Source organism: Andrographis paniculata, unplaced genomic scaffold (assembly GCF_009805555.1).
Source record: "Andrographis paniculata isolate CXL003 unplaced genomic scaffold, ASM980555v1 Contig62END, whole genome shotgun sequence".
Lineage (NCBI taxonomy): Eukaryota > Viridiplantae > Streptophyta > Magnoliopsida > Lamiales > Acanthaceae > Andrographis > Andrographis paniculata.
This window is the reverse complement of record NW_026137598.1, coordinates 1,717,564-1,789,652: the sequence shown is the minus strand read 5'-3', so window position 1 is coordinate 1,789,652 and position 72,089 is coordinate 1,717,564. Positions and strand designations below refer to the sequence as shown.

General features: G+C 36.2%; 2 protein-coding genes across 2 annotated transcripts; both read left to right on the top strand.

Annotated features, from left to right (window-relative positions):
• Window positions 1–18,265: 18,265 nt before the first annotated feature.
• LOC127260546 (NDR1/HIN1-like protein 1) lies at window positions 18,266–19,283 on the top strand. The gene has a single exon (XM_051288306.1). The coding sequence runs from the start codon at window positions 18,350–18,352 to the stop codon at window positions 19,055–19,057; it is 708 nt and encodes a 235-aa protein (XP_051144263.1). The 5' UTR covers window positions 18,266–18,349; the 3' UTR covers window positions 19,058–19,283.
• Window positions 19,284–51,502: 32,219 nt separating this feature from the next.
• On the top strand, window positions 51,503–52,885 carry LOC127260398 (probable bifunctional TENA-E protein). The gene is made up of 3 exons (XM_051288127.1): window positions 51,503–51,783; window positions 52,116–52,333; window positions 52,417–52,885. Exons 1-3 carry the CDS (start codon window positions 51,526–51,528, stop codon window positions 52,733–52,735), a joined length of 795 nt encoding a protein of 264 aa, XP_051144084.1. The 5' UTR covers window positions 51,503–51,525; the 3' UTR covers window positions 52,736–52,885.
• Window positions 52,886–72,089: the final 19,204 nt, after the last annotated feature.

The following is a 72,089-nucleotide window of genomic DNA, read 5'->3' as shown; positions in this document are numbered from 1 at the left end:
TATGGCATAATGTATTTATCTATGCAGCTTGGCATGATCCAGAATTGGTTTCTTGAGAATATTAATGATTTTTCCCTGCAGAAAATGCCTAACTGTCCAACCTGCAGAGGAACAACTATTCCACTACTAGCCAGCACAGATAATTCCGCTTAGCTGCACTGATGCCCTCCAGCCGTCTGGGCAAGCAAGGAAAATCTGGGCCCCTACAAGTAAAAGCAAGCGAAGCGAACACCCTGAGAGTTATGGCCAGCAATTGCTTCAACGGAATAACCGCCATCAACTGCCTAACTGCTCAGCGGTTGGAATCACTTCTTAACTGCTCGCAACTGCTACTTCAATTAACTATAAATAGGGCCAAATGTCTATTTGTTAACATACTTCGAAAGAAGTATACAAGCACACTTTTGCGTAAATTAATAGCTGTCTTCCTGCCTTCCGAGAGCTCCAACCCTGTAAGGGAGTTCTCAGCAGGAATGGCCAGGGGAGTTGAGATTTTTCTCCTCCCTTGGCCGTTACTTTACTGCTTCCTTAGTCCTAGTTTACCACTTTGATTTACAGTTTTCGTAGCCATAAAAGTTTATTGTTTTGATAGTGAGTAATGAAATATCACTTGTTCTTCATCATCACTTCTTTCTTATTCTCATATTTATATAAATTTGAGTTGTAAAGAACTCCAAATCATTGAGAAAGAACACAGAAAAATTGATTATCCAAGCCTTGTTTTGCGTCACAAACAAATCGAGAGTAGTTCAATGTAGTTAAGTATGCGGGAGCCTTGTCGACCTGCTTAATTGCTAATCTGAATTCGATTTTCATTAAAAAGAGGTAACAGAAGGGTAAAGCCATTAATGAGACAGAAATTGAGATAATTAATGGGGCATAGACGGTGGTCTATTGGGTCACAGAAAATCCTAGTGAGAGTAGGGTTTCTTTCTTATAATATTCTAATTCTCAGCGTCATTGAAGTCTTGTTGTAACTAAAAGATGCACTTATTCTACCTTCTCATTGATTAAAAAATGACATTTTCTTGGTTTTTCAATTTGCCACGTAGGTATTTCTAGACAAGGGAAGATATGAAATCTTCTTTCCATACAAAATTCTTCAACCCAGACCCTATAGTCTTGTTGATTGATTTACTCAAGGCTAAGCAGATGCCTGATGAAAATTATATTTGATTTATTGAATGAATCTGACAGTTGAAAAGTTGATGCCCGACAATAATTGAGGAGAGTGAATTGACCAATTTAATGGTAAAAAACATGCATGCTCAATTTCAAGATCAATTAACCGCGTATGACATAAGTAATCTGAAATAGTTAGCCTTAGAATCTATTAGATTGTAAACTCTGTTTAGAGAAAATGACCATCATGTATGTCCTGGTGTAATAACAACATGGTCCACTAACTAGACACACAATATTTTTTAAATTTAAAACATTCCTTTGATCCCAAATGGATTTAGGGATCATGGAGTACCGTTGCCTTAAACTTCTGGGAATGTGAAAAGACTTTTTTCAGCTCTAATTTTCTTGAAAGTCAACATTTAGAGGTTTGTATATAATAAGGAAATATTAGAGTGATAAAATGAGCGCTATTGCAAAATATGGTGATCTCGGCAGAAAAATATTGATTAAATGAAATTATTGTTGTAGTTGCCAAAATTCCTATCGAAATATGTTTATACTTTTTTATACTGGTGAGTTTTTAGGTCGAACTAACTGATATTTAAATCTTAAAATAATAATTAGAAAAATACTTACAAGTGAGTCTGAGCGAGTCGAAAAAGTAGTAAGGGTTGACTGACAATGAAAAACAATTAACATTATTCTAAGTAAAGTAGTTAGATGTAGTGAAGTAGAGCGAGTGCGTATGAGGGAAGTAGAGTGAAGGCTTTCTTGAAAATGAGTGAAATGAGAACGGTGGTGAGCAGAGCGATAGTGGTAGTTAGTGAAGCGATTTATATGTATAATTTAAGTGAAAGTGAGTGGTGGCTGAGAGTGAACGTGAACTGAGAGCGATAATATATTTGATGGTAGGATGAAATGAGGTGTTTATATCTGAGATAAGTTGGGATCCTAAATGAGCGGAATGATAATGGTGAACTAATAGAATATATATATATATAAGCGAAAACAAATAAAAGTAAAATATGTTATCATACTTGTTCATTTAAATTAGATTTTTTACTCGACTGGTACTTAACCTTAGGGAAGTTACAACGAGACTTCGGATTCACAAGTAAGAACATTATTTATATGAGAATTTATTGTCACTAGATATTTCACGTTGAAGCTCCGGTGAACCTTTGTTCGCTTCGTCGTGGAATGAGGAACTAAGGCACAAATTAGCATAATAATAATATATTTCATATGTTATTTTAATTGTTTGGTCAATTTTTTCTAATTATTGCAAGTTTTAGCTTGTTTTTAAGTGATTTCTTCTGAAATCATATGTTAGCAAACCTAGGTTGTGTTAGAATGGCAGTCATACATCCAATTCGGGAATCAGTTAAAGAGGTTGTAAGGAAGGATTTCAAGGATATCGATTAGAAATTTGAGAAGATGGTGCAAAGAATATTTTATACACACATGAGGAAGCAAATGTTTATGAAGTCAGAGGGAGGGTTGATTGAACCACTACTTTCGAAGAGCTATTACATCAGAAGAAAGTTTTTTTTTTTTTTTGGCTGGCTCAGAAAACCAAGCTGCCTACGAACCGAAAGTGGGATCAAGTCATACGTAGTTCTCAAGTCTTTTACAAATGAGGACTAGAAAGAACTTGATGGAAGCCAAAATGATCTGAGTCCTAATTAAAATACTTGAAAAACTAGCCTATACCAAAATCACCATAAACAAAAAACTAAAGAGACCTACAACATCCACTCAAAGCAGACCCTGCAGCACTCTCGATAAATCGGACGACTACAACATGCGCGATGCACCCAAGGAACGCACACGAGTGCAAGGAAGTCCACCACACGATTACTATTTTGGTAAATATGAGAGATCCTCCACTCCGCATTCCAAAGCAGAAGTCAAAGACGAAGTACCAAATGCTAGAGACTAGTTGGCTGACAAAGATGAGGTGAGAAACGCAATGCTGGTTGTAGAGTCCGACTCGACCCACAATGGGAACTAGCCACGTGCCACTGCCAGCTCGACGCCTGTGACAATCACCTGATGCTCAGCAAAAGTATTGGTAGAGAACTTCATGAAGACCTAGAATGTTGCCATTGTTGCCCTTTGGTGATCATGTATGATGCCATTAGCTCCAGCAGGACCACAGTTCCTCTTTGAGACTCCATTTATATTTAATTTGAACCATTAAGGACTCAGAGCCTCCCAACGAACAAGTATAGACGGACATCGATGAGCGAGGGGATACTCGAAACCAAGTCTGGATGCCATATGGGTATCCTCATACCAATGTTTTTGGTTGAGCATGTTAGCACAATGAAGTACCTTCAGGTGATGGAAATGAATACAAGAAATAACTCTACTAGGAGAGAAGCCCACGCCTCGATGCTTTGCGTCATTTCATTCGGTCCATAAGAACTTGAGGATCAGCAAAGGGATGTAGATGTGGACACTCCCAGCATGGGACATCGAAAGCCGCAAATAGGAAACCAGCAACTGAGTTTGTGTAGCGGGGGAAGCCAAGGTGAATAGCTGCAAAAAATGCCATGATACCTGCTGAGCCGCCGGTGAAAACTTGAGTGTCTTCTCATCTCAGCAACACTGACACTGTGACGCAGCATTGATGCTGAAGTGACTCAGGAGAGAGTCCACCAGGATCCTGTGGCAAAATAAATGCCACCGAAACATAATAGGGGTCATGAGATGGGACCACAGTGCAATAGAAATCCAACTCACATGCCACTAGTACAAATGAGTTCCCAAGCAGCCGTAGTACAAATGAGGAGCACCGAGTCACTCGATCCAAAGTAGTATTATCAGAGGGGACCATAGCCACCCTAAACACTAGTGCCCCTGAAAGGAGTGTGGAGACGTGGTATACCCCACCTATCATCACCGTAAATATCGTGCGTAAGAAGATGGGCCCAGTGAATTGAGATAGAGGTCAAGAGGGTCTGTTCTCCACACCAAGTATCATACTAGAACAAGCAAACAGCCCGAGCCAAGAGTCTAGTAAATCTACACCTATGCCACCACATGGACCAAGCAAGTCGCTTCCAAGTAAGGTTGTCATGGACCTTACAGGAGGCTAAGTTCTTAAATGTAGCACCAAAGTATTCATGTTTCATCATATGTGCCCAAAGAGAAAAGCCCTCAAGCAGAAGCCACCAAATATTGTATGAGAAATCATCCACCATGTCCTGGAGCTTCCGAATGCCAAGGCCACCCTTCTCATCAGGCGTTGCTATGGAATCTCAAAATATCTAATAAAGGCAGCGGAAGAAGTTGTAAAACCCCCTAAAAAACCGAGCGAATAAATTCTCTACCATATGCAGGATAAGGGCAGGCGGCCACAAGATCCAAATCAAATAAAGAGGGAGCGAGAATATTACTATCATCTGTAATCATCTCCCGTGTGATAGCACTGACATGTCCCAACTCTATAAATATTTTCGAAGCTTTCCAATGAGCCCCTCAAATAAGATATTTTGTTGATTACCAACAAAAAGAGAAGCACCCAATTATGTTAATGAGAGAGCGGAAACCCATAAACCAATTACCTTTTGAAGACGCGCCTATGTGTCGTAGGAACACCGCCACACGAAGATAAGTCAACATTTCTGTTTGTTAACCATCTAACCAATCGCTCATGCATAATTCTCTAAGAAATCTATGAGAAGGCCAATTTTGTCCACATGTGCACTAGCAAAGATAATCATATCATCCGCATAGACCAAATATGAAAGGTGAAATTGGCCTCGACACCGAAAATAGAGCTCGGGATGGGACCAAAAGAGCTGCTCCAAATGGACTTAAAGAAGCCCCAAGGTCACCATTGATCAACAAGGAGTACCAGACATTATCTAAATGAATGTATATGAATATATGCTTGCAGACGGACTTATCATTCGACAATCAAATGTCAACTTGCTTATTTTCAATTGCAGAGACATTAACGCACGTGGATTAATGCATGTTTCCATGACAGATATACACACATGATGGCAAATTTTCACATATATCCAATTGAATTTTAATTAATTAATTTTTATTAAACAATTAGTTCATCTAACCAAAATATTCAAAATTGGCACCAACGTCTAGACAAATCGATTGATCTGAAAAATAAATTTGTTCTATAATGCATAAATTGAATCGGACAAATTAAACATCAATTAATCTATTAAAATATTTCAATAATTCAACACAAAAATCAATTGTTAGAACTTATCAGGAACTAAATCTTAAATCTATGATCTTTCGTTGAAATAATTGAGATAAGAAAATGAAATAACTAAATAACATGATTCCATTAGCGTAGTAGGATTTAGATCTACGAATTGATTGAGGATATTGTGCTCTTCAAGTCTGTGATATAACCCCTGTTGAGAATTATTGTAATATTGTCGCGTCACAATCCTAAATTATACATTTTTATTAACTAGATTCCTAAGTGTTGTAATATTGTCGCATCACAATCCTAAATTATACATTTTTATTAAGTGGCCTGTTACTCTATTAATCATTTTCCGGGTTTCTGCACATAGGTGATATGCATTTATTATTAAGTAGTCCCTCCCTTTGTCGTCCAAGTAAATATATATATATATATATTTTATTTCAGTATCCAAGTCAAACATATTCATTTTTTTTTATTTCCGTATCCAAGTCAAATGTATTTGCTTTTTTTAGTAAACTACATTCTAATTAAATACCAAAATACCCATTGTTTTATTCTCTTAATCCCACTAATGCTAAACGTAAAATAGACTTTACACTACATATTTATAAAATATTAATATATTTAAATTTGCGTGCAAAAGTTAAATTAGTACATTTAACTCGGATAGAAGAAGTATATCTAGGCTAAAAAAATGTTAAATCACATTTCAGGCAAACATAATTTGACATATAGTCAAAATAGTTTATATTTAATATATAGTTGAACTTTAATCTAATAATCAAGTGATTGCGTTCAGAGTGTAAATGTGCAAATGATGATAAATATAATCCTAAAGCATTTTTTTAGGTTACATATTGGTCCGAGCCCAAATTACAATTAGTTAGGACAAGCTCAGATTAGTAAAGTGCCAAGACCATCAAGTGTACTATTTTCACATAGTTTTTCAAGATAATTGAATTTTTTTTCTCTCAAAATATCATACTCCCTTCGTCCCATATAATATGTCCACTTTTTTTATTTTGATTCATCCCACCTAATTTGTCATTTCTTTTATTGGATAATTATATACTTTAATAATATTTTAAAAATTCATAATTTATAATTTTTTTAATTAAACTATTTAGCCACTCTAATCTTAATCTATAATTATTTTTATTATATCATAATTATTTTTACTAATAAATTTCCTAATTACTTATTAATTAATAATATCTAAAACTCCCCATGCCCCAGCTAAAGTGGAAAAATTAACTGGGTTGAGGGAATATTTTTTAAGGTAAAATCGAATAAAATCCACCAATGGTTTCACAAAATTGCGTCAAATCTTTCATACTTTCAAAATTATGTCAGACCCTCTCATGATTTCATAAGCGCTACGTCTAAGCCCTCGGCCATTCTTATTAAACGGTGTTTGACCTGCACATGTTCAAACTATGAAAGAGTTTCATAATCTTACTTTTTAAACCCTTTAAGTTACAAATATGCTCATTATTGTTAGATTTAACTTCAAAGAACAATAGATATACTCATAAATAGTTATTTTTATCTAAATTTTAAGAATTTTTTTACTACTCTGTAAGGCTAAATATAAGATGAACAAATATATTTTTACTTTTAGAGGTTTAGAAATGAAAAATCTAAAATCCATTTGCAGCTTGGGCGCATTGTGGTCAAGCACCGTTAAATACATTTAAGCTCAATAAAATATAATAGATCACGTTCAGACAGGTTAATTTAACTGACCGTCCAAATAGTTTGAATTTAGCATACAATTAGATTTTTAATTCAACAATCTCCAACTTTGATAAATGTATAATGTATAACCTTATAAACTCATGAAAATTTTACTTTCAAATCCTTTAAGATATTTTTCCAATGAAGAGTGTTCCAAAAAGTCTGAACCAACTAAGAAGATCACCTGCGATAGGCAAGATAGCCGAGGAATAATAAAGAAAGACACATGTCAATTGTTAGAATAATAAAACTAAGGGAATGAACACCAGTGCATGGACTAGTGATAAGCTAGACAGTTATGGCGAGATGTAGCAATCCAATGTTAGAACTTATTAGGAATTAAACCCTAAGCCCAAGATTTATCGAGTTGAAATAATTGTGTTGAGTACAAAAAATAATAATAATAAATAATGGCAGTAGGATTCTGGATGAGTCTGAATATAAGCCAAACGGCCCAGAAGTCGGGCAAAAGAAAGTCGGACAAGGAAAGATGACGGCCGATACGAAGGTCGGGCAAGATGAGGTCGGTCAGGATTAAAAGTCGGGCGAAGAAAGATGAGATGGCAGACGCGGAGGTCGGTCAGGACGAAGAAAGGAAAAGCAATACGTACTCAGGTCGGTGAGATAAGGTCGGGCTCTGAGGTCGAACATGATAAGGTCGGGCACAGAGGTCGGACATGATAAGGTCGGGCACAGAGATCAGACATGATAAGGTCGGGCATAGAGATCAGACAAGATAAGGTCGGGCACGGAAGTCGGACCTGATAAGGTCGGGCACGGAAGTCGGACCTGATAAGGTCTGCACTGAGGTCGGACGTGATCAGGTCGGGCTCGAAGGTCGGACAAGATAAGATCAGACACAGAGGTCAATTGAAAGAGGAAGTCGGGCGAAGAAGGACGGCTGATACTGAGGTCGGTCAAAAAAGAAAGTCGGGCGAAAAAGGACGGAAGATACGGAGGTCGGTTGAAAGAGAAAGTCGGGCGAAGAAGGACGGCTGATACGGAGGTCGGTCGAAAAAAGGTCTGTTAATTGGTCGCCTACTTAAGTAAACAGTAGTTCAGTCGCTTGGTTGGGGCAACCATTGAAGCGTCTGGATGATTCATTGTTCAGCCGATTGGAGAAATCAGATGGTGGTCGCTTGATGGGGCGGCCGATGAGTCGTTTGGTCTAGCGACCAGTCTAAGAAGCCAGAGGTTATTGTTGGGCAGTCGAGTAGTCGGTCGGGACCAGCCGCCCATTTAAGGCAGTGAGGTTTTCAGAAGCGGTCAGCCGAGACATTTGAGTGTTGTAACTGGCGCGAACGGTTGGTGAGTCGGTTAACACACGTGTCAACAGATGAAGACCTGGTAGGCAGTTGACAGCGGTTGCTGTAACCGACCAGATGGCGGTTCAAACCGTTTCTTTAAGGGGTTATTTAAGGATTCGGGTTTGTTCTGACAAATCATCTTCAATCGACATCAAATTTAAGAGAATAGCTTTTGGGGATCACCACTTTATTTTCCAGTCTGTAGTTTTATTTTCCTATTTTATTTATGTATCCTACAGTGTTTTAGAGATTCCTAATATGAGGCACTAATTATATCAAATTCGAAGATAATTTCCTATTTTCGGATTTTACTTTTTATTGTTGAAAAATTGCGTCAACAAATTGAAATAAAAAAATAAAGCAAATAAATCTAACTTGATTCCATTAGCGTAGTAGAATTCGTATCTACAAATAAATTCAGGGTATTGTGTTCTTCAAGCGTATGATGCAACCCCTATTGAGAAAACCCCAAGTTCCTTTGTGTTATTCTTTTCCATGATGAGATATGGAATAGTAATGTTGTCGCGTCTAAACTTGAGATCACAACCCTAATATATTATAACTTATTATTATCTGGCCTCATTACCCAATTAATAATATATCGAGTTTCTGCATATATGAAGTTCACACTAATTAAATATATTTAAGCCAAATAAAATTTAATATATCATATTTCAGGCAGACTTAATTTGACTCATAGTCCAAATAATTTACATTTAACCTACCATTGGATTTTAATCTAGCAATCTTCTACTGGGCTAAACGTATATTTTATAATATTATTTTTCACTAAAATTTTGCTATAAGATCCTTTAATATATGTTTACAATATTATTTGCCAATCACATTAATGTCGGATCAAAGTAGTCATTACCGCATTTATCGCAATTAGACCTATCAATGGTCACAACATTCCTACAACTTAAGATTCGATCAAGTGTAGTTGCACAATATTGATTTTATGTAATGTGATTTTAGCATGCCTATTTCTATCTATCCACCTTAACGTTAATTCAGAATAACTTGATACTGAATATTGAAAGCTAAACACTGCATATTGAACATTAAATACTGAACAATATAGTGTAAACTAAATTAACTCAATAATACTTGAATATTATTAATCAACTCCCACTAAACTAAAATAATAATATATAGTTCCACTCTTATATGAGCAACATACTTATTATAGATCTTAGGTGGCAACTCTTTAGTAATTAAGTGGATTCGAAATAATGGAAATTGTATGAATATGTTCAATAGCTAATTCATTATATGAAGTCACATAATTAAGCAGATAACAATTCTTATTATAAAATAAGGTACTAGTTCCAATTGATTTTGAGTTTTGGAATAGACTAAAATTTTATTTCTGAATGAACAATAATAATTGAATTTGTCCAAAATAGAAATTAAAACAACAACTAGTACTTAATAATAATTTAAAATTGTCAATGTAATAAATAATAATTTAAAATATTGAATGACTTTAAGTTTAACTTTCTTGTTATCATTCACATAGACGTTTCTTTCATCATCAATTGATTTTGGCAATAGAGATAATCTTGTATAAATACATTCATATGAGTTGTTGCACCAAAATCCACCCTTAGGTGTGTTTATAACCTGAAATTAAATTAATTTCATAACAAACTGAAATGAGTTTTAATGGAAGTGTACTAATTTTATTATTTTCACTTTCATAAAACTTTTTTCTCAATATATTCAAGAAATTCTTTTGACATTCAAATTTTCTGACATAGTGCCCTAAATGTTTCTGAATGACATATCTCATTATTGTGACCATACAATTTGACGTCTCCCACCTTTTGAAATTCCTCTTTTCATGCGAGAAATACGTATTAGCAGTAGTTTGGACAATCTTCCCGTATACCTTTGTCATTATACCCTATGATAATAGAACTCTTAAGAAAGTACTAATTTCCACCTTATATTGTAAAGTATTTTTAAATTTTGATAAAGAACTCATTGGTAACAGTGATATCATCAAACATCGTACCCCAAAATATTTTTGGAATGTTGTTCTTAATAATGATCATCAGACTTAGGCAATTAGAACTATCACACTTCTCAAACAACTGATTTTCATCACTATTGTTTTCTTCCATAAGAGGGATAGGTTATTTATTCTTAATACCAACTCAATATCAATACAATCCAAATGAATGGATATTGATTTTTTTCAGTGCTTGAAATTATCCCTAGATAGTGTTGATATTGGATAAATATACATATAAATACTCACGAAATATGATGAAACTCAAGAATAAATGTGATTTCATCTCAATACACTAAATGCAACAATAATAATAAATCTTTAACATAATAACATTAATTCCTAGCGGTCATTTGTTGAAATAATCATATATAGATAATAAGTGTTGTCATATAATATATCACTCTTTGGACTGATTAATTATTCACATAAGTAAAAGTCATATAATCATCCAATAATATTATGATAAATGTATATTTTATTTTGTCAATTATCAATTGCTTTTGAGCCGAACAATAATCACATGAATTAAACAAGACATATAAAACACTTACGTTATCAAGTAAAAATCTCATAAAAGAGAAGTTACTTGGAAAATTCAAATATTTGGTTTTCACCGTCAAATGCAATAAGCATTATTAATGAATTTTTAATTTTCTTAAACCAAATTAAAATTAAAATCGCGTTCAATGCATACGTGTATGATTCTGTAAAAATAAAAAATGCTTATAAGCAACTGAATGCACCATATGTGCATATAAAAATAACCTAGAAATTTTATTACAAGTTATCGAGCAACATGTACAATGGTCTTTGGACAAAATACTGACTCGCCAATGATAAATTTATTTTGACAATTAGATGTTAATAATAATGCAGTATGTCAAACAATATTTTTATTTTTGGATAAATCTATTATTCACACAAAAATAATTAAATTATCATAACTATATTCAATGTCACTAAACATGCATATGACCTACACAACTGTACATGTTGCCTTTCCTTTTGGTCAATCAATAATTATATAATTTACACAATAGAGGTTGTTTTGGCAACATATATACTATATTTCAAATAATTTATAAAATATATTATATTAATGTTGCTAATTAAAACTATCATTAATATATATGTACTCAATGCAAATAAGAACTATAATAGCATAAAATAATTTTCGAACTCATTAAAATAATTATGTAGTCGAAGAAAGTCATAGATGCAGCAGAATTACAGCTAGAGATAAAAGTATGCCATCCAAAAATATTATAATTTTGACACGATTACAATTATAGTTAAATTTAAGCAAACGCATGTTGTCGAAAAAATATTTTGATTTATAATTTTAATAGAATAATCATACAAATCGTATCGAATATTAAATTTTTCACAAAATCAACAATAAAACTAAATAAATAAATATGGCTTGATTCCATGCAAACTGTCACAACATATCATGTCAACCCATCGTATTAAAAAAAAGGAGATAAAAAAGGATTTATATATTAAAACAAATATCTCTCAGTCAAATGTCAAACCATCATTATTTTATTTTTTTTATTCTTTTAATTTCAATAATATCAATAATAAAATAGATTTTACATCACCTTATTACACTACATATTTATAAAATACTAATATACGTAAATCTACAAGAAAAGTCAAATAAGTACATTAGACTTGAACGGATGAAATATATTTAAGATCACCAAAATTTAATAGGTCACATTTAAGACAAATTTAATTTGCATATAATCATAATAATTTATATTTAACCTGAATTTTTAATCCAACATTCAATTATTGAACTTATAAGTAAATGTGTTAGTAACAGGATGAGTACAAAGGCGAGGTGATGAGGAAGATGGTAAAAATGATGATCATGATGTGTGATTGTTTGAAGGATTTTGGTGGATTTTCACTATTCATCCAATTTTTTTCCCCCAAAAACATCAAATCAAATACCTATTTTTCATTTTTTATATTATACTAAAAATCAATTTTACATTCAAAACATCACATCAAACCCTATTTATATCACATCATACAACTATTCAAATTCAAAATTTTTACTATTCAAATCCCAACTCAAAATCCAAACCTCCAAACAAACACACCCTATATTGGGCCGAACCCAAATTACAATTACTTAGGGCAAATTCAAATTAGTAAAGCGCAACTCAAATTTAACAAGTAACTCACATTTAACGGCCGGTCAAATGTACTATTTTCATAGAATTTTTTTTAAAATAATTGAATTTTTTTTTTCAAAATATCGTATTATTTATTTATAATATATTTATTACAAAAATAAGAGCAAATATTTATTTCTTGTAGGTCAAACAAGTATTGCATTGTATTAATAAAAAATAAATAATAAACATCTTTTATAATATAAATACTGAGTGAATTAGATAATGAATTCAATATTATAATTTGATCCAGATAATTAATTAATTAGATTATTTATTTAATTAAAATCATTTGATTTAAATTAAGAGTGTAGATTAATTTCAACTTATGCTGATTACATATCAGCCCTTGATCTGAAGGCATATAAAAATTCAAAAAAGTGATGAATTTTTCTACTAAAATAGAATATAAAAATATATATATTTTTGTCAAATAAAAAAAATAAGTATAAATTTGAATGACCGAAATAATACTATATATTTCAATAACATTTTTTTTTTTCTTAATAAGAGTTTCTGGTAAGGATGAAAACTCAAAGCTCGACCAAATTATTTGGGGTCAAAGTCTATTATTCAGATGTAGGATAATATATAGGTCAGATATTGTATACTTTAATAAGGTTTGGGACGAGTCTAGGTCTTAGGGTATATCCAGACCCAAATCGACCCTGACCCAAGTCGGATCCAAAAAATATATTAATAGTAAACCAATGATATTTAAAAAATAAAATTATTTTTTTAATAATATAATTATATTAAAACTACAATTAATTAGTTAATTAATTTACTAAGATTTTATTATAATATATTTTAAATAAAATACATAAATTTTGATATATGTCGGGTGTGATCTGTGATTAGGTGTAATTTTGAATTACAATTTTAAGAAGTACAAAAGTATTTTAGGTTTGTGAGGTCTATCGAATCTTATCGGATATAAGCAGGTCTAGGTATAATCAAGTTTGATTTGGGTTTTAGGTAAGATAATGTCTATTCAGGTTGAATCCCAGGTCAAACGTGTTTTTTTACGCGAGCTTGTGTCTATAAATTAAAAAATAATATTTTGTATTATTTTTTTTATTTTGTTAGAAAAAAGTTAATATATTTTTTATATATTATGTAAATGTGTCTATATTATAGGTGTATTTGTTTTGTGAAATAGTTTGAAAAGATATTTTATATATGAATTATAGAAAATTATATAATAATATAAAAACAATCATTGTGTATGGTATATTAAGTTTTTAGAAAAAATGTGTTCTTTTTTTTTTGGAAAAAAAAAATACAACCTGTATTTTTTATTAATAAATTTATTAAAAAATTATGTCAGCTATTTGAACAAACCTAAAAGTTTTATAGTTTTGAAGAAGTTTTAGAATTAATAAAAAAATTTAGTATTTGATATAGAAAGAAATATTTGATATTATATTTTTTATACAAATAATATTTATAAATAATAGTAGTAGTATAATTCCAAACATATATATGATCACAAACGTAGCCTAAACACAAGAGTGTTATTTGGGTTTGATTTGATTTAAGTTTTGTATTTAAATAACATGTTTTTGGATATACGTGGATTCCATGCTGATTAGGTTAAGATCAATATTAATGCTACATATATATGCCTTTAACTATAAATAGCTACATAAAATTACATAAATATCTTTTTCTTTATTATTTATTTTTATCTCTATCTATTGTACTAAAAATTTAGTAGATATAATTATTTATTTTATTACAGTGGAGTATTATTTTACACAACATTATTAAATTTATTAGTTCTATTATATAATGATATTACGGGTGTGTTTGTTTAGCGATTTGAATTTTGAGTTGGGATTAGTATTTTGAGTTGAGATTTGAATAGTAAAATATTTGAATTAAAATAATTGTATAATGTGATATAAATAGGTGTTGATGTGATGTTTTGAATATAAAATTGATTTTTAGTATAACTTAAAAAATAAAAGTGTTTGATTTTATATTTTTTGAAGAAATTTATTTGATGAATAATAAATTTTAAGGAAAATCCCCCAAACAAACACACCCTACATTTATTTTATATAATATAATCACATTTATTTTTATCGAAATTTATTATTTTTTTGATTAGGTATAGGATTTCTATTTTGAAAAAATAAATTATAAGGAATATTCGCTTCTTTTTTTTTTTTTACAAAGAGTAAAAGGAAAAAAAATATTAAATTAAATTGTATGTAAAAAATAATATACATCTTGAAATACAATTATATTAATAATTTGTGTAAATTCTATATATTTTGAAATTAATCTATACATTTACTTACATTTCTTCGTACGTATAAAATATAGAAAATATTTGTATTTATTTTTTTGGAATGTTATGCCTATATTAATGTTTGCATATACATATAGTTATTAATATTAATTGTTAGTATTTTAAGGAAAATTAATTATATGAGATGCACGTTGACATTAATTTTAATATTTTTAAATCTCAGGGTGTGTTTACTTATTATTATTATTATTTTTTTATTAGTAGCCTTTTTTGATTTAATTTTTAATTTTAAAATATTTTTCTTTAAAACTGCATGTGTAATACATACATCATATTTTAATTTTATATATATATTCAAGAATATAAATTATAATTTTAATAAAAAAGTATTGAGTCAGACATATGTTAAATGAATATATCCCCACTTTATTTAATTTTTCTTTTTTTTATAATTTTAAATGAAACAATTTTTATCTTTTTTTTTTTTTTTGTATAATTTGTTCATTTATTGTTTTTGTATATATAGTTTAGGGTATTTTTTAACCTAGAAGTTCGAATATAATTTTTTTGGTATATTAAAAATATTTTGATTTTCATTTATTGCCTCAAAATATTATAATAAAAATATAATATTATCTTATCTACGAATTTAAATTTTCGCACGTAGCACACTAGAAACACCTAGTATATTATAAATCTTAACAACATATATTCATACTTTTTTTATTATTATTTTTTAAACACCTAGTATATTATAAATCTTAACAACATATATTCATATTTTTTTATTATTATTTTTTATTATAACGTGAGAATTCGTATCTGTTATTCGAAAATGTGCACTAAATAACATATGTTAGGTTATAACATAACATATATTATAGGATAAATTATATAACACTCCATTGTGTTTTAATTAAAATGCAAAAAACACCCTATGTTTTATTTATTGCGTGAGACCCCTTGTGTTAATGTAAAATTTACACAAAACATTCTCCTTGTCTCAAAATGATATTTTGTTCTAAATAAAGACCTAAATTACGCAAATTTTATAAGTAAATAAATAATTGTTTAGTCCTCCATTTTATAATTTTTTAAGACAAATTGTTATCTAATTTTTATAAAAATTATAAAATAAATTATTGATCAATTATTTATTTATCTATTTTTTTATAAAAAAATATTTAAAATATTTTACATTTTTTATTTGTATAAAACTTACGTAATTTAGGTATTTATTTAGAACCAAATATCAGTTTTGGATAAGGAAGATGTTTTATTCAAACTTTACATTAACACAAGAGAGTTTCATATAATTTACCTTATATTATATTAAAAATATGCTACAATATTTATAATATATATTGTTTACTTGTATAATATATGTTAATTCAGTTAAATAAAAATTTGATTGGATCAATATGGAACCCTTGATGAAATTTTTTGTTAAAGTAATACAATGTATTTTTATTTTTTTCAAAAAATACACCCTTGATATCGACCTAAATTTTAATCCGATGAGTGCATACGAAGAATTGAGATAAAAAGTTCAAAAAAGTTGCAAGAGTGGGTGACACGCAATCCATTGCCATCATTTACATATAAAAAAAAATTATATAGGGTGTGTTTGTTTGGGGGATTTAATTAGATTTTTACTATTCATCCAATTTTTTCCCCCCAAAAACATTAAATCAAACACCTATTTTTTATTTTTTATATTATACTAAAAATTAATTTTACATTCAAAATATCACATCAACACCTATTTATATCACATCATACAACTATTCAAATTCAAAATTTTTACTATTCAAATCCCAACTCAAAATCCAAACCCCCGAACAAACACACCCATAGAATATTTTTTATTGAAAATATATAATACTTATTCTTAATAATTTTTTACTTTTAATTTTAGAATGTACTAAATTTTGTACTTCGTATTTTCAATTTTTTTTTTTAAAAATAAACCAACCAAACAATTAAGTACTAATAACAATAAAAATACATGGAGTATAATGTGTTTTTTAATATTAATGTCTGAAATTTTATTATTTAAATTATATATATATATTTATTTAAAAAAAACACGTTTGTTTTTCTAGAAAATCTTTTATAAAATAGTACTCCTATGATTTTAATATCGAATTCAAATTAAATTTATCGAAATCAAATTCAAAAGGAACATTTTTATTTGATTGTTGTTTAAAATTATTTTAGATTTTTATTTAAATAATATTTTAATTTATAAAAAAATAAAATTACTTTTGTCCGACTTTAAGGGTTTCATTTACCTTTTGCTTATTGATATTTGAATATTAATTATTATTTCAAAACGGGGAATGATAAGAGTGCTGAATTGGAAAAATTAGCACAACGGCATCCGTAATGTATACAAACAGCACACAGTTTATTATACACAGCACATGCGGTGTATAAAAACGACAAGTGATGTTGCTTCGTAATTATAGTGCGATGTATAATAGTGTGGAGTGTGTTGAAATTAATTAGTATTTGTGTTGTATAACACTATAACTATAGCATGGGTTGTCAGTTCATGTATTATATTTGTGTTGTTGGTTCATAATTACAAGTATGTTGTATAACAATATGTGGTGGGCTGAAATCAAGTATTGATTGTGATGTATAAGACTATATAATGTATTGTTAATTCATGTGTTGTATTTGTATTATATAAATGCAGACAGTGTGCTGCCGGTAGTAACAACTTGTGTTGTCCGACAACACACTGTGTGCTGTGATGTGTTGTCAGCACAAGGCTGAATTTTAAATTTTAGCACTGTAGCCACCGCCATCAAAACATAGTACAAATTAAAAAAAAATTGCAAAAATACTTTCATTAGTGTCTTTTAATACTAATAAAAGGATATCTGTACAAAAAAAACTATATAAATATAAAAATATTTTTAATATTAAGTACAATGATACAAAAGTTAAATATAATCCTTAGATACGGAAAAAAGAGTATAATTTTATTATAAGTTATTCGAAATTAAAAGCGAGAATTTCAAATTTAAATGAAAGCCAAATAAACCTTAATAATTTTGAAGCTGAACTATATTTAAACACAAACGGGATCGTCTGTCCGCTGTACCATATACACATATGTGTATACTATGTATGTGAAAATAAGGGATAGGGTTTATTTTTGGGACCGGTTATAATGGCATTTAGACATGCATGATGTATGGCATGGCATGGCATGGTTTGAGTGTGTACGGTCGGTGTTACAGACAGAGACAAAAGCTCCTCCACTTGTCTACCGCTCGCCCTTTCCTCATCTCCACCTTCTCTTAGACGCCCGCCACGATTCACATTTCGTCATCACAAGCATCATCATCTTCCTTTTTCTTCTTAATTAATTCGCCACCGCTGCTGGCTAATTAATTAATTAATAAGTACCTCCCTCTTCTTCCATAATTCTCTTAGCTTGCTACATACGTATATATATATATCAAAAACACCGTACGTCCATTGATATAATTAATTAATTACACAATGGCTGCTGCAGTTGCCGTAGCGGAACCCGAGTCCGGAGCTCCAGCCGGGCACCACCTGCCCGCTCCCAAAATGGGACACGGCGGAAAGCACCATCTGCGCAAGGGCCGTTACGACTACGGTTACTACGTGAGAGATCGGCGCAGCGCTTTGAGTGCGGGCCTCGTATTCCTGCTGCTACTGGCGGGCGTCGCCGCCCTGACTGTGTGGCTTCTCTACCGCCCCTACAAGCCCAAGTTCAGAGTGGCGGAGGCTGCCGTTTACCAGCTCAACACCACCTCGCCGCCCTTCATAACGACGACGATGCAGCTGACGGTGGTCACCAGGAACCCCAACCGGCGGGTCTCCCTCTACTACGACCACCTCTCGGCCTTCGTCTCCTACAAGAACCAGCAGGCCATCACCGCCCCGCTGCCCCTGCCGCCGCTCTTCCACGAGACCAAGACCACGGTGGCGCTGTCCCCCGTGCTGGGAGGGAGCCCCGTGCCGGTGGCGGCGGAGGCGGCCAACGGGCTGCTCATGGACCAGGCCTACGGTGTGGTGTGGCTGAGGCTGGTGCTGACGGGGCGGGTCAGATACAAGGGCGGGGGCATTTGGAGTCGGCGGAATGGAGTGTTTGTGAGGTGCGATTTGTACGTCGGGATGAAGAAAGGCTATGTAGGGCAGCTGCCTCTGCTCGGCTCTCAGCCCTGCACCGTCGATGTCTGATGTCATCTTCTCATTCTCCATCTTTTTTCTTACGTACAAAGTTCATTTCTTTTATTGATTAATAATCATAATAATAATCATAATCATACTCGATATGTTTCCAGATATGTATATACGTATTTATATATATGTATTCTGCATTCCGGCGTGTTGCGTAGCATAGCTAGCTTAGATATTTGTTTGTAAACTGTAATTGAATGGAACGTTTTTATTTATTCATTTGTTTTTTCTTCCATCCCAACCCATACTATCATTTTTTACTTATTATATTTAATTAGTAAATTATTAGAAAAAACATCCAAAGGCTTATTTTAGACCGAAAAGGATTTATGGTTAAATGTTTTTTTTTTTTTTTACCCACAGAATCAAACCGGAAATGTAGCTCCCAAGCTGCCTAATGGCCTACTTGCTTTGTTCTAATCACTAGCTTGTCTTAAAAGAAAGAGGTGGGTGGGTGATCGGTGATATATATAGCAGCTCATCGTGTCGGTGGTAGTAATGAAATTACTTTAAGGTAATAAGTAAAGGAACCTCTTAAGGCAGAGAGATTGCTTGGTCGTAGTGATAGGGAATTGATTCTTTGGTGAGCAGATACAGTGGAGTACGCGGGTCGGCCTTGGCCTTTACATGTCGAAGGCTTTTACCGTTTCAGATATGCCGTGGCGAATATGCTGTGGCGAATCGGTCTCGAATATCGGCCTATATGATTTTTTAATATAAAATTTATATTTTTTTTAAAAAAATAAAAAATAATTAAAATACATCAAATTATAAATATAATTAATTTAAAAATATATATTATTGAAAAAATATACTCCCTCCGTCTCAAAACTATAGTCTTAGTTTTGTTGGATACGGAATTTTAGGAATATTGATATTATATTGATAGTGAGTAAAAAGTATAGGTAAAAGACATTTTTGTCTTTATTAGTGTATTAGTGTAAAAGGTAGTGTCAATTGTGTAATAATAATAAAAGAGTAAGGGTAGTTATATAGTGATATGATTATTTATGGAAATAAGACTATTGTTTTGAGACGGACAAAAATAATAAACAAGACTATTGTATTGGGATGGGGAGAGTATTATAATTTATAATAGATTAAAATTTAAAATAAATAATATTTCAACTCAATTAGCGCATATATATATATAAATGTAAATGCTAAATTTTATGTTTTGCATATTGTCATTATTCCAATAAATTTATTTTAATAACAAAATGATGTACCTTGTGTCCGTCAATGTCAAGATTTCATCTTTATATCTGTATTACATATAAATAAAAATAATTAGAAAAAAATACTAATAAAATTTTATATAATGTTCAAACTATGTTTATACTAAATCTTTACACTAACCATTCAATACCATGTGGAATGGCGTGGAGGCTCAAAATTATTTTTCATCTGCCGATCAATTATAGTATGAATATCATTGTTCTGGATTCATATTGCGTGGATAAGGAGAGATGTTCGAACCATATTGATTTTCTCTAAATGAGCCCCTTCCATATACATCAAAACCTCGATATTCCCTATTATCATTGCTTCTGCTTAATGAACCATAATTTTGTCTACGATCATCAATACTACCCGAACCAGATGTAATCCCTCCGTAATATGTTTCAACTGGTTGGTTGGATCCAAATATAGGAAGATTGGTTGAATCCTGGAGATGTCTGGGTAGATTAGATAAACCGTATCCTATTATCATATGCATTTGGTTGGTCCCACTCATGTCTCCCCAATCTATTACTCAAACTGTGAGAAGAATCTCTATAGGAATAACCCATATTCAAGTCTTGCATATATTCATGAACTCCAGAATATCTCCTAGTATTTGAAAAATTTGAAGCATCGACTTCACTTAAAAATTCTGTTGAACTATTTAGAAAATCACTTTGAGCTTCTATGCCAAGACGATATCCATGATCAGTGTCTTAGGTAGCATAATAATTTTCATTTCCTTGAACCCATCCCATATCACTTGAGTATCGCCTATCCCTGTAGCTCCCACTACCACCACCACCATCACCACCACCACCACCACCACCACCACCACCATCATAATCATCATCATTATCATCATCGTTGTTATTATTCTTATATTCACCATTAGTTGATGAAGATGAAGATTCCAATATGATTGCTTTTTTTTTTTTTTGCCGTATTTTTGTTTTCTGATTTTTTCTCTTTTGCCTTCTTTTATCCATAAGTTATAAATTGAGATAAAAATATATCGCTGTCATGATCATTATGCTCACTTTGACCTCCATCTCCACTTTCTTCAATAGCCTCATCCAACCAATTTAAATCACTATCACGAATAAGTGGAGATTCATTTTCTCTGACCCATTCATCTAAAATATCATTTTCATAAAAAATATGATTCAAATCAATTGGGTCATAAAAATCGTCTGTGTCTATCCTTTGCATAAAATTTTTTACCCGAAGACACATGTTGTAGTGGACATAGACTAGCTTATGCAGTTTCTCAATAGCTAATCTATTCCGAAGTTTAGTAGGATCAAAGCCCACGTACTCCAATTCCGCTCACAACCCGATGATGTGCAAGTTTGACTCAAAACTTTTAATGCAATTTTTCTTAAATTAAGGGCTTCATCACTGTACATATTCCACCAGTTAGCTATTAAAAATAAATAAAAAATTATTGATAATGCAACATTTTATAACAAGTATGTTTAAAAATATAATTAAATGATAAATTTTATAATACATATCTGGTAAAGATGTAGATACAACTCTAATAGCAAGTGCACTTTCAAACTCTCCAATTTTGTTAACAAATGTGTTTATCTATAGACAATATAACGGTAAAATTATTAGAAATTAATATATATTATTTATAAATTTCACACAATTTACCTCATTCATAGCCTTTACTTGTATATCCAAATTTGGCTCGAGTCTTTTGATAACTTCTTTTACTCTTTTTCGAACCTCCGATGAATCAAATTCACAAGTGCCGAAGTATTGAAGACCAGGATTTAAAAAATAAGTTGCATGAAATGTATATAAAATTAAAAAATAAAAAAAAACGATTAGCACAGTATAAAAATAAAAAAGTAACAACAATAATTACCTGCTACATGCAAATCTTGATGCAATTCATTATACCATCTTTCATCGATGATATCCCAATATTGTTGAAAATCTTTCACCGCGGTTTTTATTGCCATTTTTGCCCTATCCATTGCCTCATAAATGATAGGTAGTGTAGGTTTTTTATCTTGATCAACTACTTTTAAAACCTTCACTAAGGGTTCCATGACCCCACAAACTCGGCGTATCCGTTTCCAAAATCTTTCATTCAAAATCAAGTCTGATATATCTCCGGCTTCATGTCTTCTCCTCGAGGTATTATTGTACTCAACCCATTCCCTAGAAGTACACATTCTTTTCAAATCGGTTGCATATCTCAAAAGACTTTCCATTGCAACAAACTCGGTTGCAATTCTTGTTATGCCTGGTCGCAACAGATCTCGGCCATTCGTATATGTTTTCATCAAATTGACCACTTTATCACTGTGGTATATAAAACTTGTAATTCTTCTGGCTTCTTTTATCGTATCTTTCACTGATAATACATCTCCGATGTCTTTTAACATCAAACCAATGCAATGTGCAGCACATGGAGACCAAAAAATGTGCTTCCTTTTCCTCATCAGTTTTTTCCAAGCCGCCTTCATACTAGTTTCATTATCAGTTACAATTTGTACAATATTGTCAACCCCTACTGATTCCACCACCTTATCCTTTAGGGTGTAGACAAAGTCCACAGTCTTTGCCTTATTTGTACAATCAACCGAACTGTGATATATCATATCTCTATCACAGTACACCATAACATTTATGATTGGATGTTTTGTGCGAGTACTCCAACCATCACACATAATTGTACATCCATATGTTCTCCATTTCTACTTTAAAGAATCAACATACTATACAACTTTTTGCATCTCCTTGTTTAAATATTCACCACCAATTTTCTTACCAGTAGGTCCTTTAACTCTAGGTCCAACCGATGCAATCGTGTCAATCATCGTTTGGTAGTAAGGACCACTATTGGTAGCGTGAAATGGTATTGCATTAAAATGAAAATTTTTTTAAATTGCTCTACCCACTTTTTTTGCATTATCTTTTGAAAAAATATTTTTCAAAGACTTATTTTTCGATTGAAACATGTATGGATCAAGTTTTTTTTTTATGCAAACCTTATGTCTTTTTCATAGAGCTTACGAAAAAATTTCTTTTACTTCCTTTTGTATTCGAGCTGCTTCCGTTTACAAAGATAAAAAAAATATATATGATCATATATGGTTGTTATCTCAAAAAATATAAAACTAATATTAAATATATTTTATAAATTCAATAAATATACCGGCTTTAAAATTCAAGCTTGGTAGATCTCCGGATACAGAATGTCTATATTGCTGCTCCATAAATTCTATATTTCTGCTTTCACCCATTGCTCTTTTTAAGTGTTTTCTTTCAAGAGCATCTATCTTATCTTCATTTATTTCAAAAACTTCATCATTTTTCTCATCAGAATCATCTTCCAAACGAATGGAATTGTGCAATGCTTCTAACTTTTTTTTTTTTTTATGTGCTGCTCGCATACTTTTTTCCTTGGATCAAGTGTTTTTTTTAATAACTCTCTTATTTCTTTTGGAGCTCTCGTGCATGCTTCAACTTGACCAGTAACATGTGTTATATGTTGTTCATCCTAGTAATTCTGCCGTGAACAATTTTACCACAATAATTGCATTTTGCTTGTTTTCTATCGTTGCTGATAGGAGTAGCATGATCTCAATCAATATCTCTGTGTTGTGTCATTTTACACAAACTTTGTACTTGAAATAGTACAATTGTTAAAATATTTATAAATAGTAATTCATTAATTAACTAGACAAATTATATATAGTAGTTTATTAATAAATCAAACTTATAAAAAAATTTAACTAGATAACTAATTTGTTTATATAAAAATTCGAGTTAAAATATTAATTTTTACAATAAATTTACAATTAATACAAATTTTGTCTAAAATAATATTACTTTTAAATAATAAAGTTATAAATTATTCTAAAATATTAATTTTAATGAACTCAATTTATATAGATTAAATAAAAATAAAATACAATCCAAAATAATTAAACTGAATTTATCAATTAATTAAACAAATTATTCTAAATAATTAAATCTAAAATAATTAAACCTATCAATTAAATAAAAAATTAATCAAAATAATTCAAAATTAATTTCAATCCAAAAATAAGTAAAATAATTAATTTTATACTATATTTATAAATATTTAAATTATTTAAAATAATACGATAATTAAACTTACCCTTCTTTCTTCCCACGTTCTTCTTCCCCACGTTCTTCTTCAGCGTGCAGAACCGTCGTTCTCTTCTTCAGCGCACAGACGCAACGGCGAGCGACAGCCTCTCTTCAAGAGCAACGAAATTACTTCGCCAATTCTTTCTCAACACCGACGATTCCAAAATCCACCTTTCCAACACCGCGATACCCAAAACACTTCGTTCTCCAGGTAAATATTTTCTTCTCCAATCTGGTCGAATTGAGATGAATTGGTACGAATGGTATGAATAAAAAGTAGAAAAAAGGGTAAGAAAAAGATTTAAAATCGATTTTAGATAAGATATAAATGGATGGGGAAATTTTGTCAAAATATCGAATATTTTTGCCGAACCGAAACGGTCAGGACCGTTGCGGTTCCGGATCGGACCGGACTCGGCCCATCCGGCGAACCATGGTGGAGTACGCAGAGCGGGATGTTCTTGTTGATATAGTTGATATTTTCTCAGCTTCACATTTGTATATTGTCATTTCGGGGTTCACGTATATACTTATATATAAACATTGTAACACTTTTTTTTTTATTAATAATATAATTTATATTTTTTTGCAAATATTTCAACATAGTATCACCTCAACCATGCCGTCGACTCGTTTCGCCGTCCATTGCCGCTCACCGGACGACAACGCTACCACCACCGCTGCCTCCGCCTCTTCGAGACCGGCTAGTCACCGAAGTTCTTCCACCATCGCCGGCACGTGGCGATCTCACGCGCCTCCGACGCAAATCGGCGGCCGACTCCTTCCAGTGCTGCTGCCTTCTCGCTGCGCGTGAGGGCGCGTTCGGCAGTTTTCGGCCACCGCCTCCCGACATCCTAATATGGTCGGCTTTGCATCTGATTTGAATTTATTTTGTGACTGTTACTGGGTTGGCTTGCTCAGATTTTCAGCACGATTGTTGTTGTGCACTATACTATTTTTGATCTTCTCGTTTCATAGTATGATTTTTAATATGGATCGTGTGGACGCTTTCGGCACTATTGTTCTTCTTTCTGGTGATAATTATGATTTGTGGGCTGAATCTATAAAACATTTCTTGATTGGTAAAAGATTGAAGCCCTATGTTACTGGCGATTTTATTGCACCGGTTGCTCCTGCTGTCACCTTTTCGGCGTCCCTCACAAATAAGGAGTTCATGGATTATCGGAATCCCTTTGATGAGTGGGAAAGTAAGAATAACATTGTTCTTGCTTGGATTCGAAATACCTTTTCCAAGTTCATTCAGATTGAACTTCTTCGCATGGACACTACCAAGAAAGCTTGGGATTATTTGCATTATCGATATTAGACCACTGGGGGTATGCATTATTATCAGCTTCTTGGGTCGTTGAATGTACTGACATATGACTCTAGCCATGATATGAATGATTTTTTTTCCCACTATACAGTCTATGCGGGATTGTATTGATGAAGCAGATATACAGATTGAGCACGTTCTGTTGATTCGGCTTTTGATGAAGTTTGGTCCAAAATATGAGTCTATGCGGTTCGTCTTTGCTTCATCGCTCCCTTGCCCTCCTTGGAGATGGCGATAAAGGAAATTTTCTTTTAGGACACCCCTCTCAAGATGCTCAAGGCTCCTAGCCTTAATTCGACCTTGGAAATTTTCTCTTCTACTCCTCACCGCCGAGATAGTCACAAGGATGCCCACCCACCTCAGTCTGATAAATGTTGCAGTTGCCCGAATGTTGATCATCTTTTTATTCACTGCCTTAAAGTGGAGTGTCACTACTATCATCAAAAGGGCCACAGCTGTCGACATTGTCCCAAGAATTCCAAGGCTGGTCAATCTTCTTCTTTCAGCTCTTCTTCTTCCATTGCCACTACCGCTAGCGTATCGCAATCACCTCAGCCGCCTCCCACTCTTGAGGACCTTCACCACATGCTCATTCAGGTTCTATCGATCCACCATTCTTTAGTGTTAACATCAGGTAACATCACTTGGTATATTAATTATGTTTGTTGTAACCACATGACACCTGATCATCGCCTTTTACATTCCTCTCAACCTGTCACCTCATCCCCTCCTATATTTACTATTGATGGCACCTCTATGCGCATTACTCATACTGGCCATATCTCGTCCCATCACCTTGATGTTGTTTATGTCATTCCAAAATTAGCCCTAAAACTTGCGTATGCCAGTTATATGGTTGAGTAGGGTCTTACTGTAATTTTCTCTTCTAATGGTGTGTAGGTTCAGGACACGTAGACGGGTCAGACACTTGAGACGGGTCACAAGATAGGCCACTTGTTTGAGTTTGATCACCTTCACCCTTGCCAAACACCATACATTTTCTGTTGTCGTCTCTCCTTCCTCTTTCTATCACTGGCACCTTAGACTTGGTCATACCTCTCTCTCTAAACTCAAGTCTCTTGCTAATACAAGTGTTTTAGATTTAGTTCGTTTTGAGTTTTTGGATTGTTTGCATTGTAAATTTAAGAAACAACCAAATTTACCTTTTTTCTAAATAACTTGTGTATCACTGATAAACCATTTTCTTTTGTACATTCTAACATTTGGGGGCCCTCTCCTGTCGCTACTCTTCCTAGATTTTGTCAGTTTTTTTTTTATTGATGATTACTCTCTATTTATTTGGATTTACTTTATGTGAATTGATCTATTGAGGTCACTCTCCAGACCCCTTTGCCTTTCTCGGAGCCCATTTCTGCAACCGTATTAGTGGGAGAAAGTCTATCTCACACCGAACTTCATTTCGGTGGTTTGATCGACCATTCGAGCCTTTTGAACACTAGTTTTTTAGAGCCTAATCCCCTGCCATCTGCTCCAACAACCTTTATTGGTGCAAGGAACAACTTCGTATCCATCTTCATGTCAGGCTTTTCGGCCAACTTGAGGCGGTTTTCTTTGATGGCCTTCTGGACCGAATTTCTTAAAGCAAAGCAGTTACCGATCTGATGGCCATATACTCCATGTCACTTAAAAAACGATTTTCCATTCAGCTTTTCTTCTGTTGGCATCTTATGCCCCTCCTTGAGGCAGAGCTGATTATCCTTCAATAAGTACTCAAAAATCTACTCTGTTTTTGCTATGTCAAAAGAGTAGGATAACTTCGGATTCACCTCCTTCCGTCGGGGCGGCTTATGAGCCGGGCATGTGTATAGTTTCACCTGAGAAATCTCGGCTAGGAAGGTCTCCTTTGGTTCGTCCTCAACCTCAGTAGCTTTTTCCTGGACACATACATGATGATTTCCACTCTAGAATTTATGATATCGAGCCGTTTGAGCTTCTTTTACGACCTGTTCGACCTTCACAACTTTGGATGTCAGTTGCCAAAAGTCATAGTACTCTTGGAGGGCTAGTTTCTCTCGCAGTTGGTGCGTCATGTTGTAGATTGCTATACTCACCACCTTGTTCTTCGGTATGCGGACATGGCACCAGCTTTTGGACATTCTAAAGCGTTTGAGGAATTGCTCCACAGATTCTTCACCATGCTTAAGAAAATTTGTCAAGTCTGACACGGTCACCTTTGGAAGGGGGCTGTAGAAACGCTCGTGGAAGGCCCTCTCCATGTCTGCCCATATATGGATGGAATTCAGAGGTAGCGAAGTGTACTACAAAAAAGCTGGACCTGTCAAAGACAATGAAAAATGTTGAAGCTTATACCAGTCATTATCCCCGTTCTCTTCTCTGCATTGAGCCGTGAATCGGTTGACATTATCAATGGTGGAGCATAAATCTTCTCCTAAAAATATCATGAACTTGGGGATGCGAACATTGCATGGCAGGGGATGATCCAGATGAATGTATCTCGGGAAAGGCCTTTGGTAGTGAGGCCTGGCCCGTAGATAGTTGAAATCAACATAAATTCTCTGAATCGTATCCATAATCGCTTGGGGATTTATAATTGGATGAGGCAACGACACCGCTTCCACCTGCCCCCTAGGTTATTTGGGAGCTACATGAATGGGTGACGGATTGTGCATTGCCAGCTACGGGAAGGCCTGATTAGCAGGTCTTTGTTGTGGGAGACGAACTTAGGGACCTTGCGTAGCTTCTCTAAGGATTAAGGCTTGCTGGAATAGTGGGTTTCGTAGGGTTGGTTGGGTAGGATATTTGATAACTCTAAATAATAGCATATTCTTCGCTTGATAAAACTATGTATTACTTGCATTTCGGTGTGAAAATCTTCACAATACCTAATTTATGTCATACTTTATTGATTTATTTCGCTTCGCATGATCCAAAACCTATTTGTTGAGATTATTGACATTTTTTGGCATTTTTAAGTGATGTTTCTGCTCCAGAAAAGCTAAGTGTTGAAATCCAAGCGATGGCGTCTCCACTCGACAAACGACGCTCTTTCCGCTCGAGCCAGCGTCAGCGACCAGGCATCCACCACAGCGAAGCGAGAGTAAAGCACTCAAGAAATTCACTAAGTGTTCATCTCTAAGTGGTCTAGTCATTCCGATACCAACCAGCAATGGCATCTCTTTTTTAGCTGTGTTGATGTCCTCCAGCCATCCAAGCAAGCATTCTGAAGTAGACGAGCGACCGCCCTAGACGTTATAGCCAAGTGCAACCGCTCTAACTGAATAACTGCCATCAATTGCCTAACAATTCAACGGTCCTTCTCAACTGCTCGCAACTGCCGTCATTTCTAGCTATAAATAGGGCCAGATTTGTTTTGTAAAATAGACATATACACACACACACGAGAGTATAGTGTTCTTCAATTTCTGTTGCTTCCCTGCATTCCGAGAGCTCCAACCCTGTAAGGGAGTTCTCCTGCAGGAATGGCCAGAGGAATTGAGAATTTCTCATCCTCTGGCCGTGCACCTTATTGCTTTCTAAATTAGTTTTACAGCTTTGTTTACTACTTTCGTAGTGTTTTATTTATGTAATTCTTTACTGTTTTTCTTAGTAAGTAATGAAATATCAAGATTTTTTCATTCTCACTTTTTTCCATTCCTCATATTTGTATAAGCATGATTAATTTAGAATTCTGTGTCGTTGAGAAAGAGAAGAGAAAAATCGATTATCTAAGCCTAGTTTCGCATCGTATTCATCAACAGATTCTAGGTAGTTCAATATAGTTAAGTAGGCTGGAGCCTTGTCGAACTGCTTAGCTGCTGTTCTAAACTCAGTTTTGACTAAAGAGAGGTAACAGAAGGGTAAAGCCACTAATGAGACAGAAATTAGAATAATTAAAAGGGCATAGGCGTTTGTCTATCGGGTCACAGAAATGTCTAGTGACAGTAGCATTTCTTGCTTATAATGTTCTAGTTTTGGGCGTCATTGAAGTTTTGTTGTAAATATCTTAAGGTCAAGTATCAGCAGTTCAATTTCTGTGTAAATCTACTTGTATGATTACATTCACACCTTCTGTCGCTTACATTTTTATATGCATAATTTTTGCTTATTCACTAACGTCAATCGCTCATCTCATCCATGAAATTTTAGCCTTTAAGGAACGCACAAATCACACACAACATTATTCGGTCACAACCTATTGCTCACTTACTAGATATATAAATACCACTTCTCTTTCATCATTCTGTTTCCACTCACTTGCCGCGCTCACTGCCTCCATCGCTCGCCATCCCCGCTCTCACTCATCTAACCGTTCAGTTTTATCCACTTTCTTTAATTGCGTCTTAGTGTAATTCGATTCTTTGGCTTGCTCGTAAGCGAGCCTCTTACCACTTTTTCTGTTGCGCATCTCTAATTCAGCTCTTGATTAAATTTTACGACTTAAAATCCTTGTGTTCGACCTCGAAATTCACTGGTTAAAGAGTATAAATAATTGTGGTACGCGATTCAGGGTCTACAACTTCATTTCTTAATCTATATCTAACCATGCACAATATTGCACATTTCACTTTATTTTCACTACAAATTCTTTGTACTTAAATCAACAAATCGCTAGCTTTCATGATTTGGCGCTGTTTCCGGGATTTTAAACTTAAGAAATTAAGTCTTGAATAAATCTAGTAATGCGCCATAATTTACATTTAAATTATGTAATTATGTCTTGCTGTTTTTGTAATTTTTCTTGTTGTGGTTCTAACTTTCTTTTTGGTGTGGCAATATTTAATTCAGGGGTCCAAAGCTTTTCAACGTGAAACTAGTCCTACTCCATCCTCTTGTACACAAAGACCTATGTTCAAAGAAATCACCAAAGAAAGGATAATGGAAAACCAAAGAAATGCGGCTGCTCCTGCCGCTGTTGTCCCAGCTTTCCAGATTGCTGTTGGGGCTTCCTCAAACTTTGCCACATCTACGTCATCGCATGAGGTGCGTTCCACATCCCCACTGTAGTCCAGTCTCCTGCTATTCCTCATGTCTTGACGGCTACTGAAGAGCAGCTCGTTAGGACTCTTACTAGCATCCAGCAGGGAATGGTTGGAATGCAAGCGCACCTTGCTCAAGTCGAGCAGGCTCAAGCCACACAGGTTGCGTTTATCGCTACCCAAGCGGCTCGCGCCACTCGAGCTATTGGGACCCTTGCTGCCATCACTCCTTCTCCACCAACTGTTGAGCCTAACCAGAGACAACAGGGACACAGGGCTGCTGATCGCTCACTTGTTGAAGTCCCAATGGACGTTCACTATCAGTCCCTTCTGGATAATACTCTAATTACAAGTTCTGTGCCAAGAGGCTCTGGAAACTATGAGGTGAAGCCAACACTAGTAGACCTAGCCAGCCAAAGTTTCATGGGCTGCTCAACGAAAGCCCTTATGGGCACCTACAGAACTTCAACAGGATCACTGCCACCTCCAAATCGCATAGCATCACGAAGGATGCTGCGAAGTTAATTTTGTTTCATTTTTCTTTAATAGGAGAAGCCAGGAAGTGGTTCAACAACCTCTATCCTATTTATGTCACTTTCAAGGAAGCAGTGCAGGCCTTCGTGTGCAAGTACCTTCATGTATCAAAGACCATCAGCCAGAGAAATAAAATACTGAGTTTCAAAATGGCTGGTGATGAGACCCAGCCCAAAGCCTGGAACCGCTATAAGCAACTGCTCTGTAACTATCCTCACCATGAGATTCCTGACTTTATGGAGCTCAAAATCTTCTACTCAGGGATCCATGCAAAGTTGAGGATGTCTCTGGATGCAACGGCGGGTAGCTCGCTGATGGGGCAGTGCGCTTCTGAAGTGAGGGCATTGACTGAAAGGATGGCGGCCAACCAGACTACCTGGCCAGAGACCAGCAGGCCGGAGCCATCTAGGGGTCTTTACCAGGTTTCTGCTAGTGTTTCACAGGATTCAAGGACCGATAACTTGTCTGTCCAGGTGAAAGAGTTAGTCAAGCTCGTGAATCAGGATTTATATGATAACAAAGGTAAATAGGTAGTAAGCAAGGCTGTGGCTACCGAGGAGTGTGCCTATGTGGACCATTCTAGCCCGCAAGTTGCTGAGAGCTCAGCTGAGCAGACTCATAACCCAGTTGAGGTCTTTTACATGTCAAATAAAAGTTTTCCTCAGTTCCAGCAGTTTCAGAAGGGCCAACCCCAAAGACCTGCTGGCCCATGACCTCAACAACAATATCAACCGTTACAATAGTTCACTGCACATCAATATTACCAAGGGGGTATTATCCGCAACAACAATATTCTCAGATCCCCAATTTTCTGTAGTAGACACCTGTTTTCGCCCAACCTCCCAAAGCGGCACAGTAGCCGCTGAGTTCGGAGGAACTATGGAGAAATACTGAGCGGGCGAACCAGGAGTTCCAACGAAATACATCTCCTTCAATCAAAATTCAAGAGATACAGGTCCAGCAGATAGCTGAAGCAATGAAACTGAAGCAGAAGGGAACGTTGTCTGGGACAGTCGAAACTGTCCCGAACTAAGCAAAGGCAATTGAAACAATGAGTGGGAAACAGACATCATCGTCTCCACTGCCAGACAGAGGTATTACTCTCTTCTACCCCTATTGTTGTTAATTACCTGTACAAGATGAGAAAGATCAAACGCTAAATAAGGAAGTAAGTCCATCCGATCCACGAGCGACACCAGCAGCTCAGGTACCTTAATAGATGGAGAAGGTGCCAACTCAAGCGATAGCTAGGGCTTCTTTTCCAGCCAGGCTTCAGAAGCAGGAAAATTCCAAGGAATTTGAAAATTTTATACACACTTTCTGTAATCTTAAAGTCACTATACCGTTTGATGTTGCTTTGTTGCAGATGCCACATTACGCTAAGTTCATTAAGGATATAATCAATAGAAAACGGGCATTTCCAGAAGAGAAAGCAGCGGTGCAACTAGAAAAGGTGTGCAGTGCCGGTGTTAAAAACTCAGCGATCCTGGAAGTTTTATCATTAGTTGTACTATAGGAAATCTAAAACCGATTAGGGTATTATGCGACTTAGGAGCTAGTATCAATCTTATGCCTTTTTTGTTTTTTAGTAAATTAGGGCTATATGAGCTTGAGCCTTGTAGAACTGTAATTCAACTTACAGATAAATCAATAAGACTCTCGAAATGGATTACTCATGACGTACTAGTGCAAGTAAACAAATTTATCTTCCCTGCAGATTTCATAATTATGGAAATTAGCGAAGATCGCAAAATTCTTATAATTTTGGGGAGACCTTTCCTTTCCACCGCTCAAGATAATATAAACGTCGCACAAGGCGAAATTACACTAAGCATTGGTGGAGATAAAGTCACATTTTCCATGAACAACGCGTTGCGCCAACCTCGGGAAGAAAACTATGATTATATCGATGAATTAAATGAATTAACTTCTCTTGAGAATTGTTTGACAATAGAATTTCTGGAAGAAATTTTACAAAAGGCTCGAGCTGAAGCATTTCAAGGACTCTGGTGAGCGAAGCGACAGCTTACCAAATCCCACTGAGTCCATAGAATAAGCTAGGCAAGAGCCAGAGAGCAAATCCGATATTAAAGATGAGTTGAAGAAACTACCTGATAATCTCCGCCTCACTGTTGTCGGACCAAGAGGCTCAACTCGTCTCCCTTTTCAAAGAAGAAAGACGACATTTGAATAGAATATATCATATATTTAAAGAATCAACCCAGTGGTGTGTATGCACTATATAAGACTGGATGCTTAAGCGAAGCCATTCAGACAGCCTCAGCGACGCCTTAACAAACTATGCAAGAGGTAGTGAAAAAAGAGGTAATTACATTTTTTTATGCAGGTATCATCTATCCAATTAGTGACGACCAATGGGTTAGCCCAACCCAGGTGGTCCCCAAGAAAGGAGAGTGTGTCGAACAGACAAGCGACGAAAGGGAGGTCTTCATAACACGACATGTCACTGGATGGAGAGTCTGTATCGACTACAGAAGATTAAACGCAACGGCGAATAAAGACTTTTTCCCGCTGCCATTCATTGATCAATGCCTTGAGAAGCTCGCAGGTCATGTATACTACTGTTTCCTCGATGGCTACTCAGGTTACCATCAGATTCTCAGCAAGCCGGAGGACTGTGAGAAAACCACTTTTACTTGTCCATATGGTACTTTTGCTTATAGGAGGATGTCGTTCGGGCTCTGCAACACCCCAACCACCTTCCAGCGGTGTATGCATCATATCTTCAGTGATCTCCTGGACTCTAGCATTGAAGTTTTTATGGATGAATTCTCGGTATATGGCAAAACATTTTCCCGATGCCTGAATAACTTGGAAAGAATACTGCTCCGCTGCATCGAGTCCACCTTTCCAACACCGCGATACCCAAAACACCTCGTTCTCCAGGTAAATGTTTTCTTCTCCAATCTGGTCGAATTGAGATGAATTGGTACGAATGGTATGAATAAAAAGTAGAAAAAAGGGTAAGAAAAAGATTTAAAATCGATTTTAGATAAGACATTATGGAACCATTTCCGAATTCTAATGGAAAACTCTATATTCTGGTGGTTGTGGATTATGTGAGGAAGTGGGTTGAACCGCAAATGCTCCCTACAAATGAATCTCGCTTAATGATCCACTTCCTAAAATACACTCTGTTTTTTAGATTCGGGGTTCCCAGGACTATTATAAGCGATGAAGGCACCCATTTTGTGAATAAGGCGCTGCAATCTTGCCTTCACCAGTATGATATTCGCCAGCATCTAACTACTCCCTATCACCCACACGCAAGCGGTTAGATAGAGGTTTCCAACAGAGAAATTAAACATATTCTCTAGACCACAGTTAATAAGAGTCGCAAGAACTGGGAAGATAAGTTGGATGATGCGCTATGGGCTTACAGAACAGCTTTCAAGACGCCAATTGGGATGTACCCCCGTATAGGCTGGTCTATGGAAAAGCTTGTCATCTATCTCTAGAACTCGAGCATCGCACGATTTGGGCTATCAAGTATTTGAATTTTGACCTTCTCCCCGCTCAGAAGAAGCACCCCGGGCGACTGCTTGATCTAACCGAGTTGCGCTACCTGGCATGTGAAAGCGCAAAAATATACAAGGAAAAGATAAAGTTCTATCACGACAGGAAGTTGAAGAAGAAAGAGTTGATTGAGGGATCCAAGGTTTTATTGTATGATAGTAGGCTTCACTTATTTTTAGGGAAATTGAGATCACGGTGGACTGGGCCATATGTACTCAGACAAGTTCTGCCAAGTCGAGCCATAAGAATAAGTAATGTGGATAACCCCAGGGAAAGCGGTTCTTTCTTAGTCAATTGACCGAGACTGAAACCTTATATCAATGGGCCTATTTTGTAGTGGGGCAATGCAGAGTTTAATCTGGTTGAAGTTCAATAGCTCGCTCGGTGATTGGAACTCAAAATATATCCAGATTTGCCTAACCTTATCGCTTTCGTAGCTACAACTTACAATTTTGATTATTGCTTTCTTAGATAGTGTTACCGCTTTCATAGATAATTTTATTTCTTTCATAGATTAGTTACTCCTATTTTCTTAGTTAGTTTGTCGCTTTAAAGTAGAATAAACTCTATCACTTTTCTAGTTAGGTTATCGCTTTATTAGAAGATAGTTTAAATGTTTTGTTATCGCTTTCTAAGTTAGGTAAAATTTTAACTTCTACCCTGAGCCTGACCCAAGCCGCCCTTCGCTTCGCTTGTTGCATCCTGACTCATGCTGGAGTGCTATCACTCACCCAATACTGCTTCCCTCATCGCTTGTGTGTCATACTTAGGATAGGTAAAGGTATCGCTATAACCGCTCACCCACACAAATAACCCACCCTTATTTCTTTATAATAATATAATAATGGATTGTATCTAAAACACCGCACTTCCGCTTGCATTCCTCTGTGAAGCGAGCACCCTCCCATATAAATATCCCGGTCCTTAGTCATTTACTATTTTACCTTACAGTAACTTTCTCAAAAAGCCAGAGAAAACTGCCATTTCTTTTATTCGAATTCAAAAGATCTTAATCTTTCAACCTATTTTAGCTATATCTGAGGTAAGATCTAGGTTCGCCTTGGTCTGTTACTCAATTTCATGGTTTACTTCTTCCAATTTATCACGCATTACCACAGAATCATGAAATAATTTTTTTGAAACTGTCTGTTCTTCGAACTTTTGCAAAATTTCTATAACATGATTTTATGTGAATCTAAATTTGTTATCTGCTAGATTTAGATACAATAACTGATATTCTTGCTTTATATGAATCAATTTTTCATTTTTCTATGCATTTTCTGGGTTTGTGATTTTTCTCCCATTTTCGCAACGAAACCCTCCCTAAAGTGTTATATTTCGTTGTGGGGGGAGGAAATAGGGTTGAAATCAGCAAGAATTATGATAGTTTTGCCTGTTACTTGATTATTTTTCCATTCTAGAACTAATAATGCAGGTTTAAAGTTGTTCCGATTCAAGCTCTCTTCTCGCAAAGTATTAGAAACCCTAGGTTTTTTCTTAAGCCATCACCATAGATCCAAGTGAGGGGAAGGTTGTGAAAAATGGATTTGAAGAGGTTGAGGGAAAAAATTGGAAGAGGATTAAGAGAATACAGTCAATAGACAGAAGGAAAGTGGCAACAACAAGCTCGAGGGCTGAATTTGTTGAGCTAGCGCCGCCAGAAGCTTATTACAAAAGAAGGAGATTGTTGGAGCTTACTGGAGATTGGAGCAAGCTCAGGAAACTAAAGTCTACTACATTCAGAAAATTCATCCCAGAGTTTGCGGAAGATTACCTCCAACTCGAATACACGGACGGAACTGACCAAGGTATCCTGTGAGCGACTAGTGGCAGGACTATGAAGAACTAAAGGACTTTATCCGAAGAGAGCTCGACAAAGAATTCGCTCGCCAAGCGCAAGACGAAAAAATGAAGGCCTTTCGCAAAAAAAACAAGGAATGATGTCAGCAAAGCTACGAATGTAGTGCTTGCTTCATAACAATATAACTCAGTTCATTTTTTTAATCTTGCAGTATCGGTAACCTACGAAATAAAGAAGGCCATGGGAATCCTCTATGAGAGAGGATTTGATTCTGAAATGATCTCAGGCCCGCTCGCTGGATGGATAAAGAAGCGGCGCCTGACCTGGTTGATCCAAAATCCCAAGGATCTAGTGGATGTATGGCTGTTAAGGGAATTCTATGCTAATATGAGCCAAGCCAAGAGTCTCAGGAATATTTACATTAGAGGAAAATGGGTGGATTGCTTGGTGCTGCAAATCAACCGGGTCCTGGGGTGGCCGTTCCGCTACTCAACCCAGGAGATAAAAGACAAGATGATTAAAGCGGAGTGCTGTAGCTCACTCGAGATGCAGTCACTGTAAAGGAATTCTGCCACCGTCCCTGAATATAAAAAGCAAAATCTGAAGTTTGGGTTGGTGGACCGCTGATGAGAAGAAGACTGACTAAGCGGAAAGAATATCCCACTCCCGAGTCAACTGTGAAGAAGCAGATGGTGAAGATGACCGTAAGAGAAAAATACAAGCCCCATTTTGCCATTGATAAGGAAGGAGAAAGGGAAGGGAACGGCGGTAAAGGTTTAGGAGGAAGAAGATACAATCCCTCTTTCTTGCCTAAGGAAGGGGATTACAATAAGAGATCCCACCGACCAACCCGAGCGACCCTCACCAGCGGAGCAACTGCGCGAAGCAACGCCACTTCTCCAAATATGTCTTCCCTGCTGGAGAATCATGCAATGAACCCACTCTCATTAACCAGCCGAAGGCGGATAAGCCTACTGCTGCTAGACCAAAAGAGGAGCGGGAGACCGAGATCACCGAAGAAACCATTGGCGGCATTGACATGACCGAAGAATCCTATAAATAGAAAGCCACCGAGGTTTCCGCTGCCACAACCGTTGAACCTGCCGATGAAGCCACCGAGGTCGAGGCAATAATAACAACTCTTCCAATCTTGCAGGTGTCTCCGCGCACGACATAGTCAACTATGGGGGCATTTGAAAGTGAACCTATGCCTTACAGCCTCCAGACACCTATAGAAATGGCGACACCAGCAGAAGTTCTAACTCCTGCCTCAGCCAAATCAGATAAGACATTCATTGATGAGGATGAGGATGAAGAAGAAAAGAGATTTAGAGAAGAACCATTCTACAGCTGGCTCTTCATCTACGATCACTCCCTCGTAACTTTGCTCCCTTCCGACAACCGATAATTGGCCAGCCTTAGTGTCAAGCTCCTTCGGCTGTGTAGCTTTCGGCACCCATTGGCGTTGCCAATTTGGAGTGGGTCCGGCACTTGGTGTAGAAAAAATCAAGCGAGGTTGCAACTCTTGATTTTTCTGAGGTCTTTCCTTCTATTCCTCAACTTTCGGGGCTTTCTCGTCCCAATTCATCGTTTGCTGAACCTCCATTCCTATTTCAATTTCTTACCCTTTGATAAGCTCCCTTCCTTTATCCTTATTCAGCTTCCAACCTAGCTTGTAATCGTTTCCTTTGTGCCCTTTTTTTCCAGGAGCGCGCAAGATCACCCATTGCCATACTGGAATTTGCCTCCGGCACATTGACTGTTCACTTCTCCGAATCTACTGCTGATGGAGGCTTCCGCGTCATTTTTGGAGTAATGGTAATCTAATCGACGGATGTAATAGTCCAAACTCACTTTCCACTAGCGATTTTCACCTCAGCCACAGTGGCCAGTGGCTTGATACTTGAGCTTGGAGCTGCGGCCTTAGTCATCACTTTATTGCATTCCCGAACTACCTTAGCATTTGGAACCATCACTTTCAGATTAGGGCTCCGCTCTACGACTCTAGGTTTCTTACCTCCACAATTTCTATTAGGCGTCTTTCCTATAACCAACCTATCAAAGACTGAACCCCATTGTGGTATCCTAGGTCCGGGTTGTTCATGAACCAGCTGCCGAACCGGTTGCTTCCTTTGTGTTGTCTCTTAGGACTTCCTGTGGACATGGTGTTAATGGACGGAGCCAGAAACGGATTTACGTCCACTTGCATACTCTTCTCTGCTAATTTTAATTTGCCATCATTTAAGGCCTTCTGGATTGTATTTCGTAGGTACATACAATTGGCGGTAGCATATGTACATCTCCCACGCCACTTACAGTACACTTTCCCTTTCGGTTTCTCTGGTGACGACACTCGCTGCCCGTCCCGGAGTTTGATTTGTTTGTGCTTCAACAGATGATCAAATATATGTTTGACTTTAGACACATCGAAGGTATATTGCGCACCTCCAATCTCCTTGCCCTTTGTACCGAACAAGAATAGGTCTTTCATTTCAACAACTCAGCAACCAAAACATCTTGTTCCTCAGAACATTTCTTATCGGCTGAAATTTCATCATCTGCACAACATGTTTACTCTAGCTTTTCCATATTTCTTCCACCTTCCAACTGCAGCATCCCGTCTCTCTCGGATGAGCTTTTCTTATCTCATTGTCAGTGCACTTAAATGTGAAAAATCTTGAAAATCTTGGACTCCTAATTGATCCCTAAGGTCTGATCACATGTTATCTATTGCCATCGCGGTTGCTTGCTGTTCCGGAATCTGTATTGTGCACCGCATCTTAGCTTGTCAAAATCTTTCCAAAAATTGCGTCACAGGCTCCTCATACCCTTGCTTTACAGCTCCTCATAAAACCGGTCATGGAAAAGTCTCTCCAAATCTGACCAAGACTGCACGGTACATGGAGCCAACAACATATACTATGAAAATCTAGTACCCGTTAGAGATAAAGAAAATAATTGCAAATGATACCAGTCATTTCCTCCCGAGTCTTCGCATTGAGCTATAAATTTCCCAATATGCTATCGTTGATCTCTCATCATCGCCTAAGAACAATGTAAAATCTGGCGCTTTATTTTGAACTGGCAATGGCATCATCTCACTTACCCAAGTTTGATAAGGTCTTTGATACACCGGTTGCTCTTCAAATTTCATTCATGGGAAAGCTCTTCAAATACTTTCTACTAGAATGTCGGTGTCTATCAATGGCCGGGCATCCTGCTAATTAAGAATCAGCAGCTGCCCTCCTGGTCCCCAAGCCAGACCAGCCATTCCCCCTTGAAGGATAGTGGCATATGAAACCTGCTGAACCCACGGCTATGGAGGTGCATTCCCTGTAGGCTGACCTGCGAGCTGCCCTGACAGTGCTGCCCCTGGATGAGCTCCAATCCATAAACACCATCTCCAATGACGTCTGGCGCTCCCACCATCTGAGGGTCAAAGCCTCAATTGGCTTGACCTCCTTACGGTTGTGGTATTATCGATATATTGTCAAACTGTAATCCTGCTCCACCAGTCGGTCCCCTGGGCGATCCAGTGCTTCCACGACCTAAGCTTGGGCTGAAATTCCCTATGAGGGATGGATTTCCTCCATCAGATGGGGCTATTCCTCTCGGACCTCTATATGTAATTCTTGAACTTCGAAAATTCTGACCTCCACTAGCCGCTGCTCGGCCTTCTTCTTCGCGGATTTGAAATGCTTCTTTCCTCAAAGTTTACCGAATTATGTCGGCCAATTGCCCAGAGATTCCGTATGCGATATCCCCAAAATCAGCCTGAATACATTGATTCACCTCTCTGCGTACCGTGTCCACCAACGTTTCAGTCGATGATGACTCTTTTTTTTTTCCTCAGCCTTGGGGTATGGCTTCCACTGGGGTGAACCGGTGTTCCAATCGCAGCGTTTCATGCACCCATATTCAGACCTGAATTCTAATTCTGGTTTTCCATGGTGATCACCTTACCACTATGAAGTTGCATACGCAAACCCGACTTGGTACCACTGGGTGTGCCAATTGTTGGAACTTGAAATTTGAAGGTTCTAAAATAGTTTGTTGATTCCATCGGTGTGTGTTCCGGAAGTACTTTAAAGAGCCAATCCGTCGCCGGTTAACTAAGATCTCACACGATTGATTGAACTAAACTAAGATAATCTATGGAAAACAAGTAAAATAAATTGCAATAAGCATAAAAGCATTTAATTTGAACTAAATTGCATAAAATGAAACTAGAACATGAAAAGAAAATAGAGAAAAATACGAGTTGATCTTCTTGTGCCTGTGTGTGATGTGTTTTTTCCAAGTTTTAATTCTAAGATAGAATAACCGCCTCTTCCACTAAAAGGAGTAGTTCCAATGATTTATCCACCACTCCAACCGCCTGTTAACCTCCTTCCATTAGCTCCCAACCACTTCCATTGCCTATGGACTGGGTTCCATTTGTTTTGAACATCTTCCGTTATTTCTGGACCGGGTTCCATTCGCTCTGAACTTTTTCCATTGCCTCTAGATCAGACCTGCAGCTTACCCTGGCTTGCCGTCATCATACTCCTAGCCGATCTACGGGGATATGTCCCCAACAGCCTCGAGTTACATATAATCTTTCTTCTTCTTTCTTTTAGTTTGACCCATGGAGCCTTTCATATAAAACATGTAGGTTTCGGGGTCTTCCATTGATGTTACGAAGTTACCAACCCAGGGTCGAAGAGGTTGTTGTCTAAAGGCCTATGGAAGCTACATCCTCTTGCTCTGTGGAAGCACCGCAGCTTGATGGAAGTTGTTGCCTTCAGCTTTGAGTCATTTGGACTTTGGGGTCCAACAATGTCCTCCTAAAAAAATGGATATAATGCGAAACGTATGGAGCTTTACCCCTTTTTGGAATTTTCTTCTTGTGGAGCTTTGAATTCTTCTGGAGTCTCGTCCATTTGCTTCATTTTTGGAAAAAACTTCTTCATCTGCGTTTCTCTTGAAAAGGACTCCTTCGTCTGCTTTTCTGCTTGAAGCGGCTCCACAACCTGCTTTATTCCTGAAAATAACTCCACAACTTGTTTTCTTTTTTAAAGCGGCTCCACAACCTGCTTCCATTTTGTTAGCGGCCTGGAAAATACCTGCTTTCATTTTGTTTCGTATTTAGCGATTTGGAAAAGACCTTCTTTCACTTATCCACTTTATTCTTTTATCAAAACTCAAGTGGCGACATATACCACTTAAGGTGCCTAGCATTAATAACATTTCTATATTCCGTCCCATCAATATTCATCAATCTATAAGCACCGTTAAGCAACACTGTACTTACTTGATATGGACCTTCCCACGTAGGAGACCACTTCCCAAATGTGTTATCTTTGAAACCTTCGGATAACACTGCTTTCTGCTCGCCGGCATACTTTTTTGTTATAAGCTCGTGCCACTTTCACTTATTCATTCGGATATTCTCCAAGGCCATCATTCGATCTTCGTGTACGTAATCCAACCTTTGTAACACAGCTGTGTCATATTGCTCGGGATTAAGCAAATTTTGCTTCAAGAGTCATAAAGATGGCACCATGATTTCCAATGGCAATATTGTTTCTTGCCCATAGACTAGCTGAAATAGGGTGGCGACATATACCGGTGGCTTTACTTCGGATTGCTTGCAGGCCCATAAAGCCAACACTTTGTGCCATCTTCTCGGGTTGTCTTCCACAACCTTTTTAATTACTCCAATTAAGACTTTATTGGTTGTTTCTGCTTGCCCGTTCGCCTTCACATAATACGGGGAAAAATGCAAAAGATTAATCCCATACTGTGCGGCAAAGGCAACTACTCTATCACTGGTAAAAACAGTACCTTGATCAGCGTAATTGTCTGCGGAATTCCATACTGATGAATTCCATAGTATTGCTCTAACCACTTCTTGATAATGTCCAAACAAGCGTACTATGGTTCTTACGACCTCCGATGAGTACGAATCCAAATAAGAAACTGAAGACGTCAATGAGGCAAATTCATACGACCAAGAAGCTAGAGAATCTATACTAGAGTATAATTTGACATTAATCACTTTCCGAGCTCTTAGCACCCTTCCAAATGAGATTGAAGATACCGAACAATGCAAAAATTTATTTCATGAAAGGTGTAAGATCACGACTAAGGTATGTAGTCTTATCATTTACGGTGATAGTTGTATTAATGTCATTAGTGACCTCACAGTGAAAAGACTTCATTTGAGGATGAATTTGCACCCGAGGCCTTACAAACTATAGTGGCTCAATAATTGTGGGGAAATCAACGTAACCAACAAGTGTTGATGGAATTGAGCTACAAGGTTACAAGGATGAGGTAAAATGTGATGTAGTTCCAATGCAAGCATGTCATATTTTTCTTGGAAGACCATGGCAATTTGATAAAGAATTTGTACATAATTGCCGTTGTAACCGATATGCTATCACATATACCGGAATGGCCATAGTTCTAAAGCCGTCGAGTCCTCGAGAAGTCAATGAAGATTAAAAAAAAATACTTGTACAAAAAATCTGCCACCGAAGCAAGAGAGAAAAGAAACCAAAAAAAAAAAAGACAACAAAATGGTGAACTATGTCATTGAATCAACTCAATATAAGGAGCCTAATTTGAGGTCCTCCTTAGAATCACCCACAACGAAAGATACTTCGCATGCAAGTGCATCTACTCTATCACATAACCTAACTACCCCACAACCTCTCCAATCTTTATCCTCACCAATAAATACATTTATTCCTAGCCACTCCCAAATACTTTAACCTTTTACTAAAAAATCAAACACTGGTGTAGTGATTCATGGTTAAACCAAATGGAATTCTAAACACAAGAGTGAGATGTCTAATCTTTTTATGTGCAGGAAGAAAGCTTTACACTTAAAACAAGGAGTTCATTGCTCGCTATTACTTTTAAACCTACTTATTTTTCTATGAATGACTCAAAAAAACTTTCATGTAGTTTTGATAACTTATTGCAGGCGTATAATGTTGTTTTTCCTGATAAAGTACTCTATGGTTTACCACCCACTTGTGGGATTGAGCACCAAATTGATTTTGTTCCGGGAGCATTGATTCTTTATCGGCCAGCCTATCGAGCCAACCTGGATGAGGTAAAAGAAATACGAAGGCAAGTGGACGATCTATTGAACAAAGGTCTGACGTGAAAGCCTAAGTCCTTATGTTGTACCCGTCCTATTGGTGCAAAGAAGATGGAGGTTGGTGCATGTGTGTGGATTGGCCGAGCCCTAAATGCTACAATAGTTAAGTATTGTCATCTCATGCTTAGATTAGTTGACATGCTTGATAATTTGTGTGATTCTGTAATTTTTTCAAAAATTAATTTAAAAATTGGCTATCACCAAATTCAGATGAATCAAGGTGATGAGTGAAAAACTGTCTTCAAGACTTCTTTTGGTCTATATGAGTGGTTAGTTATGCCATTTGGACTTGCTAATTCCCCAAGCACGTTCATGCCATTAATGAATTATATTTTAAGGAATTTTATAAATAAGTTTGTGGTAGTATACTGTGATGACATACTTGTTTATAGTACTTCTATTGAAGCACATGTTGAACATTTACAAACAGTTTTAGATGTTTTACGAGCTGAAAATTTGTATGCTAATTTAAAAAATACAACTTTTGTGTCGACAAGTGCAAATTTTTTGGTTTTATTGTAGGAAAAGATGGAGTATGTGTAGATCCTGCGAAGGTTGCAACCATCCAAGAGTGGCTCACACCTACTAACGTACGTGATGTCCGCAATTTTCATGGTCTTGCAAGTTTCTATGATTTGTGCGGAACTTCAGCACTATTTTAGCACCCTTAACTGCAATTATCAAAAATGATGATAAGTTTAAGTGGGAAAGTGAATAACAAAATGCTTTTCATACTTTGAAATTGAAACTTACATGTGCACCCGTACTTGCCTTACCTAATTTCTCTAAACCGTTTGAATTTAATTGTGATGCTTCTGGTGTAGATATTAGCGTCGTCCTCTCTAAAAAAAAAAAAAAAAGAGATCCATTGCATTGTTCAGTGAAAATCTACATGGCGCTGCCTTGAATTACTCAACCTACGATAAGGAATTGTATTCTTTAGTGTGGGCCTTGCAAACATGGCAACATTACTTACGTCCTCCTTCATTGACACATTTTCCTATGTTGTTAAATACAAGAAAGACAAGAAAAACATCGTCGCGGATGCATTGTCACACAGGTATGCACTTGTTACCACACTTGATTCTAGCTATTAGATTTTTTGTATTTAAAAGAATTATATGCAACTGACCCTGATTTCTCTGATATATTTGCTAAATGTAATTCACGTGCATTTGAAAAGTATCATGTACATGATAGGTATTTACTGCGAGAAAATAAATTGTGCGTGCCTAAATGCTATTTAAGATAATTGTTGATTTGGAAAAGTCATTCTCGAGGTTTGATGGGACACTTTGGTAGGAAAAAGACACTTAATTTGTTGCAGGAACATTTTTTCCACGAATGAAATTCGAAGTTGAAGCCTCAATTTGTCGGTGTACAACATGCCTCTCCTACTATTCATCGACATGGTTTGTATACTCCTCTAACTATTCCTGAATCCCCTTGGGTTGATATTTCTATAATTTTGCCTAGGAGTAGATCTGGTAAAGATTCAATGTTTGTTGTGGTTGATCGATTTTAAAAAATGATACATTTTATTCCATACACAAAAACCACTGATGTTTTGCATGTTGCTTCATTATTTTTTTAAAGTGGTTCTTAAATTGTATGGTGTTTCGCAATCCATTGTTTCTGATAGGGATTCTCGATTTTTAAACTATCTTTGAAAAACACTTTGTGCTAAATTAGGTACAAAATTAATGTTTTCCACATCACACCACCCACAAACTGATGGTCAAACTGAAGTTGTTAATCGAACTATGGGTAGCTTGTTACGTGCCTTAGTTAATGGGAATTTGAAGAGTTGAGAATAAGGTTTACCTCATGCTGAATTTGCATATAACCATATGATTCAAAGCTCTATAAATTGTTCTTCATTTGAGGTTGTTTATGGTTTTAACCCATTAACTCCTCTTGACCATATGTCATTGCCACGCAATGAGCATGTTAGTTTTGATGGTAGCAAAATGGCTGAATTTGTTCAACAACGTCGTTCACAAGTTCGGGATAACCTACGAAAGGCAGCTGACAATTACGCAAAACAAGCTAACCGTGGGTGCAAGAAGGTTGTATTCGAGATAGAAGATTGGGTTTGGCTACACTTAAGGAATGAAATATTTCCAGAATTTCGAAAGTCAAAACTTACTCCCCGTGGCGATGGGCCATTTCGAGTGTTGGAACGCATTAATAATAATGCCTACAAACTTGAACTCCTAGGTGAGTACCAAGTTCATGCTACTTTTAAGCTTTTTTTATGCAGTGAATGAATATCTTGTTTGGAAGAACAAAAAAGCTTTTCAAGAATGAGGGAATGTCGCAGGCGTCCAATCTTCAAGGATTCGAATGCCCGTGGGACCCATCACTAAAAGGCGAGCTCGTCAGTTTCAAAAATCCATCACTGCGTTGACCCGATGATTTTTCGTGGAGAATCAATTTAAATATGATGCTTGGAGATCACTTAGCCCTCACCTGACACTACTTCAATGGGACCCGCAAGAATCGGAATTGAAAGATCAAGAGAATCGCCAATTATGGAAGATTGTCAAGAGAATTACAAATTATGGAAGATTATCAAGAGAATTATCACTTATGAAAACTTTTGGAATTTACCTAAATATAGATTTCCTTTTGTTATAAATTTTCATATAGTATAATTATATATCTAGAACTTTCCTTATTATTTATTTCCTTATAGTTAGACTTACCTTTTGTGTTTTTCCTTTTTTTTTTTTGTCTTTTACTTTCCTCAAGGACTTCTATATAAGGTCATTGTCTATCGTGATAATGAGAACTTTTTATATCTAGAATAATATTTCGCTTTTATAATTTTTTTAGTGTTAGAAAGTGATTTTCTCGTATTTAGAGTCTTAAATCGGGTCTTTGGAGTGATTCAATCGGATCGTGGCTTTCAATCTTTTGCAGTGAGATTTAGCCTATTATTTTTGTTTTAACCTATGGTTTGATTTCAGGTCGAGACTTATTTTTTTGGTTGGTTATCATCGATATTAATTTACATTCTCTGCACTATATTTTCTTTTTCATTCTATCTTCTTTCATCCATATTCTGAATCATTTGGTTCAATTGAACTTTGTGGATAAGAAAAATACTTTGGGCATAATTAGACACGGTCGGCCCATGTCATTTTTTGTCCGTTAAACTTATGCATAATTTATTTATAATAAATAACTTTATCCGCATATAATTTCATTATTCTTATTTTAGCAAATAATGACAAATTTGTCACTATTGTTCTACTTATCCTACTATAATATCCTCTAGTTATTTTTTACTTATTTCACTTTTATATTAAAATAATTTAATTTCTTAGTCTTTGTCCAGACAATATGACATAAAGTGTCTTGACGAAGGAAGTAATAAACAATACATAATTTACTTGTTTATCCTATATTGAACAATATATATATTTATATAATTATTTTTAATGTTACTATTGAAAAATTGATTTATCATCTTCTCAATATAAATTTTTTAAAAAAAAAGATACAAAATTAAGATCGCATTTTTATATATTTATAGTTGCAGTTAAATTAAGATTTTTTTTATTGTATATATAAATTGATAAGAAATAAAAAATTAAATAATTAATTATTACAAAAGTATATTACAGGTTATGTGAATTCAAACAAAAGTACCTTACATGTTATTGTAGTTATATAAAATTTGACTATGAGTAATACTCCCTCGATCTCAGCTAATTTGTCTCATTTAGATTCGTCACGGAGTTTTAGGTATTGTATAATTAGTGAGTAATTAAGAAGTATATTAGTAAAAATAATTTTATATTAAATTATGAATTTGAAAATGTGAGTAAAGTGTATAATTGTATTTCAAAAAAAAATAACAAATTATATGGGACGGACGAAAATAGAAATAGTGGACAAATTAAGTGGGACGGAGGGAGTACTTATTAACAACGATAGTATATTACACATGATATTTGCTTATTAAATTCTACGTAATACTTAAGGTCCTTTATGTCCCCTAGTACTCGTTATGGTATAACATGTCCATAGTATACCCTCGTTATTTACCTAAAATTATATTATATAAATCACATTTATTTATGTGATATTTAATTTTTTGATGGAGTTATTACTATAAAAATACAAGTATTATGTTATGTGCCTATGGTATATTCAGTATGACAAGAAGTGTACATATCCAATTAAGAAGTTGCATATTTGTGTATGGAAGCATTTGTATTCTTATACAAGTATATTTTTTTGTAAACAAAGATATTTAAGAATTTTTTCAAGAATTATTCATCGATTCTTGCTGGATCGAACAACTACGAGATGATTTTATCACCCTCATGTTGTCAGATGTTAATGTGCATTAACGGATACTTTTGAAAGGACTTATGGGATCACCTAACCATGTATTTTAAGTATAAATGAGAATTTCACTTAAGATAGGTATGACATAACATATCATATGGTGAACCATAATAATAGATATTTTGGAGTTAGTGTATAACTGATGATGTATGATGTTATATGAATTGTTATTGTCTGTGCAAGTATTTTTGTGAGTATGAACAAACTCCAAATAAGAAGAAACGTGTTAGAAGATATATGAAGTAAATCTTATTCATGAGACATATTTAACCTTTCTATGGTGTGAGAAACGTTTAGTTGTTGATCTGTACATGAAACGTGTACATCAATGCTTTCAAAATAATTTAGTGAGTACACATCTTCTCATTATACGTCGAATATATATAAAGATACTTATACATTCTATTCGTCAGTGCGAGTACTTTAATCAATTCAGAAGTATGTAACTTAGTGAAATGAATGAATAAATATCATCATTGGGGGTATCTGGCTTAAACTTAGGGATTTTTTGACATCCAACCATGAAATCTTGCATTAATGACTAACTACCCAAACTTGGCAATTATATGTTTCATACCTAAGTTATTTCCAATTCATGTATAAAAATTAGCATACAAATTCGATAAATAATACTAAATAGCCGCGTCAATTTCTCCTAATAAAATATTCACAATAAGTTTTGCCCGACATGTTTTAATATTATCAAATTTGTTAGATCATCTGCTAGGCGGGTAAGTTTTCGTGTTGTATAACACGGAACTCTAAGGAAACATACATATTAGTGGCCCATAATTGTGGCTCTCACCTTGGGCCTGACAATATATATATATATATATATATTAAAAAAAGATAAGTTTGCAAGAATATATACAACCCCGATTTAGGTTAATGAAATAACTATATAGTTGTATGTAACTTTTTTGTAGAGGAACGCTAATTAAAAACTAGGACATACATTATATATCATTTGTTGTAACCAAAAGTATATAAAGGCATTCACACGAAATAGTAAAAGCAAACAAAATTTTTATAAATCGACAAAATAGATACATGAACAACCACCTCTGTGATAGAGATATCAACAAACACTTTCAGTACTTAAAAAAAGTAATTCCAACATGAGAAATCGACACCTACGGTATTTGAAAAAATAAAAATTGAACTCCACCACCTCATGATATCTGAACCATTTTACTACAAAATTAAACCTAACAAAATAAAAATAAAGGCTTTGTTTCTTTGGCCGTGAGTTTGGAAAACTCATTGTGTTGTTACTGTGGAAGCCTAATTAAGCGTCAAACCATCGCCCTATAAGACAATCTGAAGCCTACATAAATAGGTTTTGACTTTTTCAAAACAGATAAATACACTTCGGTCTGCACGCACACTCATACGACAGTAGAACTACTTAACGATTTAATGCAATTATAAACTATAATTAAATAAAATATATATAATATGTATATCATTTTGTAGAGAATAAAATTTTATATAATTATTTATTTGTAATTAATATAAATTAATACTAAAATCACACTATTATTAATTATATAAATAGAATTTAATACACATTACATCATTATATTATTACCTATCAAATCAATATCTATTAAAACCCCTCAAACCAAAACAAAACCTATTAACCCAATGGAACGCATCTTCCCAAAACTACAAAAAAAATTCAAATTCAACCCAAACCAAAACCAAATCTTTAAAAACTAATACCAAAGAAACATACCTAAAGATTCTTCTATATACAATAAGATTATTTACAATTAAACCACATCAAAATAACTTATATTTGAAACAATTGTGGGTTACGATGCCGAAATAAGTTTGGCTAGCACCAAGGCTTGTACAAACCATACAGAGGCACAAAACAAAGAGATTAGAATACACCACGAATTCGAAAGCATAAAACTAAAATATCGATTTTACCAATATAAAAATTTAACTTAATTCTTAGAATTTTATTTGGGAGAGGAGACCCTCTTTGATATTTCGAGCAGAATGTACACATTTGTTTTATCATCTCGGTTGGTTGTTGATGAAAAAAAAAAAAGACTTTCGATTTAGTGATAATGATGATTTCAAGGTTGAGGATCGAAGCTGACGGTCTGAAAGTGGAAGAAGAAAGGTATCTCAAGAAAATAAGTGATTTAGATCATGTGTATTTTATAGGTTCGGTTGTTCTTTTGTATATTATTTTTTTAATCGGTTATAGTATATAAATAATAACCAAAGTACATCACTTTTGCAATTAAATCTGTATAGCACGATAATTTCAGAGTACGAAAGTAGAAAATGTAAATTTACGTAAATTCAACGGAAGTATATAATATATTCGTTATATAAACTTATCATTCCCAGAGCCAAAATGAATAATAGGGAGATATATGTAAACATTTTATAAAAGTAGAGAATACTATGGAAATAATATGTAAAAAATAAACTTAAATGTATTTTATCTAATATAAATTTAAATCAAAGTGCCAAAAAAATATAATATATAAATAATTTATCATCCTAAAAAGGCTAACACCAAATAATTAATTTAATACATAGCACAACTCCCTATTGCAAAAATAATACTCCTTTCGTCCCACCTAAATTGAACCATTTAATTAGGAACATAGCATTTAAGGTAAAAATATTTAATTATTTATTAATAATGAGTTATGATGTTATTTTATTAAATTTAATGTAATTAATAATATTTATAATTTTAAAGTAAATATAATATGGATGATTAAAAAAATTAAAATATATGTTTCAATATTTAAAAATTATATAGCAATAAAAAAATATATGCAATATGAATACGTTTTGTAGAGAGTAAAATTTTCTATAATACAATTAAATAAAAAAATACTTTTATTAAATTATAATTAATATAAATTAATTTTATAAAAGAGATGTAGTATTAAATATAAATAAAAAATTATTTATTTTTTGAGAAGAGAGATAGAAATAAAAAAGGTTTTAAGTGAATTATAAGTTATTTATGATGTTATATATTATGTAATTAATTAAATTATTTATATTTATTAAATATATTTTAATTTAATAATTTTTACCTAAAATAGAAATATATCAATTATTATAAACAAATAATAATAATAATAATAATAATAATAATAATAATAATAATAATAATAATAATTGTGATGAGACTAAGAAAATATAAAATATAAATATTTATAATTTGAAAAAAATAACACCAAATAATTAATTTAATACATAGCACAACTCCCTAATGCCATATCTTGAATTTGAAATGATAGCCTCACATAATAATAATTTTTCTTTTTAAGTCTAATTTATCGTATCTAATTCTTTGCCTTTTGTATTTTTATCCAATACACAAAAGAAGCACATTTTGGTCATTTATATTTTCCAGCTGTTTCTAGAAATCTGCGAAGCATGACATGTGCTGATCGGTGCGGTGCGGTGCGGTGCCTACTTTCTATTTCTTCTTCTTCTTCGTCTCCTTCACCGGTTAAAAAAGTGAAACGCATAGAAGAACAAAATAAAGAAATAATGGAGGGGACTGACGGAGTGACAATCACTGAAACGTGGCTGAGGAAGCACACGCAGATGTACGTCGGAGCCACGCGACATCCTTTCATTCTGGATATCCGCGAGGGTTCCGTCGATCTCTCTTCCTTCAAGCGGTGGCTGGTAAGTAGCTGTTTATCTTCCTTCCTAGCTCTTTCAGTTGTGTTCCAGTTTTGAGAGTTTCCGAATTGTTTCTGCCAGCGGATTAAGCGTAATTACTTTTATGTTTGAAGAACAATTAAGGATGTTGACTTCGATGTCAACATTTGTTCTCTCCCAATCTTGATTTAGGGATTTGGTTGTATCTACAATAATAATAACAACAACTCAGACTTTAATTCTTTGGAACCTTGTGGAAAAACATCAATCAACAGTATTTTTGGTGCTGCATATATAATAATATCGGAAATTTGCATAGTGAATCAGTGATTCTAGAAATGTGAAATGAAATGCAGGGACAGGATTACATATTTGTGAGAGCATTTGTCCCTTTTGTGGCGAGTGTATTAGTAAAAGCTTGGAAGGAATCTGATGATAAGTCAGATGTAGAAGTAATTTTGGGCGGTGTTGCTGCTTTGAATGATGAGATTAGTTGGTTTAAAAAGGAGGCTTCCAAGTGGGGCGTTGCGTTGGACTCCATTGCGCCTCAACGGGCAAACCTTGAGTATTGCAGGTACGAATGAACATGTATGTAAGTATGTAGATATGTATTGTATGTATCTATGTTGATCATTCGAAAGTAGTGTCTGCAACCAGATTCTTAGAGAGTTTAGCAGGGGCAGAGATGGAGTACACCAGGGCAATAACAGCATTCTGGGCAATTGAGGTTGTGTATCAGCAGAGCTTTGCTCACTGCTTAGAAGATGGCTCCAAAACCCCAGAGGAACTGAAAGAGACGTGCCGAAGATGGGGCAACGACGGTTTTGCTGAGTACTGCCGTACACTGGAAAGCATAGCAAACCGTAGATTGGCGCAGGCATCGGATGATATGCTCGCCAAAGCTGAGCTCATTTTCTTGCAGGTACTGGAACATGAAGTAGAGTTTTGGAACATGAACCATGGAGGATCCGCATGAATCTTTAATTCCAGAGATCAAATCAAATCGTTAGTGTTGTGTTACGTATGACCAATGGCTGGTTACGTTGCTAAACAAGTATGAGCGAGTGTTTGCAATTTTACTACACTAAGTGTTTCAAGCCATGCAAATATCTTTTTTCGTTTGGAAGCATGGTTCACTGTCGCAGATCGGCCTTTACGGCATATCGGCGCGGCTTATCTCGCCTATATAAATTTTTTTATAGAAATTTATATTTATTTAAAAAATTATAATAAATATTGATGTATTTTTTCAACAAATAAAAAGTAAAATTCAAAGATATGGAAAATATCTTTAAGCTTGATTAATTAGTGCCTGATCTTAGGAATTTATAAACACTGTACGGTACATAAAGAAATTAACTGGAAAATAAAATGCTGGAAATTTAAAGTGGTGATCCCCAAATTCGACTTTGCTTTGTTGAAATTGATTGAAGATGCTCTCTCAAGAAAAATTCAATCCTTAAATACTTCCTGAGAGATTATACTGGAAACCGTCGCCTGAACGGTTACAACGTCTCCTTTTCAACCGTCTGCCAACTCTTCACAACGTCTCCTTTTCAACCGTCTGCCAACTCTTCTCCTGCTGACACGTGTCTTTAGCAGACCAACATTATCACTCTATTCCACTCTTAACAGCATCCGCCTCTTTGGACCGACCGCAGACCTTCCGCCCTTTTGGTCCGAACACTACTCTTTCAACTTATTGGCCCGACTACCAATTTTCCCGACTTGCGGGCCACCCAACTTGTTGATCCAGTCGTAGACCTCCCGACCTAAAGACCATCCGACTTACTGGTCTAGTCGCAGACCTCCCGACCTGAGGACCTTCCGACATGCGGACTTTCCGTCCTGAGGACTTCCCGACCTGAGGACCTCCTTACCTGAAGACTTCCCGACCTGAGGACTTTCCGACCTGAATGCTTTCCGTCCTGAGAACTTTCCGACCTGCGGACTTCCTGACCTGAGGACCTCCCGATCTGAAGACTTCCCGACCTGAGGACTTTCCGACCTGAAGACTTCCCGACCTGAGGACTTCCCGACCTGAGGACCTTCCGTTTTGCATTCTCCTTAGAACTTAACCTATTTTCCTTGAGTTTCCCACGGTGCCCTTCAGCCAGTTCGATCAACTCTATTACCAGGCCCATTTTTTCTTTTACCTTGGGCTTTTTAACCCAATTCTAAATTTCATGCGTAACAACTTGTCCGCCGCCAAGGGAATTTTAAACGCCATTTATCAATCGTCGTTTGGAAGTTCATAAATCACAACCCTCCTGAGAAAGTCCCTTAGCAACTGCACCAGTTACAACACTCCTGATTAACTTCCCTTCCTTCAATACGAGCCTTTGTGAATCATAATCTCTACAACCCTAGACATGGCGAATCGATACATCCCTGCACTCCCTGTCGATGGATCAATCCCTGAAACCACTCTTGTGGCGACGAGAATGTGCACCCCAACTGTTCGTCCATATTGCACAACTGTTGAAGACTCCAACCGTATGAGAGAAGTTTTGGAGGCAAAGAATCTGCTGGCGATCAAAAATCCCAACTACAATGCAACCCGTCTTCATGACAGCATGAAAACACACTTGACAGATCCCAAGGACCTCTACCGCACCTAGTATCAGAGAGTGGCAGAACATTACCAGGAGCAATGGAAAATTCAGCAAATCGATCAGGCCATATTTCTGTCAACTCTTCCATGTCATTTACATGAGAAAGTTCTTCTAGCCATGGCGGCGTTCTGGCATCCTGAGGTTTGCACCTTCCTTCTTCCAACAGCCCCCATTGGCCCCACCCTCATGGATATAGCCATGATCGCTCATTTGCCAATCGTTGGGGAAGATCCTGTAATGGGTGCCCTAGATGGGCAAGAACCCAACTCAGACCACGCGGGCTGGTCTCTGACAGATGTGAAAGAATGGGGCTGGACTAAATTTCTAATTGACCAACAAGGAGCTGACGGGACCACTGTAACCGATCGAGAGCACACAACTTTTCTCCTCTTTTGGCTCTGTAAGTATGTTGTAGTATCTCATTCGAAATGTGTCCTCCCTTCTCATCTTGATCTTGCTATACACATAGCCTTGGGTCGGTTCCTCTCATTAGGCACCCATTTCCTTGCCAATCTCTTTGAAGGGTTATCCAGGGTCAGTGTCTGCCTTACTGATAAAGATGGTAAGAAGTTAGAAACTGCTGCGTCGGGTCCTTTTTGGTTCCTGGAACTATGGTTCCGTCTCTATTTTCCCGACGCCTTCCAACTTGGTCATCCTCCTGTTGCCCCCACACTTGAAAAATCCCTAGGAGTAGCCCTTAACCGACTTTGTTTAGGCCGTAATAATCTCCAAGCCTCTGACCCAATCATAACAACTATCCTTACTGATAATCGAAATGATAACCATTTTTATCCACACAAAAAGTATATCGGTTATGCATCCAGCTTGTTTTGGCCATTCCCTGTTCCATTACCTTTGTCTCAACCAAATCCACTTCCACATCCGAATTACCCTTTCTCCTGGGATGTTGCCCTTAAACCCAGGTCTTTATTTACCAGCAAAAAAATCGACAGAAAGGGTCCCAAAATATTTTATACCTTCAATTATCAACCTCAATTTGTGGCACGCCAATTCGGATGCCAACAAGGCCTGTCTGGTCCCATTGCTCATCCCCATCTAATAATTCAAAGTCCGGATGGGAGAGCTATTATTGATGCAATTGCCCGATACATATGACAACTTACAAATTACATTACCTCTAATTCTTACATTCCTTACAAATCTTCTCCAACTTATGTTGAGTCTTTTCGGGAGTGGTGGTCGGTTACTTGGGCCTTGATTGCCCCTGACAAGGATCGTTTACTGGGCATACTTCTTCCCCCACCTGCAATTACGTTAGGGACAATCCCTCTGACTAACACCCGAAGGAACCTGATTACTCAAGGCGATGAGTCGGGTACTCCACAGAGGAAGAGAAAAGCCCCTCAGACTCAATCTATTCCCCCTTCTGGGAACAGTCACCCGTCCCCAACAAAGCGTCCATCAGGTCGGCTCCTTATAAGGACCCGACCCCGTTCAGGTATACTCTCAATGTAATTTGATTATTCCCTTAACAAAATATTAATCCTCAATTCATACTCAGGTGTGGCTTCGGCTCGAGCGACCGCCCAACCTACTTCCAGACCCACTAAAACAACAAAGCTACCGACCGGCCCACTACCGGAACCAGAACCTCCGACCAAGCACCGGGCTTCGAGTAAAATACCTCCATCCACCGAACATGTAACAACAAGGATTTTATCTCCCAGTGAGACAATTTCTTCAGATATGGACAGGTTACCTCATGTTGCTTCTGCTGCCTCTGATGCAACCGTCCCAGACACATCAAACCAACGAGCGACCGACTTGGAGGTTGCTGACCCAGGGACAACCGACTTGGAGGCTGCCGACCCAGCAGCGGCCAACTTGGAAGTTGCCGACCCAGCAGCGGCCGACTTGGAGGTTGCCGACCCAGGGGTAGCAGACCTGGAGGTTGCCGACCCAATAGTGGTCGACTTGGAGGTTGCCGACCCAGCAGCGGCCGACTTGGAGGTTGCCAACCCAGGGGTAGCAGACCCTCTTCTAGAAGCAGATAAACGAGAAAATGAACCTGCACCAGTACCACCAAGAGGTCTCTTACAGGAATTACCATAAATTCCCTCATCTGACTCAGAGACCTCTGTCAACCTGGTAAACACTTGAAATTTCTTCTTCCAATGTACCAAAATACAAGCTAGCATGACCTTTGACACACTATATTTCCACCATTCAGGGACCTGGATCCATACCTCAGCATCCACTCGAAACAGCCGACGAATCAGCTATCGAAATACCAGCCGCCCGACCCTCCAGACTTAGGGTTATTTTGGCACCTTCAACAACCACCATCCGTCCATAGGTATATGCAACCTCTCACAATCAATTTTCAATACTCATTTTTCATTCAGTTTGAGATAAACATCTTTTATTTTAGGGATGTTCTGACCTAGCCCTCTTATCGGCGGTCCCCATTCCGACGGACGTTCGAACTGTAATTGCACAGGCTGTTGACCAATCTTTCCCCGACCTGGGGTCAGACTTGCTTGACAGCCTTCTTCAAGCTGTTGTTGGTCTCTTGTTCCAAATGTCTTCAAAGTCGGCTGCTGCCCCTATTCTTCACCAATTAATGGAGCGACTGTCCGAACTCAGAAATGAAGTTCTGTTCGCCCAACTTTTGACGGCTGAGACCCCCTTGCCCAACCTGGAACAAGTAAGTCTAGAGGCCTCCTTGATTAAAACCAAGGAATCCATTCAACAAGCAATTGGCCGACTAGAAAGCCTGAATAATACCAAGGCACAAATCGAGGGGTCAATCCAGCAAAAAGAAGCAGAGCTGAAGACGCTCCATCAAGAAAGGTCTGTCTTGGAAGGACATATCAACGATGAGCAACATCTGATTGATCGGTACCAAAGTAATGCAGCCAACCTAGACCATGAGCTAAAGATTCACGCCCGATCCCAATTCATTAAGCAGTACCAGTCGGCTGCTAATAATAGACGGCGCTCCAGAACATAAGACAAATGGTCTCAAATAAAACTTGTATTAAGATCCCTTTTGTAATTCTTTGACTTGGCAAACAAAATTTTTTTCCTTTTATTGAGGATCGCCTTCCAAATTTCCCACTCTTCAAGAACCGAACAAATCATCTCCTTATCAATATTTGCTGCTCTTGCACATCCTCATATAACATTTGCTCATAAATTAACCTTGCATATACCTGCCACAGAATATTAACATGCCTCATCACCGTCCTCATGTTCCTGTCAACAATTGGCAAGGTGTCATCCAACCCTTTTTCGTGGGTAACCATCCAGTCGGAGGTCATGCTAAAGACCTGCTATTCATCCTCAAACAATTGGATTTCAAATTCAGGTTTTTCCAACGAGGCAGAAAGACCATCCACCGTGTCATTCGCCTGATGGAAAACGTGCTACAAGGATATGAGAGCCTTTGGGATATCCAAAGTCGCCTTCCCGACATTGATAATCACATGGATCTGATTGAACATCATGTGACAGCCATACACCCAGACCTTGGCTGGGATCACACCTTCTCTAATCAACGTGTGGTCTTTTCAAGATTATGCACTCTTGTTGATCGTGAACGCCAAGCTTTGACAGACATGAAAGCTCGAACTGACTATGATCTTGCTAAAATGCAAGATCAGTGGGAGAAGTACCGACCTAGCTTAGAAGACCTTATCGATGAAGAGCCAGAACTTATCCCTAACCATTGGAATGATGACTCTGACTCAGGAGAGAGCAACCCTCGGCATAATTCAACATCTGACAATGAGTGAACCCTTGTTAGGTTCGAACCCTTGGCAAGTGGGTTCTGAAAACTTACTGTTTCATGTTTTCTTGTAATCTGAAAAGGCAGGAAAATACCTCTTCAGATATCTAGCATTAATACATTCGTGTACCCTTTTACCTTCTTGATTTATAATAATATAGGCACCATTTCCAATTTCCTTTTGAATTATGAATGGCCCCTCCCAATTTGGGGACCACTTTCCTAATTGATCAACCTTCTTGTAAGTTGGCAGAATAATCTTCCAGACCAAGTCTCATTCTTTGAATGTTCTGTAAAAGATCTTTTTTCCATAAGTCTTGGCCCTGATATCATTTTGCTTCACAATTTGATCAATTGCATGAAGTCGGTTGACATCCAGACTTTCCAACCGCTGGAACATCATTTGTTAATACTCTTCAGTAAATTCATCATCAGTAAAATTTGTACGTCCAGATGAAACCTGCACTTCGGCTGGTAACACAACATCTTGTCCAAAAGTGAGTTGATATAGTGAAAACCCTGTGGCAGAACTTCTGTTATTCCTATGTGCCCATAGGGCTCGAGGTAATAACGAATGCCATTTCCTTGGGTTCCCTTTAATTGTTTTCTTGATTATCTCAATAATAATCTTGTTAGCTGCTTCCGTCTGTCCATTAGCTTGAAGATAATAAGGCGAGGAATGATTCAACCGAATGCCAAATTCTGCCAAGAAACTTAAAAACTTCTCCCCAGTAAAGACCAAACCTTGGTCGGTTGTTACTGAATGGGGTATACCATATCTATATATGATCTGATTCAGCACAAAATCAATAACCTCCTTCCGATCCACACTTTTCAAAGCAACCGCCTCCACCCATTTGGTAAAATAATCTGTTGCAACCAAGATAAAACAATGATTCTTGGATGAGGGAGGATGGATTTTTCCAATGATATCCATAGCCCAAAATTTAAAGGGCCATGGCTTTACCATAGCTTGCAACTCTGTGACTGGCGAGTGAATTAATTGTTCATGTCTCTGACATTCTTGACAATCCTTGGCAAATTGTATGCAATCTTAAAAAATCTTTGGCCAAAAGAAACCTAGCCTATGTATGGCCTATCTCATGTTCAGACCTGCTCGATGAGCCCCACACATTCCACTGTGCACTTCTGTCATTACCTCCAAAGCCTGCTCGGGACCTAAACATTTCAAAAGCAATCCTTCGAATGTCCTTTTATATAACACTCCTTCTACCAGTTGGAATCGCAAAGCTTTCAATCGAATCCCAATTGGTACATTTGCTCCTGGATCTTGTAAATACATGATAAATTCTTTTCTCCAGTCGGTTCCTGTTTCTGTCTTCCAGTCGGTTCCTGTTTCTGCCTCAGGGCCGACCTCTGCACATATGTGTTTTAGAATTCCCTTGCAAGCTTTTTGAGCTAATTCATCTGCAAACTGATTCTCCTCTCTAGGAACAAACTCGATTATCACTTCGGAGATCTTTGATAGCAACCGGCCTACCAAATCTCTATACCTCCGAAGGTGAGGATAATTGTAAACATACTTTTTGTTTACCTAGTTAATCACCAATTGAGAGTCCCCTTTTATAATAACCGACTGAACTTTTCTGGCTATCAATGCTTCCAATCCCAATATCAAAGCTTCATATTCTGCTGAATTATGGGTAATATATTCCAATTGAAGCTGCAAATTGACCCTTTGGCCGTCTGGTCCTTCCAACAGGACGCCTGCACCAGATCTGTTTCCTGAGGTAGAACCATAAAAAAACATTAACCAATTTCGGGTGCTTACATAAGATATACACCCGGTCGGTTGCTCTTCACAACCTGTGAAATCTGCCAAGAAATCTCCCACTGCTTGGCCTTTGACCGCCCTCAAGGGAGAATGATACAAATCGAAGGGAGCTAATTTAATGGCCCACTTCATGAGTCTGTCTTGCATCATAGACCTTTGCAAAATTAACTTGATGAGATCAATCTTTGAAATAACCTCAACTCTTCTAGGCAACATGTAATGTTCAAGCTTGGTGCATGCAAACACCAATGAATAACACATCTTCTCTGGCATCGTATAATTCAATTCTGGTCCTGTGAGAGTTTTGCTCAAATAATAAATTGCCCTTTCCTTTCCATCATCTCCATCTTGAGCCAATAAACAACTGACCACTTCATGAGTATTGGCCAAATAAAGTTTGAGGGGCCGACCTTCCTTGGGAGGCATCAACACAGGTGGTTGAGTTAATGCTTGCTTTATAGCTTTCAGCGCCATCTGTTGGTCTGGTCCCCACTCAAAGGGGCTTCATCCTGCCTTCAATAATTTAGTGATTGGCCTGATCTTGCCAGCTGCATTGGAAATGAACCGCCTGAGGTAATTCACCTTCCCCAACAGACTTTGAATCTCTTTAACCGTCTGAGGTGGTCGGCTGGTAAGAATTGTCTTGGTTTGTTAGCATCGATCTCGATACCCCTCTCATGAACCAGGAACCCCAAAAAACTCCCAGCTGTTATACCGAAAGCACACTTAGTTGGGTTCATTTTCAATTTATATTTCTTCATCCGACTGAAAGCATCCTTAAGATCCTCCAAATGTTCCTCAAAACTAGGGGACTTGACAATAACATCATCAATGTAAACTTCCATAGACTTACCAATGAGGTCATGAAAAATTGCATTCATTGCCCTCTGATAAGTCGCCCGAGCATTCTTCAAACCAAAAGGCATAACCGTCCACTTGTAAATGCCTAATGCTCCTAGACACCTAAATTCTGTCTTATGAATATCTTCCTCTGCCAGAAAGATTTGGTTATATCCTGCATAACCATCCATCAAACTAAGAATTTTGTGCCCTGCTGCTGAGTCAATTAGCATGTCGGTCATAGGCATCACATACTCGTCTTTAGGGGTGGCCATGTTAAGATCTCTGAAAATCGATGCATATCCTGATCTTACCATTTTTCTTAACCACTGGTACAATGTTGGCCAACCAGTCTGCATAACGGCAAGGTCGGATGAAACCCACTTTAAGAAGCTTCTGAATCTCTTCTTTAATCTGAGGCATCAAGTCAGGACTCATACATCTTGAAAATTGCTTACAGGGCTTCAAATCCTTCTTAATGGGCAGTCGATGTTCTATCAAACTTCGCTCTAGACCAGACATTTCTGAATAGTCCCAAGCTAAACATTCAATATTGTTTCTTATAACTTCGAGCATTAATATTTGTTGCTCTTTAGACAAATAACCACTCATTCTGATTATTTTTGGAACCAGATCGATTCCTAAATTAAACTCCAGCAAAGGATCTTGCGCTGAGAAAGTTGGCTCTGTTTTTTCTAACAAATCGGGCCAACGGAATTGTTCATCTTCTTGGAAATGAACATCACATTTTTCTATTTTTTCTACTTTTTTCAAAAGCTGATCTAATAATTTTTATTAATAAGCAAACTACAATCTTGCAATTCTACTTCTTCCATAAGAAAAGTATTATATAAAGTAGGTCTGGCTTACTAAAGAGCCATATAGTACAACTGTTCTTTAAAAGAACATTGAATTCTAGCTAATGAACTTAGAACCCTTCTTTGGGTAATCATTAGCCATAAAAAACTGATACATTGGAGGTACATAACCAGAATAGAAAACTGATTCTTCTATGTTCTGATACTCCAAAAGGATTGTCATTTGGCTCCATTTTAAAAACCTGATTGCCCTCCCAGAACATCAATTGCTGATGCAGTGTGGATGGCATGCATTTAGATGCATGAATCCAATCTCGTCCAAGCAGGATTGAACATGTGGTGTCTGCATCCACCACGAAGAAGACAAAAGAAATCTTCTTTGGACCGACTTCAATGGAAGCGACCAACATGCCTTCTGGTCTGGTCGGCTGCCCTGTAAAGCTAGTCATCTCAAAATCCACAGGAGATAGATCATGAATCCCCTTCCCCAATTTTTTGAGAGTCTTTAATGGCATTACATTGAAAATGGCCCCATTATCAATGAAAACCTTTGTAATTGGTTTCCCAAAAACATGAGCATTAACGTACAGAGGCTTCAAATGAGATGCCATGCCTTCTGGAATAGGAGGGAAGACAATTGGAGGGACCTCTGATTGAGAGTCAGGGTCTGCAATCTTTGCCCATTCTGGCTCTTCAATAGACTCATCCACCAGACTTGCCCACAAAGGTTCTTCCTCAACCCAATTAATTTCTGTCATTCGGAAGGGGATACATGGCCCTAGTCGAGATTTGACAGACCTTGAATCCTTCTCTGAAACTTCCTTACCAACTTCCAATTCGGGTTGAACAGTCAAAGACTCCAAACGAAACTCTTCTATTGATGGATTAAAATTAACCTTCTCACAATGTTGACATCTGAAACCCTTAACTCTTTCATCCGACAAGCCTTTACTTATTTTCGGCACGGACGGACCTCCCTCATTGTACCGAACGCTGGTCGGCTGCTCTGAAAGGGCTCCCCCAATGAACCGGCCTTCCTCAGCCTCATTCGGCTGCTCAAACGAAACGACCCTGATGGACCGACCTTGCTCAGTATACTTGGCAGTGCCTTGACTGTCGTTCGGTTGCTTTGATGAGGCGACCTTGTCTCTGTATCTTGCAGCATATCTGCATTTGGCATTCCAAATCTGAGTACGATTCATGCCTGGGAAGTGAGGATCCACATCAATTGGTAGTGGTTTCTTATTTCGAGTCCATTTGCTTCCGACCGCACCCGTCTTCCTGGTCGGGTGGTCCCAAACTACAACTTGGTCCTTTAATTCCACATTAAAAGAACCATCTTGGTTGTCCCATTTTTCAGCCACTGTTTTTTCACAAACCTTGAGTTTCTCCTCTGGTCAGACACTGTTTGATGTGTTCCCTTTTTCCTTTTTGGAAATTGTTTGTATATTAACCATCGCTGTGGTTACTTTTGGGAATGGTTGCTGCTCCACTCCCAAAGTGATATACTTGAGCCGTCCTGCCTTAATAGCTTTATGGATCTCATTTCGAAAATGGGTGCACTGACTTGTACTATGTTTGAAGGAATTGTGGCACTTACAATATGGCCTCCCTTTAATTTCTTCCTTGGTGGCCAACCTCTGTCCTTTTGGAATTCGGATTTGACCATCAGTCAACAGGATATCAAATATCTCATCGGCCTTTGAACTGTCAAAGGTCGGTTGTCCTTTAGCTTCCGTTCCTGGTGCGGCTTTAACTTAGAGCATACATAAGGTTTCCTTGAAATTATTTCGGCCGCCATCTCTTCTGTTTGATCATAATCAAAGTCATATGCTTCTGTTTCCATACTAGCCATATGTTGACTTTTATTACGCCTGAAATTCTGATCCCTTTCTCTGAACAGAGATTCTAAACGTCCAACCTTGGAAGCGAGGCTTGCCAAATCCTCGACATCATATGCAGTGAGTGCATCTCTTAAACGACCATGCATATTTCGGACCACTAAGTTGGTCATATCTTTCTCACTGATTATAGTAGGGATCGTCCCTTCATTAATCTCACCCTCTCAATAAATTGTGAAGCTGATTCCTCCGGATATTGTTTCATTTCCAAAAAATCAGTCAGAGAAACCGTTGGCAGGGGATTGAAAAATCTGGCATGAAACGCCATTTCTAAACCTTCCCAAGTTTGTATTTGCCCATGTGGCAGACTTACAAACCATGAAAAGCTGTCATAGTTAAAGACAATCCAAACAGTTGTAACTTGTAAAAAGGATTGTTACCAATTTCCCCTAACTGTGCTGTAAAACGCCCCACATGCTCTATAGTGGAGGACCCATCCTCTCCAGAAAAAAGCATGAAAATCTGGTGGTCTGTAATTCCTTGGGAGAGGATATTCATTGATAATCCTTTCTGGAAACGGTCGCTGATAAGCAGGTCGGTTGGCCATCTGAGGATTTAGACCAAATTGAACCCTCAATACGTGAGCAATTTCATCACCCAAATGAAGCTGTTGATGATCAGGAACATCAATGGGATTTTGCACAGGAATATGAATGGGATGCTGCACATATCCCCCTGGCCTTTCCTCTTTTGTAATGTTCGGTTGCACATTTTCAACCCTTGGTCCCAAAGGAATATTATTTGGGAAAGTTAGAGGAGTCTTTCCCCAATCTATTCGGTTGAAATTTGTGGTGCTTGGAAGTGTGCTGTCCACATATGATGGCCCTGCAAAATTCGCTTGCATTCTTGATGGTGACACCCCTGGCGGCGTCTGGGTGGGTTGAAGAGTAACCCTTGACAATGCTTGATCTAACATGTTCTGCATAAGATTTTGTTGCTAGCGCAACATGATATCCTGTTGCTTGCTCAACATCTTCTGCATCGCTGAAGTATGCTGATTGTTCAATTGTTGAACATACGACAACCAATCGATAGGTGGTTGAGGGATCTCCCCTGGATTTGGCATGACTGGTGGTGAAACATTTTCCCCCACCGGTGCTGATGATGATTGAGGTTGTGTGTCTGCCATGTTGATCTTTCTGACGATTCGGCCCGACCTCAGTCGTATGAAATTCTCTGGTAATATAGGATCAGCAATCTTGCCTTTCTCCCACTGTGGTCGCCAATTTATTGATGTATTTTTTCAACAAACAAAAAGTAAAATTCAAAGATATGGAAAATATCTTTAAACTTGATTAATTAATGCCTGAGATTAGGAATCCCTAAACACTGTACGGTACATAAAGAAATTAACTGAAAAATAAAATACTGGAAATTTAAAGTGGTGATCCCCAAATCTGACTTTGCTTTGTTGAAGTTGATTGAAGATGCCCTCTCAAGAAAAATCCAAATCCTTAAATACTTCCTGAGAAATTGTACTGGAAACCGTCGCCTGAACGGTTACAACGTCTCCTTTTCAACCGTCTGCCAATCCTTCTCCTGCTGACACGTGTCCTTAGCAGACCAACATTATCACTCTATTCCACTCTTAACAGTATCCGCCTCTTTGGACTGACCGCAGACCTTCCGCCCTTTTGATCCGAACACTACTCTTCCACCTTATTGGCCCGACTACCAATCTTCCCAACTTGCGGGCCACCCAACTTGTTGATCCAGTCACAGACCTCCCGACCTAAAGACCATCCGACTTACTGGTCTAGTCGCAGACCTCCCAACCTAAAGATCATCCGACTTACTGGTCTAGCCGCAGACCTCCCGACCTGAGGACCTTCCGACATGCGGACTTTCCGTCCTAAGGACTTCCCGACCTGACCTCCTGACCTGAGGACCTCCCTACCTGAAGACTTCCCGACCTGAGGACTTTCCAACCTGAAGACTTTCCGTCCTGAGGACTTTCCGACTTGCGGACTTCCCGACCTGAGGACTTCCCGACTTGAAGACTTTCCGACCTGAAGACTTCCCGACCTGAGGACTTCCCAACCTGAGGACCTTCCATCATGCATTCTCCTTAAAAATTAACCTATTTTCCTTGAGTTCCCCATGGTGCCCTTCAGTCAGTTCGATCAACTCTATTACCAGGCCCATTTTTTCTTTTACCTTGGGCTTTTTAACCTAATTCTAAATTTCATACGTAACAATAAGCATTTAAAATTTATAAATCATAAATATAATTAATTTTAAAATATATAATGTTAAAAGAATATCGTATTATACTAATTTATCATTAATAATATCACAACAAAAGAACTCTTTATTCTCAGTAGTCGACGTCAATCAAATAAAAAATATAAAAATTATAGTCGATAAAACAAGATGTAGCAAAATGATACACATTCCGGTGAATTGGATAAAACAAAAAAAATATAGTCGATAAAACAAGATGTAACAAAATGATGCACATTCCGGTGAATTGGATAAAACAATATGTAACAAAATGATGCACATTCGGGTGAATTTGGTGTGCCATGGTGAAAATAACATTCTGAAAAATGTGAAATTAATAGGTTTTAGTTTTCATTTATTGCAAAAGTAATTTATTTGACTTTTTCTTACATCATATATTTACCTTATAAATATCATGTTCTAAAGATACATGCATTATGATAATATTAGTCATGTAGCATATATAGTCACACACATAAATTATATGAATTAATGCCCAAAATTTTAAGGAATTACACTCTTAATAATACAATGCGGTGCTTTAAAGTTATCCGAACTATCAAACTCAATTGTTGTGCGGCCGATATGCATGCAGAAATTAAAAAAAAAAAGTGAGCTGGAACACATATACAGTAAGAGGCCAACACTCCTCCGAGTCTAATAGCAGAGGAAATAGAAAACCAAAGGGGGTTTGCACTTCGAAACACGTGATATTGTTTCGTGGTTATAACTTTTATATGTGTCACAGATACTACCTATAGCTGGCCAATATCAAACATAAAACAAACAACACACAAGATTTGTTAACCTAGTTCGGTGCAAGAGACGAGAAATACAAGGGATTTCAATCCAAGAGATGTCCACTAAACCTATCACCAGGTATACAAGGGACTCAATGACTCAACAAATACGGACCCAAAGCTATCCTCTACTATAGTCTTCTTTACATCGCAATATACAAGAAATTAGGGATTAAACCGCATTTCTAGTCCTAGCAGACTACCAATCTAACTGAGAGTAAGCGGATACAAGTTGATCTTATTCTCCTATTGAAAATTCATTTCCTCCTTCTTCAGATGAGCTTCAAATCTCTACGAGAGTTCAGAGTCTTCTTCAGATCAAAGAGTAGTGAAAACGAAAAGATAGAGAGAAAATACACTCTTTCTCATTCAAACACACTTTTTACTCTTTTTACAAGACTATTTCACAATATGCTTATACAAACAAACACACTGTCTCAATGCAGTTTTGACTAACCAACGTTGGGGTACTAAATGCGCCAACACAAACCTGCAACATTGTTTTGTCTTGTCTTGAACATTCTTCTATGTTTGACAATCCATATCAAAACAAAACCTGTGCAAAATGAGCACAAATAGACCATACAGAAGGTCTTCAGCAGCAGTCTGCATCATTCCATATTTGGGTCGTCCTCGAGTTTCGATACCCTAAAAAATTAGTAACATATACCAAAACAAGAATGAGTACTTCTGCTACTATGAAATATTTACTCATGGGTGGGGCAAGCTCTTCTATTCTGGTTCATGGTTAACAGCAACGACAGTTTGTCTGAGTATTGTTGTACACTGGAAGGCATAGCAAACCTTAGATTGGCGCACGTATCGGATGATGCGCTCGCCAAAGCTGAGCTCATTTTCCTGCAGGTACTAGAACATGAAGTAGAGTTTTGAAACATGAACCATGGAGGATCCGCATGAATCTTTAATTCCAGAGATCAAATCGAAATCAAATCAAATCATTAATGTTGTGTTACATATGACCAATGGCTGGTTACGTTGCTAAAAAAGTATGAGCAAGTGAGTGTTTGTAATTTTATTGCACTAGTGTTTTAAGCAATGCAAAAATCTCTTTTTCATTTGGTAGCATGGTTAGGTGTCGAAGATCGGCCTTTATCTTTCCAAATACGGTATATCGGCGCGGCGTATCGCCTATATAAATTTTTCATTTAGAGAAATTTATATTTATTAAAACAATTATAATAAGCATTTAAAATACATAAATCATAAATATTATTAATTTCAAAATATATAATGTTAAAGAAAATCGTATTATACTAATTTATCATAAGTTAAGATTTCAAATAAATAATATTTCAATTCAATTAGCATATATATATATAATGTAAATGTTAAATTTCATAATTTGTATTATTATTGTACTTATACTAACAAATTAAGTAAATAAATAAATTTTATACTATATTTACAAAAAATAATTTGAATTAACTTCATTAATAACATAATTAATTCAGACCATTACATAAACTAGCCCAACCCGTTTCTTCCCCAACCTTTATTCCCAACAATCACGTTCTTTCCAAATCCCAACCCTTATCAATTAACTCATATGAATGAACAGAGAAGAGAGAGATCGACTGAACAAAAAAGTTGAAGTAATTTCCAAACATATATGTGCATTTGATAAGATTTGTGAATTAGAAAAATTATAGAGAAAAAAATCGAGTTTTTTGTTTGTACCATCTGTTCCGGTACCGGATCGGCTGAGTCGGACAAGACTCTGCTGATCCGGGAACCATATTTGGTAGAGATTATAATTTGAAAGCAAGGGAAGGGTAGGGTCAGACCGACGTATAAGAAAAAGCACATCAAATAGAATCAAATCATGATCCATTAAAAAACGTCGGACAGGGCAAGGCAGAACATCACGATGGTTGTACAATTAATCAGATCAGGTATACTCTTGATTTTATTATTCGCGATGGTCCTGAAAAAATCATAGTGATCAGATGAAATTATTGATTAATGATGAGATTGCAAATAGAGATAATTATGTAATTTGATTCATTTAATAAGATAATTATTTTTTCAGTATAAATTAAAGGAGTACAATTATAGATAGATGTTTGTCATGATTATAATCTGAATCACTCTACAACAAAAGAAAAAGAACTCTTTTTTCTCAATCAACATCAATCAAATAAAAAATATAGTAGATAAAACAAGATGTAACAAAATGATGCACATTCCGGTGAATTCGGTGTGCCATAATGAGGATAGCATTCTAAAAAATGTGAAATGCAATAGGCTTTAGTTTTCATTTATTGCAAAAGTAATGTATTTGACTTTTTATTACATCATATATTTACCTTCTAAATATCATGTTCTAAAGATACATGCATTATGATAATATTAGTCATGTAGCATATATAGTCACACACATATGAATTATATGAATCAGTGCCCAAAATTGTCAAGGAATTGCATACTTCCAATAATAGAATGCGATACTTTAAAGTTATCCGAATTATCAAACTCAATAGTTGTGCGACTGATATGCATGCAGAAAAAAAAAAGTTTGTTATATTTTTTGGAAAATTTAGATCTTATTGTTTTTTTTTAAAAAAAATATATATAAATATTCATTTTGAAATGATAAGTTTTGTAATAAAATTTAATCGATTGCCCTAAAAAATTCATATTTGAAACAAGTAAGGTATAAATCATCATACCTTATCCAATTTTAGAAGTGTTGACTTTTAATAATTTAACCTTAAAATTAGGTTTAACATCCTTAAATCATGGAGAGTTAAAACTGTCTGCAAATCATATCATCTGCACTTATTTGTTCTATTATTTTAACGCCTAAAAAGCGCATAGAATAGTTATCTCGCCATATGTTGCGTAAAAAAAAAACAAATAATCTAATCACACAATGTTCGTTGAAGTGACAAAATAATACTATGTTTCATAAACCATAATATATTATTGTAAACAATATATTTTATAATGTCGTATATCATTTGATTCTTCAGGTGATGATATTGGACCATGCATCTCTTTCGAGCCTTGTGATGCGTACAGGCCATGCATAACTCAAGATTATAGCGAACAAATGTATTCTACATAGGTGGACAACAGACACCAGTCTAGCAACAAGACGTAACACCGTCGTGACACCTAACATGAACTATAATACAATATATAAGTCACTTTGCCAACTTTTTATGAGCTCCATCAAGATTTTTGCCTCGACAAGAAAGGCATATCACTTCTTCACGGCAAGTTTGAACCAAGTCTTGGAAAGCGTAGTACACAATGTTGGCTATGGTGTACTAACAGTTAATCCTTTCGTACAACAAAATACGCATCTTTTTCACAGAACATCATTTCAATCTAATGCATTCATCATATTATAAACCAACTAACATCATCTCAAATACAACACAAGAAATATCCAATCAATGGAAATTTCAAATATGTCTATGAAGGCCAAGGGGACACAACGGGTAGAATATGTAGAGTTGTGTCCATTAGCAATGGAGAGAAACAATAGAAATGCAGACGTCTACAAAAAAAGACAACAATGATACAAGCAATACCAAGCTCCGTGAAATAAATTTGTTCCCACAAAATCCGTCCATGTGAATATCATGCTTAAATTGACTAATACGAAGAAAATTTTCATGTTGAGTATATTATCGTCCGGAATGTTGTTACTTTATCAGTTTGAAGATGATATATAACATGTAAATTTATGTTTCAAGAATATAATATATGTAAATATGTTCTAGAGGAAACATGATAATGACAAATAAAAAATCACATTTAAGATAATCCAGAAGATGATCGTAATCTCACCTGCATGCAACATATTTCATCATTTAAATACTATACATGCAATATTCTTATATGCAACTTATATAGTTTATCTCTGATGTATACATCAATACTATTTAAGTTATATATCATACATATAAACATAACGGTAAAAAGTGTATATAACATAGTCCATTATTCATAACCACAATAATAAAATCCTTCCGTATGGAAGTCCATAAACCCTACCAAAACTCTCGTCCATCAAAACCCATTCTCCCCTTAAAATATACAAAACAATTACGATTGACATCCCAATAATTTATCAACTTCAAAATCGGATCGACACTCATGAGCATGGGATTGACAAATAGGAGTCTCATAAAAACATGTACCTCTAATGATAAATACCTTAGCGAGTCGTCACTTGGCCGAAAGAGATTCTCTTTGTTTTAAATCCGCTACCTTCCTCGGCACACAAGGGACTTGAATGTGCTTTCTCTCTTTATTTTGGGTTCAAGTGATGGCCAGGGATTTCGCTTTATTGATTTCACCATTGAAAAATCGGTTTTACTGGAGGTGTAGATGGAAGCGAGATCGACGATGCGAGGGCATCAACTGCGGTGCGCACGGGTAGCGACGTTAGCAGCGGCGACCACAGATGGCATGGTCAATGGAGGGGAGCCTCTTAAAGGTTCTAACCAAGGAGCACGCAGTGAGAGTGTGTGCTAAAATTAGGGCTTCGGTAAAAAAAAATTAAAGTGAATGGTGGGTGAAATGATTAACTAAATATATATATATAGTTGATTGTTACATTATTTAAAAAATTGTTTGATCATAATGTAACACTTGAAATAGCATATATACATACACTACAAAAAAAAAATATACATTAGCGAAGGATTTTTGTAAGGAATTTTATATCCCTCACAATACCAATGAATTTTGTTTTTACGAAGAAATTTTGTAAGGGAATTAATTAATTCGTAATTAACGAACATAATTTGCAAGGAATTTAAAAATTCTTTGCTATTAGCGAAGAATTTTGCGAAAGATTTATATTCCCTCACAAAATTATAAATTAGTATTTTTATTAATAAATAATATTTTTTAAATTATTTTTAAAAAGGATCGAAAGTAAAAAAAAAATTAATTTTCTTAATAAATTTTAGATTTTATTAAATTAATAACAAAATAATTATTATGAAAATTTATAAAATATAATATAATTTTTTATTAAAAAATACAAATATTTTTAAATAAAAAAATAAATATATCTTTATATAACAAATAAAATACTTATTTTATTATATTAGTATTATCATTTTTTTAATATAAATACAAATAATAATATAAAATAATTTTAATTTCAAAAATATTATTAAAATTATTGATTAAAAAAACAGTTTCTAACCTAGCCGCCATTCCCACATCATTTTCGTCTTTCTTCTTCTTCTTCGTCTTCTTCTTCTTCTCCTCTTTGTTTTTGTTTTTGTTTTTATTTTCTCCAATCCAAGGATTTACGTAAGGGACTTTTGAAAGCAGAAGAACCTTAGCCACACATAGACTGTACAGGAGATTTAGAGGTCATGTGCAAATGCTCGTCAGGGTGTTTTCCATTTGTAGTGTTTTTGAAATGATGCAAGAAGTTATACGAGTAGATTTGATATTGTATAAGGGATAGTTGTGGCTGTGCTTTGACATGTATTGGATTTGAAATATTTTGAATGCATAAAATTGATGTTTTGTTCGGATATCTTTGGATGTTAAGATTAGTATGTGTAAGTTGTAATAAATGATTTGGTTGACA

What these genes read in the sequence shown, in the direction of transcription:
- LOC127260546 (XM_051288306.1), top strand. Translation starts at nt 18,350, where the DNA reads ATGGCTGCTGCAGTTGCCGTAGCGGAACCCGAGTCCGGAGCTCCAGCC.
- LOC127260398 (XM_051288127.1), top strand. Translation starts at nt 51,526, where the DNA reads ATGACATGTGCTGATCGGTGCGGTGCGGTGCGGTGCCTACTTTCTATT. An exon ending in CTTCCTTCAAGCGGTGGCTG is followed by an intron (nt 51,784 to 52,115) that starts GTAAGTAGCTGT and finishes AATGAAATGCAG; the next exon opens with GGACAGGATTACATATTTGT. An exon ending in GCAAACCTTGAGTATTGCAG is followed by an intron (nt 52,334 to 52,416) that starts GTACGAATGAAC and finishes GTCTGCAACCAG; the next exon opens with ATTCTTAGAGAGTTTAGCAG.